This window comes from Trichosurus vulpecula, chromosome 1 (genome assembly GCF_011100635.1).
Source record: "Trichosurus vulpecula isolate mTriVul1 chromosome 1, mTriVul1.pri, whole genome shotgun sequence".
Taxonomy (NCBI): domain Eukaryota; kingdom Metazoa; phylum Chordata; class Mammalia; order Diprotodontia; family Phalangeridae; genus Trichosurus; species Trichosurus vulpecula.
The window spans coordinates 75,015,619-75,082,771 of NC_050573.1; the positions used below are offsets into that span (position 1 = coordinate 75,015,619).

Genomic DNA, 67,153 nt, shown 5'->3' on the forward strand with positions numbered 1-67,153 from the left:
GGCCTGAGCTCAGATTTTGATCCTGGGGCAACTAGGTGACGGGCCCTGGAGTCAGGAGGACCTGAGTTCAGATCCTGCCTCAGACACCTGACAAAATTACTAGCTGTGTGACCTTGGGCAAGTCACTTAACCCCAATTGCCCTGCCTCCCCCCCTCAAAAAAAAATTTTGGTCCTGAAAGAATTTATTAGCTGTTTAACCTTGGCCAAGTCATAGTAAACCTGCTTCAGTTTTCTGTCTAAAAATGGGGATCATAATACCTGGGCTGCTAATCACCGGGTTGTTCTGAGGCAAGAAACTCCCTCAACTCATGCCGGGAAGCATCTCCTCTGGAATTTGTAGTCTCACAGAGCTGCCTTGAGCATTGATATGTGACTCGTCCAGGGTCATACAGCCAGGATGTGTTGAGAGACTAAAAACATGAGTCTCCCTGGCTCTTTCTCCACTGTGCCATCTTGTCAGATGTATCGAATGTCAGCTGTTAGTGTTCAGTCATTTTCAGTTGTGTCTGACTCTTCCATGACTCTATTTGGGATTTTCTTCGCAAAGATACTTAGCAAAGATGCTCCAGCTCATTTTACAGATGAGGAAACTGAGGCAAACAAAATTAAGTGACTTGCCCAGGGTCATACAAATAGGATCTGAGGTCGGATTTGAATTCAGAAAGATATCCACTGTGCTGCCTAGCTGCTCAGGATGAGCCAAGTTCAAATTCAGCGTCAGACACTTACTATGACCTTTGGTGAGTCACTTAACCTCTGCCTCAGTTTTCTCATTTGTAAAAAGGGGAAAATAATAGCACCTGTCGCCCAACATTGTTGTGAAGATGAAATGAAACAATATTTGTGAAGCACTTGGCACAGGCACTGTCCAAATGTTATTCTTATTGGTTAACAGAGTTATCAGGAAATTCCTTTATCTCTTTACCTTGTGCTGACTATTTCTTATACTTGCATGGGTGCTCAATATTTTTTCTATTGCATGAAGTGGAAAGAGAACAGAATTCAGAGTAAAGGGGCCAGAGTTCGAATCTGTCACTATTTGTATGACCTTGGGAGGGTCACCACCCCCTCCCCTCTCTAAGCTTCAGGTTCCTTTTCTAAAAAATGAGGAGGCTGGCCTGGGTGACCTCTGCATCCCTTCCAGTCCTAAAGCCTGTGATCTCCCCAGCTGACTGACTCTTTTACTTCGCCCTCCAAGTTAATGAGACAAGAGAAGTTTCTGAAGGGAGCTACAAACTGAATGCTCAGTGTTCGAACGGCCGTGATACATGCCGCTGGGTGGCCCCAGAACCACAAGAGCTTGGGGAGGGAGGACGGTCCTCCTCTTACCTCTCCCGGACTGAACCTTCTGTGGCCCCTTCTTGTCCGGCCTCCTGGGTAGCCACCTCAGACATCTCCCGGGCAGCCTGAGCCATGTTGACCGCAGTCGGCCTGGCCGTCACCAGGTAGTTTAGTGAGTCCTGCACGAAGGTCACCAGGGCCTCAAGCCCAGGTCCCCCTGCACCCGCGTGCAGCTCCACAGCCAAGCTCAGGCAGCCCACCATGGCAATGGCTGGAGCGCCCCGTACCTGGGACCGGGAAGAGTGTGTAAATCAAGGGACCTGACTGCTGATTCTCCAGGGCTGAGCCTGGCCTGCTAAAGCTCAGGCTAGGGTATGTATAGCCTTCAGGTCTGGCCCACTCCGTGCTAGAACCTGAACTGTACTGTCTTTTGCTTCTTTTTGTATCCCCAGCGATTAGCACAGTGCCTGGCACAGAGTAGGTGCTTGATAAATGTTTACTGATTGGTTGGTTGATTGAGTGTATGGATCCTGAAGAGAAGGGCTCATAGACTCAGTTGCAGACTATCAGAACAGGAAAGATTGTTTAGTTCAAATGTCTCATTTTCCAGATGAGGAAACTTTGGATTGGGAAAAGGAAGACTTTCCCAAAGTTAAGTGGCAGAGGAGGATTTGAATCCAGATACTCTGGAACCAAATCCAAAGTGCTTCCCACTCTGTCATGTTGCTGGACCTTAGGCTAAGGGACAGGTGTTCTAACCTCTTTTGGGCACCCAAACTATGCTTCTGTTTCCCATTCTGATCTACTGTGGATATATAGTTCTGATAGATTAAATAGAATTATAGATGGGTCAGACCTTAGAGAATATCTGAGTTGGGAGAGAGCTTAAATCATAGGATTCAAAGCTAGAAGGGCCCTTAGAATCCAGGATTTCAGAGATGGGAGGGCCCTTAGAACCTGGGATGTCAGAGGTGGGAGGGTCCTTAGAAAACAGGATGTCAGAGCTGGGAGGGCCCTTAGAAAACAGGATGTCAGGGCTGGAGAGGTCCTTAGAACGCGGTGTCAGAGTTGGAAGTGGTCGAAGGACACAGAATGTCCGAGTCTGGTGTGTGGGGTGGTGGTCCTTTATGGATCCTCCAGGCACATTTCTTCTTCTCCCCTCACCCCTCCCCCACCCCGCCCAGGGCTCTCAATCCTCCACTCCAGACTCCCTGCTGACTTAACGCTCCCGTTCTCCAGACCCTCCAGTCCTGTCCTGGTCCCACGGCCCGGTCCCTCTGCCCACCTTCATGGCCCTGATGGCCTCCCAGGCGTGGCCCACGGAAGTCACGGCCTCATAATGGCTCTGTTGGGGCAGCAGGAGCTGGTCCAGGACATGCAGGGAACCCCGGTGATACCGGATCGCCTCGAGACTCATGGCAGGCAAGGAAAGGAACCAGGGTACTAGGCTCAGGAGCCAGCCAGCCCAGCGGGAGCCAAAGAACCAGAGTCCGTGCACACGTGTGCAAGGGCTTCCCGGCGGCCCTAAAGCTAGTCCACATGAGGGGGCGGGGCCTTACAGGAGGAAGGCGGGGCAGACCCTAAACTCGTTAGATACAAAGTACCGAGTTTTAGTACCGTAGTGCCGGGGTACGTAAATGCTAGTTGATTGATGGAGTAAAGGACTGTATGGGATTCCTCCCCGCCCCCCCCAGCCAAGGTTACTTGGCATCGACTTTGTATCACGAATTCTCTTCTCTAAGAACGTGGTAAGCTCTAGGAGCGAGGTGGTTCCGCTCGGGTCGTGGTGTTCCTAGCACAGACCCGTAGGGACTTGATACTCGATTAATTCATGGGAGAGTCGGAACAATCTCCTTCTCAGGGACCAGTCAGAGCCTGGGGTTGTTAGGAAACTGGTTCTAAGCCTGACTGACCTCACTAGCTGGCTACGTGACCTTCGGCCAGTCAGCGGCAATTATTTGGATTTGAAATCTGTGAGCCTGGGTTAGAATGAGATACTTACTACTTAAGAAGGTAATGGCTTGGGCTAGTCATTTCTCCAGGTCTTCCATTACCCACGCGTAAATTGAGAAGGCTGGAGATAGTGTGCCCAACAGCCATTCCGGCCCTAAATCTGTGATCCACAACTGGGTAAACTTTGAGCTCTTCTCTGGCTCTAAAACAATGATTCTATCGTCTGTTAGCTGGCTTGGCTAGCATGTGGTTAAAAGAACCGGATTCGGTGTTAGAAAGCCTGGGTTTGAATTGTTTCTCTCATGGACTTTCCCGTCCCGGACCACAATTTCCTAAAACTCAAAATGAGAGGGCGGTGCCTACAATAACACAAATGAAGTGAACACTGAAGTGAAACCTAATGGTGAAGTAACATCTTCCTCCTTTGGAAGGGGCAGTGACTATGGGTATGAAACTTGGTCACCGTTGGTTTCAGGGTTACAGGGGAGGGTGATCATACTAGGAAATGACATGTCAAAACAAAAGGCAACATAAAAGCATTTCTCAAGAAAAAAAAACCCACAGAAAAAAGATGTGCCTAGAAGATCTTTAAGGGGTCTTGGAGCTCTAATAAATCTAGGACTCGGATAATTTTACAGCTCACAGGTCCCGATTCCAGTACAACCTTCTCATCAAGATACCACACTGCCTCCCAAGCCTCTAACCCTAGGAGTAAAGGATCTAACAAGGAAGGGTCTGAGGAACCCCTCAGGCAATTGTGAGAGCCCTCCTCTTTTAAAAGGTTTAAATTCAGGAATCATTCAATCAATCTTTAAACTCCTCAGGGTGCCACAACGTGAGCCAATAGGCTCACCTTTCTGCTTCCCCAGCAGTAGGGCTGGGGGGCCATCAGGATTCAGGTAGAGCACACAGGCTTGCTTTTGTTTCCCAACCCACTTGATCCCTCCCCCCAACACGATGAGGGGGGAGGAGGAGGGAAAGGGGGTAGTAATGCCTTAGCCACTTCTGGAACAGCTCTGTGCGGACTTCACCATGTTTGACCAGTTTTCAAGGAAACCAACCATGAATGCATTTTTGTTCCTTCTGCGTCTGGAGAGCCAAGAGGTCAAGGATGAGTTGGCCTGTGTAGGCAATACAGTGTAATAAAAAGAACACCGGACCTGGAGTCAGAAGACCTGGGTTAACCTGCCTGAGTCCATTTCCTAATGTACGGGGGACAGTATTTAAACAACCTATTTTAGTAGTTGTCAGGAAAGCGCTTTGTAAGCCTTAAAATGCTATGTATGTGAAAGATAATTTCACATATATGTACACGTAAATCATATAAATCACTTACTGTGTGACCCTGAGCAAGGCACTTAACCCTGTTTGCCTCAGTTTCCTCATCTCTAAAATGAGCTGTAGAAGAGCAAACCACTACAATATCTTGGCCAAGAAAAATCCAAATGAGATCACAAAGTCAGAAATGACTGAACAACAAAAAAAATCATATGTACACACACACACATACATAAAATCACTGTATACATAGATGTGTATATGTGTGTTACCTATGTATTCTTGGTCAATTCCCTGCTCTTCTCTAAGGTCCCTTCTAGGTTTAAATCCCATGCCTTTTTAAGTCTCACTTAGGGGAGACAAGGTTGGGGTCTCTAGTTTCCATATTTTAACAATACCCACTCCATTCCAATCATACAAAAGAGACTGCTGTTACTGGCTGTCTACATCTAACAATCTGATGCACCAACTGGATTGAATAGGTGGGGGTTTAATAACTCATGTCAGAGATTCAAGCCAGACACCACACACTCCCTCCTCAGTTAAATAAATAAAAACCCAATTATTTACAGAGACATGGAGGTGGCAGGAAGGAAGGGGGGAAGAGACAGAATTTCTTGGTTCTTGGAAGGCCTGGTAAGAAGCAGCCCATATAAAGTTTCTTTGTTGAGTGGAAGCCTCCTGGGGAGTAAGCACACACTTTAGATGGCAGAGGTAACCCTGAATTTCTTGGAGAGGGAGGCAAAGGTGTGAGACCAGCCTAGGATGGAGTGAATGACAACATTAATCACTCTCAGAGTCTGAATAGTCTGCCACTAGTGAAGAACTGAGGATAGAGGCGCTGCTAGGGCCTGACTGTGTCTCCACATCTGGGGAATAATCTTTATCTGATGAAGATCCTCCTACGGGGTTTTCTTCCTCCTCCTTCATTCCACTTAGCTCTGGAGCGTCACCTGACTCTTGAGGACTCTCCAGGCCATCCCTAGACCTCCTACGAACAATTCCTAGGTGGCTGCTAGTGATGGAGGACCCACTGGGCATGGATTTTCGGTTAATCGCCAGCTTCTTGAGGACACTGTTCACCTTGCTGTTGCTGGCCCCAGGTACTGGGGTAGAAGGGAACCAGGAGCGGCCGAAGATTTCTGTCCGTTTCAATTTCTGTTTGTCTTCATATGCTGACAAATGGAGATGAGGTAGAGTAAAAGGTAGGGCAGGAGCCAGTATATCTTTAACCTGCTTGATAGGCTCTAAGGGCTTCCTCCCTCCCCTACTCTCACATCCTCCGCCTTAATTAGGTGTCTCCCCTATACCCATCCCCTGCTCCCACTCCAAGTCTACAACAGGTGAAAGACTAGGACGTACAGTCCAGGCTGTGGTATTTGAGCAGGGCAGCAAGCTTCCGGTCCTCCTCTGTTTCAGGCACCAGGGGGATACTGAGGTTTGCCTTGGTCTGTAGGGCCAGTGTTTTTTCCTCCTCTTCCTTTATGGCCTTTTTCTTTTCCTAAAGCAGAAGATTGGCAAAGGGAGGAGGAAAGAAAGACGAAGGGGAAAGCATGGGAAAACCATGAGGAGAGTTGAGTTGGGAAATGGAAAACCTCCTTCTGACCACTGCCCTCTAAGAACTTAAGGCTGTCCTATGCAAGGACAAGAGCCCCAGTCAGCATCTTTGTTTCAAGGCTGACAGAGCAATCCAGAGAAATGCCTTGCTTCCTCTAGCCAGTGTTGCCCATGTGATGGAAACAGTCTGGACTCATGCAACGATTACTACTTAAAAAGCAGTACTTACTACTTTTAAAAAGTTTCATTTTTTAAAATCTGTAAAATGAGGGGGTTGGACAAGATGGGACAAAGGCTCCGTCTGGCTCTAGCCCCTATACACTTATTCATTACCTGTGTGACCTTTGGCAAATCATTTCACCCTTCTAGGTTTCAGTTTCCTTCTCTGACAAATAGGATGGCTGGATTAGAAGATGTTTGAGGTCTACTCTGGTTCTAAATTCTATGATCCTGACATGGGAGGCTTGACAGCTCTGTGCAGAGACTGATGGCCCCTCCCTCTGAGCAGCTCAGACCGAAAGGTGTCAACCTACAGTGACTGCCCAACATCCACAGAAGTCTCCCCTGAGCCCCAGCCCTCCTCACCCTAAACTTCCTCCTTAGCATGCTGTTAAGGGCAAAGTCATCCTTCCAGGCGCTCTGGGCTTCCTGGATGTTGGACAGGGTGGGAATGGCCTTCTGCAACTTGCTCTGGTCTGTGGTGCCATGCTCCAGGCGGAACATGGCGTCCGTCTCCAGCTTCTGTTTCTTCTCCTGCTCTGGAAGGAAAATGGGGCTAGGTATCTGAAGGTCCTGCTCTTGGGCAGGGGAAGGCCTGTGGGCTGGAGGGCAGGGCTCACCTGTGGTCAAGATCTGTTCATTGTCTGCCATGTCCCAGCGCTCTTCCTTCCTCTGGGCACCACTCACAATCACATAGTCACAATTGGCAGGATCTGTCTGCATCTCAATGTAGTTGACACAGAGGTGACATTTCATTCTGAACCTGGAGAGGAAATTTACAGACAGAAACCATGAGATCAATGAACCATCATCCTCTAAGGATTTACTAGTGAGTCTCAAAGAGCCAAAGCTGCAAGGGGAGCTCAAGAGGAGCAATATCATAGAAAGGGAATACTAGGCTAGGACCTCTTTCTGTGGAGATGGAGACATAAAGAACGGGGTCACGGAGGTAATATCCATGGACTGACAACTGAAAGGGACCTTCAATCTCATCCAGTTTAACCCTCTCCTTTAGGAGATGAGGAAAGCAGGCTCAGAGAGCACAAGTGATTTGCTGGAGGACATAAATGAGTGTCAAATCCAGGTTTCCAGCCCAGTCCTCTTCCACCATGCCATGATGCCCCCAGAATAACTCTTTATTTCTATAGTTTTAGGGGTTATAAAGTTCTCTCTTCACCAACCTGGAAGGTAAATATTGCAAATATGACTATTTCACAAATGAGGAAAGTGAGACTCAGCAGGTCACACGTCTATCACGTCAGGGCTGGATTATATAACAAGGGTCAGAGTAGCCAGGATGGGAAGTGTAAAGCAGAGAGCAAGATAAAACTTGAAATGAACTGGTGAGACCCAAGGCAGATGCTAGAATGGCAGAGCTAGCAGGGAACTTATGCTGCTCTGATGAATCCTTCAGCTGGAGGATGGCTGGATGCAGGCACTTACTAGGGTACTAACATTTTTTTTTTTGAGGGGGGAAGGCAGAGCAATTGGGGTTAAGTGACTTGCCCAAGGTCACACAGCTAGTGTGTCAAGTGTCTGAGGCTAGATTTGAACTCAGGTCCTCCTGACTCCAGCGCTCTACTCACTGCACTACCTAGCTGCCCTGGGTATTAACATTTCTGTACTTATCACAAGCTTATTTGCTTAAACATAAGAACGGGTTCATACCTTGTCCTCTACATGTGGGTTCTCCCTCCCTGAGAGCAAGGCCTGAATAGATTCTGCACATGCCAGCACCACACTGCCATGGTCTGGGCACTTAGTGAGGTGTCAGTGCATGCCAGAATGGCTCAGGATGCCTGATCTGGGAGGAATTGCTTCAACCAGGGCTCCTCATCCCTCCCTCCCACTGTAACGTAGCTGAGCTGCTTACATGGACTCTAGCCCGAGTCTATATCATTCTCTTACCTATCCATAGACCCTTTCACCCATTTTCCCCCAAAGGCATCTGAGTTTTCTGCAGCCCGCCACCCAGAGACAAGACTCATGGTCTCAATACAAAGCTGCACCCACCTGTAGATTGGGGTTGTGTAATAATTGCCAACCTTCTTCTTTTCAGCATTGTAACGAACACCTGGAGAAGGCAAAGAGCAAAATCAAAGATTCGGAAAGCTTTCTAGGCATACTATATCACCCCCCAAAACTGTTCCTACCAATGCTTTGCCAAGTCAATCATTTAGTTAACATTTATTAACTGCCAACTGAGTACAAGGAAATGTGCTGGGCATTAGGGACACAAAGATGAAAATGGTATAGCCCTGGCCTCAAGGAGCTTACACGCTAAAGAGGGAATAACATACACAAATAACTATGAGACAAAGCACAATATACAAAGTACAAAGAAGAGGTTCAAAAAACTATTCTGAAAAATGAGAGGAAGGACAGATCAATTTCAGCTAAGGGGTTGGGGACTAAGAGGAGGTCTCTCAGAGGAAACTGGGCCCTCGAAGAAGTTGTATTTCCCTATGCCAGGTAAATACTCCCTGGAAATCTCCGCCTATATGTGGAAAAATAGCCTATCAACCATATGATAAAAAAAGCCTATACAACTCACAAAAAGGGGAGGGGAGGATGCCAAAATTGGTTAACAGCAATTGGGTAACAGGTGGCTGTCCACTTTGGCTGCAAGGCACTGTGAGTGATGAAGAGAAGGTAATTGTGAAATATGGCATGGCCACAAGGTCATAGCTCTAGAGCTGGAAGGGAACTCAGAGCTTATCTAGCCCAACCTCCTCATTTTACAGATGAAACTGAGGGTGAAAGGGTATCCTGTAGGCAACAGAGAAACAATGAACATTTTGCAACAGCGGAGTGACATGGTTAGACTTTTCCATTTGGAAGATTATTAATCTTCCAAATTACCAATGATGTGAAGGAGAATTACAGATGGGAGAAAGCAGAGACTGGGATTCAGTTACAATAGTCCAGAGAAGAGGTGATGAAAGAAGGTCTCCAACTAGGTCGGGATCAGAGGGCCGTGCAAAGGAGAGGGGACAAATGCAAGAGATATTTCAGAGACGGAATCAACAGGTTGAGCTGGCATTGAAAAATGACGACTCACCCATGCCAATGTGGTTCTTACAGCCATCACACCAGATGTTATAAGGCATCTCAAATCTACTCCAAAAAAATAAAGAAGTAAGAGCACTGTTTCAAAATGCCCACTTGGGATTAATACCCAAGGGGTAAATACACATTCAAAGTTTGCTTCTATCCTAATCTGCAAAGAACTAATGGCCAATTCTTGAAGAAGGCAGGGATCACATATGTGCCCAGCAGCTTGAGGGAAGAATATAGTCTTGAGGTTGCCCCAAGGCAATTTCACTTTTGAGGGTCATTCACTACCCTCCCGCCAAGCCACTATACGAAACCCTCCCCAGAAAGAATAGGAAGACTGTTACCAACAATCAGGTGTGGACTGATTTTTTTAAACTAAATCTCACAGACATATTCATTAATTTATACTCAACAAACATTTATGGAGCACCTTTATGTAAGGTACTGGGACACAAGTAGAGATAGTGTTGCATAATAAACATTAATACTACAACAACCCATAGCATCCCCCCCTCCCATCATTTATACTGATCTAAGGAAGCATTTCTATTAGCTGCTCCTCTGCTCATCCCTCACTGGTGCCAATCCAAATCAACAAAGGATTGTGGGATAAGCCCTTATAGAATTACCTCTCTCAGAAGCAATGGGAAGCAAGCTTTTAAGATGATAACTAGACTCTCATATAATAGGATGACAAAAACAAAAAAGTAGCACAGCTACTGGGAAAGAAAAAAAAGAACTCCTAAGGAAATTTGGGTATCATACATCTAGCCCAGGTAAGGGTGCTGGAGAGGCTGAGTGCTTAGTTGGTGAGGTGGGAATGCCCATCCAGACTCTCCTTTGTTCTAATAATACCCCAGGCTTATTATTTGGGGCCTCTTCTGCTTTAGTACTAGGGTCCTTTCCTCAGACAAGCTCTGGAGTCCAGAGAGGTAACATCAACATCCAGGTCTCTCCTAAACATCATTCTCTTCATTACGACACCAGTGGAAATTCCCATCATCTAGATTCCTAATCTTGCTTATTTTGTCAATAAGGGGCCCCAGATTCAAGGGCTCTAACCCAGGTATCTGTTAACCAGCTTTTACCTGATGACAAGAATGCCCTGAGAAAGTTTCCGTGCCCTCTCCCGAAGTGGGTGGCTGTGGTGGTATCGATTGAGAGAGCCATGCTGCGAGAAAGAAGAGAATAAAGCTGCTTATCACTACAGGTTGGTGCCCAGTCCAGTGCTCTCCAGTGACCACAGCTTTTGTAGGAAAACCCCTCAAGGGTCTGGAAAAACATCGTATCAATTCGATTAGAGAGATTACCAGTACTCTGGGAGGCTGAGGAAATGCAGTCCATACAAAGACAAGTACATACCAAGGTCAAAACCGGGGAAGAGCCCAGGAGTTTGGACTGTCTTTTACACATGAAGATTATCATCATCCTAAAATCCTTATGCTGGTGTCGTAAGATCACAGATTCAGAACTGAAAGTGACCTCACAGGTTACCCAGTCCAAACATTTCATTTTACAGAAGAGGAAACTGAAGCCCAGGAAGGCGAAGGCATGTGCCCAAGGTCCCACAGACAGTTAACAATCTACAGTTGTCTGCTATATGTGAGGCACAGTGCAAAAACGAAAAAATTCCTGCCTTTGAGTGGCTTACATTCTATTTGAAGAGACAATATGTACATCTATAAACTTGTACAGAACAAATACAAGATAATATCTGAGGGAGAAGGCATGAGCAAATGGGGGGAGGGAACAGAAAAGGCTTAATGTTGAAAATGGCATATCTGGCATGACTTCACATGTATAACTGATACATTATGTGCCTTCTCAAAGGGTGGGTGGTGGGTGGGAGGAAGGGAGAATTTGGAACTCAAAAAGAAAAAAAAAAGTTAAAAATAAATAAAAATTTAAAAAAGAAAAGAAAATGGTTCATGAACTAAACTTTGAGGGAAGCAAAGGATTCTAGGAAGTAGCAGTTAGGAGGAAGTGACAGCCAAGAAAAAGGTAGAGAGAGGAAATAGTTCTGTGAACTTCGAACAGCAAGAATGCCAGACTGGTTGGACCACTGAGTAGATGAAGTGAATTCCTGTATAAGATGGGGAGGGCAGGCTGGTGTCAGGCTGTAAAAGGCTTTAAAGGCCACACAGAGGAGTTTATATTTGATCTTAGAAGTAATAAGAAGCCATGGGAATTTATTGAGCAAAGGAGTGAGTGACATCATCACACTTTAGGAAAATCTGGATTAGTAATTGGCAGAGTTGGGAATCAAACCCAGGCCTTGGCATTGCCCGATGCTGCCTCTCTGGAGCTCTCAAATGCCATGCATGTGAACTTTAGGCTTCTGTCAGATCACAGGCCATGTTACCACATAGATTTCTTCTTGGCCACAGTTTGAGGGAGAAGTAAAAGGATCCCTTACCTTTGCTGGATCAAAGTCTGGAGGGTAGTACTTGTTTACACCTTTTCTTTCACCCTAAAAGTCCAAAATAAGGTGTTACTGTATGTTAAACAAAATAGATATTCCAGTGTTGACTGTATGATGAAATTCCCAAGAGGAAACAAGCAAATAGCATGACATACAGTGGAAATATGCCTTTTCAGTGAAAATTCACCATGATCAGGACAAAAAACCTTGGTAATTAAGGTTCTATATGGCATATAGATCTGTAAGCAGGTAATAAATGGATAGGCCAATGGGGGAGGGTGGGGGTGACAATCTGTGCATTCTGAGAGTTTCTTAAAGAGGCTGGATTTGTTTCTGCAGAACTCACTCAACTCACCATCTTGGAAAATGTTGACTTCTAAGCAAGCTGAATGTGTCCAACCTGTATAATACAATTAAATAACATGACTGTACATGGTTCACAAACACTTGCACTTTTTCTGTAGTTTGCAAGGAAGTTTGGGAGGTTCCACTGGGTTTCCTACTGGAGATTAGGGTGGCAAGGGATTATTTTCAGCTGTCCCAGTGGGCATGGGCCCATTAGATACTCTACCCAAAGTCCATCAATGACACACTGAAAATATGAGGTGTTATCATGCTGGAAAGACAAAATATAGTAAAGTCCATAATATCAGTAAAGAGGGATTTATTCACCAATCCCAGAATGCCAGATTTAGGAAGCATTCCCTATCTAATGAAGTTCTAGGATAAACAAAAGGAAGTACTTTACACAGATTACATGAGACAACTTGTACCACACAAAGAACAATGGAGAAGTAAGGCAATTTGGAGTTCTTGTCTCTGCTAGAAGTACCTATTGTGCAGGTTTCTGAAACCTCTGATTTGGCTTTCTCCTCTGTAATAACAGCTCACTTTCTACAGGGCTTCATGGCTTGCAAAATGCTTCTCTCACAATGATGTGAGGCAGCTGATGGGAGTATTACTATCATCCTTTAGTTTACAGACAAGGAAACTGGGTCACAACTTACCCACTGCCACAAAGCTAGTGTTAAAGCTGGGATTTAAACCAACGTCTCCTGGATCTTATGCTCAGTACTCTTTCAACGACACCATGTAGTGTCTTGGGGCTAGGCTAGATGATCTTTGAGGTCTCTTCCAGCTCTGTTATTCAGTAACTCCATGTTCTACACATCTACCTCAGGAAGTAGTCCAGGTGAGAAATACGAAGTGGCTGAGGATGAATTTAGACACATTAACAGATGATAGATCCCCTAATACTGTTTTAGGTGGAAGTTATGGCTATTCAAGGGTATGATCCTAACCTAGAGGAGAAGTTCTGCCACAAAATGTCCCTTTGAACTCCCACTAGCTGGAATCAAGAGTTCAATTAATCGTGGGATTGAAACAGTGGGAATCATGGTTTTAAGAATACTGACAAGAAGTCTGCGTCTAACCCTGGGTCACACAGGTGACTTCTGTTTACACCTTCTGCAAATTATGATTCTGTACCTTCATAGCAGTAGAATCCTAAGATTCAGAACTGTGAAGGTCCTTGGAGATCATTTAGTCCATTCTCTTCATTTTACACAAGAGGGCAGAAGGAAGGAAAATGACTTCTCCAGCGTCCGGCATGCAGTGTGTTGCAGATGGGATTTGAACTCAAGTCTTCCAATTTCAAAGTGAGCTCTTACTATTACATCATGCTGAATTCCAGGATTTCTGCCATTTTCAAACGTTAACCAGCAGAACCTTCGGACAACAGCATAGTATAAAGAGCAGTGGATCTGGAATCAGGAATCCTGGGTTCAATTTTGCCTTTGTTAATTGTGGTCCTTGTGACCTTAGATCAGTGCCTTATCTCTGGGTCTCAGTTTCCCCATGTGCAAAGTGTGCGGATTGGGCTACATGATCTCCAAGGTCCCTTCGCGGGCTGAGGCTCTGTATGATTCTTTGAACACACCTGGCTAGAAGGGGCTCGGAGAAGAATGGACCGAGGCTGCAGGTCTGGGGGCTGGGGTTGCAGGTGATAAGGTTGACAGTTCGCAGCTACACCCCCTTCCCCCTTCCCAACCCTTCGGGGGCAAGAACCGCCCTCTCTCCTCTGCTTTCCCCTCCCCCCAGCCCACTCCTTCCCTTCCGCCACCAGGGGCCTGGACGGTTTCTTGCCCCGGTGACGCCGCAGCGGCGGGGGTAGGCTCCAGGTCGGAGGAGATCGATCCCCGGAATCTCTGGGACTGCTAGGGGGTACGAAGCTCGAAGGCCTCGCGAAACCCGCGCCCTGCAGCCACGTCCGTTCGCCTCACCGCCAGCGCTTACCTGCCCTCTTGCCTACGTCATCAGACGGCGCCGCCCCGAAGGCGGTGTCCAGGCCCGCCCAACCCACGTGATGAGGGAGCCGGCAGTCGGCTCTACGAGACCCGGAATGCTCCGCGTAGGCCGGCCCTAAGGCTGGGGGCGGGGCTGCGAAGCAAGATCTGGCCCACGTGACGGGGACTGACTCCGGGTAGGTGGGGCCCAGGCTGATTCTAGCCCACGTGACCGGGACTGCTCCACGGACGCCGGGATCGGGGCTGAGGGCGGGGCTGTGAGGCAAGGGCTGGCCCTGGTGACAGGGGCTGCTCCGCGTAGGCCGACCCCGAGGCTTCGAGGCAGGTTCTGTTCCACGTGACCGGGACATCCGCGACGTCTGCCTCTGGAGCCTGTGGCTGCGAGGCTGGGGGTGGGGAAAGGCTGGGCAAGCTCCAGCTGTTGCTGTCGGGTCTCTCTTCCCATCAGCTCCCCCTCCCTCATCATCTGCGTTTTGAAACAGCTCGGCTTCTCGCCCCAGCAAATTCCTGGACTTCCAGGCACCAGAGAAAGGAACTTGAAATGCCGAGGGGGAAAGCGGGGGAGGGGGATGGAGTTGAGTGCCAGGCCTTTGTCTGGGGTGTTCTGCCGCCGAGACGGTAAAAGACTCACCTGTGCAGAGAGAAGCTGGGGAGGGGACTATGGTGAAGGACCTGGGAGATAGGGCGCATCCTTCGGCTTTGCATCTCTCCCTCCCGATCCGTCTTCTCTCTTCTCTTAAAGCTTTCTACTTTCTTCTTCTTTCTCCTGTGACTCTCTCCCCTCTGCTTCCCCTCCTCCTCTCCCCTCCTTCTCCATCCTCTCTATTCTCCCTTCCTTCGTCTCTTTGCTCTCCTTAATTCCCCTTCTTTCTCTTTTCTTTCCTCTTGATCTCCCTCCTAGTCCTTCTAATCTTTCCCCTTCTTCCTCCTCTCCCTTACTTCCCCTCTCTTCCCACCCCTCTTCACTTTCCTCATCTCTTTCTCTCTCTCTCCCCTCGCCCGTCTTCCTCCTCTTTCCTCCTTTTCCTTCTCTTATTCCCCCCTTATCTCTCTCCTTTGCTCCCTTCTCTCTTTCCCTCCCTTATTTCCACCTTTCCCTCCATCCCTTTCTCCTTCTCCCTCTCTCCCTCCCTCATGTTGTGGCCAGTAGCACCCGAGCCCAATGCCACAGTGGAAGTTTCCTAAGCAAAAACAGGGAGGGAAGGGCTGCCCCTCACCCCTTCCTGAAAGGATTCCTGACCTTCAAAACCCTCATGATCTGGTTACAGAACCTCCAAGAACAGAAGTGGGTGTTTGTGAAACCATTCCTTGAAATGGCATGCAGAAAAGTCTTCTCAAAGGTCACCTGAGTGACTTGGAAGGACCTTCTTTCTGGAAGACTGGGAGTAGGGGCAGTGCAAATGTGAGGAGGCTGCTGGGAGTTTTAATACTTTATTTCTGATTAAATTTAGTGTGTATACTTTATAATGTGAATACGTTACTTTAGGTTCAGAAGAAAGGAGAGGATGATAATTTTCCACTCTGGATCTCCAGAAAGTCATTCTGCCAGAAGAAATCTACCCTGAAACTCACACATCCTCAGCCACCCCTGCCCCTGGGTTTCCTCTGCTTGGAGAGGATGGGGGGGGGTGTGGGGTGGACATCTGGGAACTCCTCCCAAATCCTCTGTTTGAGGAGGGCATTTGGGGAATTCACCTCATCATTTCCTACCTGACTGACCTCCTAGATCTCATGAATTCCAGAAACATCATTCTGTAAGATCAAGTAACTGCAGGTCACGCCTCTTCAGATAATTTCCCACCTTGGCTGCAGACTTCATCAACCCCCCACACTCCATTTTTATTTGTGTGCAGTCTCTCCCCAACTAGATTGGTGAGTTCCTTGAGGGCAGAGATTCTCTCTCTCTCTTCGTTTCCTGAGTGCTTAGCACTGTACCTGTCATATAGTAGGGCCTTAATAAATGTTTATTGACTCTGACTCTGATCTTAAGAGAATAGGGGCAATGAAAACTAATTTTGATTAAGAAATTTACCTTAGAGCTGCCCAGAAAATGAGGCAGATACCAGGGGACTGGGAGTGTTTCAGATCCAGGGAGACATTCCACAGATGCACGTGTGCAGTAGGCTTGGACCCATTGCCATCTGGTGGTTTGTGCTGAGATTGTTGAGGAAGTAAGAAATTTACCCTCCAGATAAAATGTATTGAAAGGACCTATTGGAAGTCAGAGCACTGACTGAGTTAGATCCTGTCAGTGCATTATGGTCCAACGGCATATGTATAATATATATGTGTTTGATAATTGTATCATGATTGGTACCCCTGACCACTCCCACCCTCTTCTAGTCAGTATACGAAGTAAGATTGCAAAGGGAAACCTGGAAATCACAAACCATGCTGAAGATCAAAGGCTCATAATTTACAAATTGTATCATATATTAACCAGAAATCACATCCTTGTTGAATGTGCTGAATCAGGGAAAATGATCAAGGCTTTGCTGTCAGGGATTTTTAGTATTATGATATGTAAATCTCAGATAAGTTCAGATTTACAAAGACCAGCAGAACACCAAGTGGTGCTGATAACTTTTGAGATGTTGGGAATCTCTTGACTTTAAAGTTTTACTGACAATTTTGAGATGGTTTGGCTATATCAATGTGCTAACCCCAAGTTGCCCCCCCAAACCCTATAGAAAATGAGACCCAGACCCCTGCTCTTACATCTCCAGTGGGTCCATGCTGCCCAGTGCTCCCAACTCTGATCTGAGATTAAATGAGTGCCTCTCCTCCTTCCTACCGTCTTCTTCATACTGCCTGTCCACCTCCACTGTCCCATCCACCTCTGTACTCCTTTGTCCCCTTGTCTCTACTTTCTATGCCTTTTCACTTCTGCACTGTCTGTAACACATTAAAGTGTGATTACAGCTTCAATTCCTGCTGCCATTATGGTCTTTCCTGGTGAGTACCCAAAGAACTAGGAATGCCTGCCCCATCACAATTTCACAATTTTGTTAATTATCAGTTTGATATGTATTATGAATTTTCATAGTTTTGAAGGTTAAAATTCCAAAATTATAAGTTTGAAATGATTAAGTACCATTGGGACCATGAATTTCACAGCATAAATTAGAAAATCATGCTCAGCTAGCATTTGTTACGCACCTATTATGTGCCTGGCACTGTGCTAAGTGGTGGAAAGACGGAGACAAAAACAAAACCAATCACCTCATAGTTTAGTAGGGGAGACAACACGAAAACAACTGTGTATAAGTGTTATATAGAAGATGAATCAGGGGTCTATGGAAGGCACTAAGATTAAGTAGGACTTGGAAGCCTTGCAGAAGGTGGGGCTTTAGCTGAGAGCTGAAGGAAGGCAGAGATGCTAGAAGATGGAGAGGAGTTGGGAGAGGGTTACAGTCAAGGGAGACAGCCAGGAAAAATGCTTGGAGTTGGGAGGCAAGAGTGTTGTGTTCCAAGAACAGTAAGAAAAACAGTGTCACTGGATCAATAGATAAGTGAAGGGGAGTGAGGTGTAAGAAGACTGGAAATGTGTGTCTGGAGAGGCAAGTTCTGAAGGACTTTGAATGCCTAAGAGAGGATTTTGCATTTGATCTTGGAGGTGATGGAGAGGCACTGGAGTTTATTGAGTATGGAGATGACACGGTCAGATCTGTACTTTTAGGAAGATCACTTTGGCAGCTGACTAGAGGATGGGCTGGAGCAGGAGGAGACTTGTGGCAGGGAAACCAAACATCAGCTATCAGTAATCTGGGTGGGAGGTGATGAGGGCTTGTATTAGGGATGTGATAGCATCAGCATTGTACCAGAGATGTTACAAAGGGAGAAAGGAAATAACAGTTATTTATTAACAACTCTTTGGATATGAAGGGGTGAGCAACAGTGAGTTAAGAAGTCAAGGATGACATCTAGATTTCAGGCCTTGGTGACTGGGATGTTGGTGGTACCCTTGACAGTAACAGGGAAGTTAGGAGGAGGAGAGAGGTTTTGGGGGGAGGGCAGGGGTAGTGGGTGGGGTAATGACTCCATGTGATGAAATACTACTGTGCTGTAAGAAATGATGAGCAGGTTGACTTTAGAAAAACATGGAAAGACTTGCATGAAACAATGAAGAGTAAAATGGGCAGAACCAGAGAATAATAGGTGTGTGTGTATATCTGTATATCTGTGAGGGGTGGGGAGGGAGGAAGACAGTTTGGAACTTAAAATGTAACCAAAAAAAAAAAACCAAACAAACTTGGCTGCATCCTACCAAAAGAAAAGAAAAAAAATGAGTTCAGTTTTGGACATGTTGAGTTCAAAATTTCTGAGACATCCTGTTTAAGATGTCCAATAGGCAATTGGAGATAGGAGACTGGAGGTCAAGAAAGATTAGGCTAGACCCAGGGAGGGGAACCTTCGGCCTCGCCACATGTGGCCCTCTAGGTCCTCAAGTGAGGTGACATGTGGCTGCCTCAAGTCCACAGATTCCCCACCCCTGGGCTAGACAAATATATCTGAGAGTCATTTACATAGAGAGCTAATGGGATCACTAAGTGAAATAATATAGAGGAAGTAAAAAAGGCTGCTCAGGACAAAGCCTTTGGGGGCTCATAGGGTTAGCCAGTAATGGATGAAGCTCCAGCAAAGGAGACAGAGGAGGGGGCAGACAGGAAGAGAACAAGGGGAGGGCAGTGTCAGGAAAACCTAGAGTCCCTGCATGAGAGGATACCCTGATTGGACACATTATGGGCCACAGAGAGTGAAGGAGATGGCCAGATGAAGATTGAAGCAGGAGATCGGGAATCAGGGACAGATGACACAAGAGGGAATGAGAGATGCTGCTTAGAGAAGATAGTATTCAGGAACTCAGCCGACTGACAGGCTTTGCAGCTGCTTTACTGGGAAGTGTATTGATTGTTTTATGTTTGAGTCGTTGTCTTGTGACTGCCTTTATATAAATGGAAAGTGTGCTGATATGTGTGGGTGGGTGGGGGGAGTGTCAAGAGCTAGAGCAGTGAGTGGTAGGAATGTATTCCCCTCAAAACCAGGGTTATTCCTAGGCCCCTCAGAGAGTTGAGTAAGTAAACTTGTGTCTGATCCCCATTCTGCCCATTCTGGAAAAAGAGCTCAAAACTGGTAGGAGTGTCAACTTGGAGTGAGGGGACCAACCCGTATAGAAATGGGGGTAGGTACCATGTTGTGCCTCCCATGCTACTTAGAGAATTGGTGAGTTCAGAAATGAGGGAAAGAAGTATGAAACCTAAGAAGGCTTAGGATTTGTGTGGCAGTCCTCTTGCCCAAAATATCTTGCCCTATGTTACCTGAAATTCCATGAAGTAGAAATTAATTTGAAAATATCTTCTTTTTAATAACACCTAAAAAACCTTAAAGGGACTATCATTCACTTCTTATGAATTACTAAAGTAATATGAACTCTCTGATGTTGGTTAGTGTACTACTCCCTCTACTGACCGAGATCATAAACTCCTCCATGCCTTAAATAGATTTATGCTGCCCCCATCCCAGCCTCCAAATCAGAATCTTGTCCTGTCTTTTCTTGTGACAAACCTCTCTGAATTCAGTGTAACATTGTTGATCGGGGGAGACCCTAGTCAATTTGGTAAATTCCTCCCCCTCCCCAGTTCCAATCAATTTGATGAAATTACAGTGTGTAGACTTTGGTCCCAAGGGGCATCCCCCCAGGTGGTAGTTATGGACCCTATCCCCTTGTCAGGAGGACACAGGGACTCCCCTGATGGGCCCCCAGCGATGGGCTGCCTCCAAGCATATTGTTCATCACGAGTGAGGGGGCCAGACTTGTTGGAGGACCTGCCCTTTCCTTGTAGTCTATAAAAATAAGCTATGTTCTGGTTTACTGTACCCATGGTTTCTGGGCCAGAGTTTGGGGGCGGAGGGGTAAGGGCTGGACTTCTCCCTTTCTGCACACCAGGAGCATAAGATGATGGCTTGTAATTTGATGCACAAGTGGAGCAGCCTGTGCTTGCCATGGCCAGCCTAAGGGCAGAGTTCTTGGATCCCCGATTCCTGCTGCTGCCCAAGGGGTCACTTCCCACTCCTTCACCCTACTACTTGGCATCTTCATTAGCCGCTTCAGAGGAGGAGCAAGGGCAGCTTCATCTGCAGGCCCTAGGCTGAACCCGGACACAGGCTTGGTCCAGCGTTCTCTCTTAATAACAATACGAGCAGATAATATTTATATAGCACCTGCTACGGGCCGGGAATTGTGCTAAGTGCTCTAGAGGTATCTCTTTTCACCATCCTGGGAGGGAGGTGCTGTTTTTATTTCCATTTTATAGATGAGGAAACTGAGGCAAACAGGTTAAATGACTGTCCAGGGTCAGGCAACTAGGAAGTATCTGAGGCTGGATTTGAACTCAGGTCTTCCTGACTCCAGGCCTGGATCTCTATGTACTGCATCATCTAGCTGCCCCTTGCAGACTAAGCTTCACTATTTATCTGTCACCCACTACTAACTAGCCCTATGGTTTCTCTCTCTCTCTCTCTAAGTGACCAAGTGACCTTCTCCAGGGTCACACTACTATTAAGTGTCTGAGGCTTGCTTTGAAATCAGGTTCTTCTGACTTCAGGGAGGATGCTCTATCCACTGCTCCACCCAGCTGCCCCCCAGAATATTCCTTTCTCCTTACTGTCACTTCCAAACTCTCCATTTACCTCCATCAGTCACCAACCTCTCCTTCTTTGAAGTGCACTCAGTCAAAATTTTTTCAACCAATCCGAATTATGGTAGCTGCAGTATACTGAACCCCAGGTCCTTCTTCTTTCTTTCTCAAGGAGTTCAGCGCCCTCAAAACCCCTCAGCCTCCTTTAATTCCGTGATCTATTCTTTTACCCCACCTCAGCCACACATAGGGATAATTGAGTCTCACTGTACATCTCTGCGTTTCCCACAAGTGCGCCGCTTATCCGTGCTCTCACTTCACTCCAATGAAATTAAGCCATTTTACTTCAATCCAATAATTAGCTATTTCAATTCTACATAATCACCTGCGTTTGGGTCAACAAGCCTTTATTATGCACTTACTATGTGCCAGGCATTGTGCTAAGTCCTGAGAATACAAATACAAGCAGAAGGAAAGACAGTCCCTGCCCTCAAGGAGCTTACGTTCTAATGGTGAAAACAACACATAAGGAATGAGGGGGAGGGGTCTTGCCTGTTTGGGGGCAAGGTAGAGATAATCCAAAGAGGCAGGAGTGTGCTCTGAAGAGGAAAGAAGACATAGCTGGCCTGAGGGCTTTCCGTAAAAGGAAGGCTCCGTGAGGAACCAGTCAATGAGAAGAAAGGGGCTGGGGGAAGGGGGTGTACTTCTAGTGTGAGAAGTCCAGGGATATAGTGAACTTCCAGGGTGAGGAAGCTTCTACTGTACAATAGAAAAAGTTTAGAGAGTTAGGAGTAGAGCCTGGAGAAGTATGATGACATAGCTGGCCTGGGCATTTTCCTTAACATGGAAACAAATGCTAGAGACAGCTAGGTAGTGCAGTGCATAGAGTACTGGGCCCGGAGTCAGGAGAACCTGAGTCAAATCACTGCTTTGGAAACTTACTAGCTGTGTGGTCCTGGGCAAGACACTTTAAGCTGTCTGCCTCAGTTTCCTCATTTGTAAGATAGGGATAACATTAACTAGAATTTACATGGTGCCTATGATGTTCCAGGCACTGTGCTAAGCACTTTAGATATTTTATTTGATCTGCACGACAACTCTGGGAAGTGGTTGCTAGGGTCAAGTTACAGTGTGTCCGACTGTGGCCGATCAGATCAACATGAGCTCAGAATGCTCTACCACAGGTCAGGCACAAATAGTCCGTGTGAACATTTGGGGTGGATTCTCTAAATTTGCACATCTCGTATTTCTTTTGAGACCCTGGGAGGTAGATACTATGATTATGCCCATCTCCCAGTTGAAGAAGCTGAAGCAAACAGGTTAAATGTTCTGCCCAAGGTCATACAGCCATTGAGTTTCTGAGGCTAGATTTGAATTCAGGTCTTCCTGATTCCAGATCCAGTGCTCTCTTCACTGTACCACCTAGATGCCTAGCTGGGGTAATAGTAGCATCTTCTTCCTAGAGTAGTTTTGAAGACAATATGAGATAAGATTTGTAAAGTGCTTGGAAAACTCGAAAGTGTTATATAGCTATGATGAAGATCGTGATGGTGATAGTGGTGAAAGCAACAAGTATTTACTGAGTGCCTACTGTATGCCAGGCATACTGTGTTAAGCACTTTACAAACACTATCTCATATGATCTTTTAAAAACTTTGGGAGGTAGGTGCTATTATTTTCCCCAATTTGCGGTTGAGGAAACTGAGCCAGGCAGGGGTTAAGTGCATTGCCTGGGGTCACACAGCTAGTAGATATCTTAGGCTGGATTTGAACTAGGGACTTCCAGACCAGCACTCTATCTTGTTGCACCACGCAGTTGCTTCCATGTTTCCATGACTATGGAAACAAAAGAGTTTGGAATGCTTTGCTATACCAACTCCCCTTACCACCACTCATATTGTGGCCAATGAGGAAGGTAGGCTTATCATGGACTACAGAGAGCTTAACAAAGTCATGTGATAACAACTGCAGTCATTTCTGACTTTATCAATATGGTGGATCATGTAGCTCAGGCCACCCGTGAGTATGATATGGAACTGTCAACCTCACTAATGCCTTCTTCTCTATTCCCGTTTTCTGAAACTAGTTACGAGCAATTTACTTTCAGCTGGGCAGGAATCCAGTAAACCTTCATAGTCCTTCCTCTGGTCTACCCGAACTCTCTCCTACTGCCACAATCTAGTGGCAGAGACTTGAAAGAGGCTACGTTTCTTGAGAACACTGATGTCCACCATTACATTGATGACATATCCAGACCAGACAAGGCCACTATATCTGATCGTGGTTCATAGGAATGACAGAGTATGGGAGATCACCACTAAGATAATCCAGCCTGCTAAGTCAAACTATGGGGACTACTATGGATGGGGAGAACCCAGATGCTTCCACACAGTCAGGAACAAGCTCTTCTTGATTTCTCATGGTCTAAGAAGGAGGTTTCTGGGCAAAGACTTTTTTTGGGGGATTGGAGAACCCACATCCCCCTTTATTTTCTGTTACCTACAAAACCACTTTTTCTGAGTAGGGTCAAAAAAGCAGAGTGGGTGGGAGGGCCATGCCCTGGCTGGCAGGCAGCAGTGGATAACATGGGCAGTGAAAAATAGTAATATGGGCAGTAGCACAGGCTTTTTGTGGTTATTGAACTCTGGAACTGATAACACTCTTCTGCACTGCTGCTAGTCCAGTACCTAGTGGTCAACCCTATAATTGCCCTCTGCCCAAGGATAAGGGGTAAAAGAAGGAAACTGGGTTAATGCTTGAATGGACTCTTGAAACAGCAACTTTACTACCATGCCTCTCACTATCAGGATTGAGTTTCCCACTTCCCTGAAGCTGTCAGTGATGAACTGATGCCTAGAAAGGCAGAGGGTTCTCCAGCTCAGCCTAGCAGTTTCTTGGACCCAGCCTCCAAAAGTCTTACCCAATGGATTGCCTTAGTTCCAATTGACCCTCTCTGGCCCTTTCTTATTTGGATACTATACAGAGCTCCTTGACTTTGCTGCCTCCCCAGAGGGCTCTCTGAGAAAACGGTCCTCTTTTTCATCCTGAGAAAATAGTTCTCTTCTACTGGCAGCTCCACCTTCCCTCAGGAGGGTTCAGACAACTCCTTCCCAGGAAGGAGGGGTGGAATTATTGGGAGGTGGCTCTCTAATAACACAAGGGAGGTGAAACTATTTCTGCCTGATTATGGTGTGAATTTACCTGGAATTAAGGAATCTTTTTGAGTCCCTAGATAAAGGTGGGTGAGAGTCCTTATTCAGGCCACAAGAGAGAAAGGTGCAGTTTGGAGTACATTGGAACCAGCTCATGCCAGCACTTGAGAACTAAGTGTTAAATTTTCAGTATGAAAATTTGCACTTTGGAAATAGGTAATCAGCTACAAATTAGGGCTTGATTTATTGTTTTATTGATTATCTAGACTTAAAGTGATGGATAAAATGCTAATAATACACTTAATAAACTTAAGAGTGTATCTAGATACATTTTATTCCCTTAGAAAGCCCGTCTTTAAACATTTATTAGCATACCCCTGGTGCAGTTGGTTGCTTAGCAGAGCCCTTTAAGGGGCAAAGATTTGGTATAATCTCCCTAATGGGCCTCCCAGGGAAGGAGATGGGAACATCTAGGGCAAGTCCCAGTGATGACTCAGGCCTCAGAACCTAGTTTCATCCAACGAGGTAAGGCCCTCTTACAGATGACCCTGAGCCATGAAGAGGCTCAGCCTACAGTCAATCAACAAACATTTTCTTTTTGTCAAGTAATATTTTCTCCCCAATTATGTGTAAAAACCTTTTTAACATTCATTTTTTAAAATTTTGAATTCCAAATTCTCCTCCTCCCCGCTTCCCTCCCTCAGATGGTAAGCAATTTGATATGGGTTATACATGTGCAGTCATGCAAAAATATTTTCATATTAGTCATATTATGAAAGAAAACACAGACAAAAAACCACACACACACAAAATAAAGCATCAGTTCTCTCTCTGGAGGCAGATAGCATTTCTCATCATGAGTCATTTGGAATTATTGCTGAGAATAGCTAAGTCATTCACAATTGATCGTTGTACAATGTTACTGTTGCTATGTACAATGTTCTTCTGGTTCGTGTAAGTCTTTGCATCAGTTCATGTAAGTCTTTCCGGGTTTTTCTGAAACCACCCCCCTCATCATTTCTTATAGCACAATAGTATCCCCTCACAATAATATGCCACAACTTGTTTAGCCAGTTCCCCAACTGATGAACACCCTCTCAATTTCCACTTCTTTGCCACCACAAAAAGAGCCACTATAAATATTTTTGTACAAATAGGTCCTTGTAATGTTAATGGAATAGAAGATCTTCTCCACCCATTAATAGGCCTCCTATGGATCTCATTAAGGAAAGCTTGATTAGGGGAGGGTTGTTTGTAGGAAGGCTCACACCTTTTGCTAATTTCTAATTAGGTACTGGGTCACAGGGTTATGATGCCCTCTGGCTCTGAGAAGTGTATATATACTCTGAGGTTAGCATTTTGCTCTGGGGCTCACTGGTTGGAAGAGTGTTCCTGTGATTTGGCCAGAGGAGACTCTGGGTAGTCATTAAGGAGCCTCTGCCCACCCCACCCTTTGAAAAGCCAGGTGCTGGCGCTTCTCTCTCTGGTAACTATGTATGTATTGCTTTAGTCAGACTGTTGGATCTGTCTGTTGATCTGTGCTATTTTCTCTGCTTGTAATCTCTGCTTGTATCTCTTTGTATTTTCTCTGAAGTTCAGAGTGCTGACTTTTCCCCCCGAACTCAGTGAATGATATATATGTTTAATTAAAGTGAGATTGTTGACTGCTTTAAAGTTGCTTTCCTTTAGAAAAGCAGATCAAAGAACCAGTGCTAGCAGCCATCCTGGGTATGCCAGTGTTGTTGTGTATCAGTAAGGCAAGATTCACAACCTCGAGGATGACCATGAACATGCCTGTATGGTTTGGAATTTCAAAGTATGAAAAACTCTCTAGGTCGAAGGCAGAGGAAGTATAACATTTATTAAGAAAGCAGAGGATCCAATCCCAAGACCAGCTACTCCAATTCTATGTAGCAGTAATTATATTCTAAAACCAGTAAGCCCACCTCAATGTAGCAACAAGGAAATTATAACACAATATTATAGCGAGGAACCAAGTCATCCCTTCCTCCCTGCTAGGGCCTCTCTGTAAACAATCACTCTCTTCTGCAGCTCTGTTGATGCTAGCTCTCTCAATGTCTGCTCTTCAGTGCCCGCTTGATGTCTGCTGCCTCAATGTCTTTTTTTTTTGAGGGGGGAAGGCAGGACAATTGGGTTTAAGTGACTTGCCAAAGGTCACACAACTAGTAAGTGTGTCAAGTGTCTGAGGTTGGATTTGAATTCAGGTCCTTCTGACTCCAGGGCCGGTGCTTTACTCACTGTACCACCTAGTTGCTCCCTCAATGTCTTCTTGATGTCTGCTTCTCTTCATTTCTGTGCCTCTTCAGTTCTGGTTCTCTCACACTCTGGGAGTCCTAGCCAGTGTCTGATTGGCTGAATTCATGATTGACTAGAAGTCAGTGTACACACCATTGGCTCTGGTCTTAGCAACTACCCTTAGGGCCCTGAGAGCTTCACGCCCAAATAGTACCTGGTAAGTAGAGGCTTTAGACCTACTTACAAACAGAGACCTCATCAAGCTTTCCCAACTAGCCCCACCTGAGGCCTATTGAATGGGTGGGGAAGATCTTTGACCACATTAATATTACAGGTTGTTGTTACAGTCCTCCTCCTCACCCCGCCCCCCCCCCCCCCCACCTTTTCAAAAATCTTTTCAGGATAGAGACTTAGTACTGGTATTGCTGGATCAAAGAGTATACAGTTTTTATAGCCCTTTGGGCACATCAACAAGCATTTATTAAGCACTTCCTATATACCAGATATTGTCCAGATAGTCCTGATATCACTCATTATTATAGCTTTATAGCTTAATGGGGTTTACTGTGAACTGCTCCCGACCTCATCCTCTCCCACTCCCCACTTTACCAAGGTTGAGGATCAGGGTACAGTCCTTCCAAAGCCGAGAAGTCCTTATCTTTTTATGATGATCTCTACTCACTGTCAAAACAAAAAAGTCACTTACAATTCATTCACATGCTTTTTATATCCCCCTTCTAAAGATAATAAGAAAATACTAATAAATAATTAAAGACTGTTTTGACACCTTTAATTCCTAAACCCGCTTAAGTTTTAGCTATGTAATTGGAGATATATGATAAGGAGATCTCAGCGAGAGAAGGTTAAACGCAATAATTCCAACTAAGGTAATAGGTGAGCAATTTCTTTGGATTCGCTGTGTCTTCAAACTCAAGCCCTCAGACTTTGCAAAGCTAAAATTCCATTGTAATATTAAATATTATCATGATGACTGCTTTAATCATTTCCCTTTCAAATATTCTTATAAATATCTAAAATTTCATAAAGATCTAGATTTCAATAGTTTAGGAGGAAAAAAGGCATAATGTGACAATAATTGACTAGGATAATTTACTACATTTTCTGTCAATCTCTGATTATAATTCCATTTGGAACTATATATGTGTATATACATATAGATATATGTATGTATGTATATGTGCATATATGTATATGTGTATATATATATGTAGTATATTTTCAAAATCTGCATGGAAAACATCTAATAATAAGTGCAATAGTTAACATTTGTATAGCCCTTATTATGGGCCAGGCGCCATGCTAAGTACTTCACAATTATTTTCTCATTTGGCCCTCTCAACAATCCTAGGGGGTAGGTGCTGTGTAATGAGTTGGCAAAGCCACTATGAATTTGTCCTAAGGCTATCTTACTGTGTCTATAAAAAACTGTCCCCTGCAGACAGTTGGTCGACTGCGCTCGGTAAACAGGATTTTTGCTGAAATCCCGGTTACAATAATTTTCTCCTTTTCAAAATGAATTTTCAACAGCAGTTGCCAGTGGGTGCACCAGTGTCTCCACTACATAGAAAATGGCTTCATTGTTCTCCTGGAATGAATGCATGAAATAGAACCAGCAGTCATCCACATCTTTCTCTTCATAGTGGGTTAGAGATACACGCTAGCCAGGCTGTGGCAAGTCATGCCAAATTTTGGCCAGGATAATATTGAAGTCTATATACACCTGGGCACGTGTCTTTTTTTTCTCCCTTATCAAACACTCTGCACTGAATTCATTTCTTTGTGCTCAGTACAGACGCCAGAGTAGGTCTGTCATCTCACAAGTGGGCCATTGGTATTGGAGATCTGGGCATTTACAAGAGTCACGTTTGCAGATTCCTTGCTCATTACCAATTGTCCCCTTCCATGTGTCAACCATTACTAAGTTCATTCTTAGAAAGACAAACAGAATTAGGCTGAATATGAGTGTTTATTTCTCTGGAAGCTTGTGGAACATGCATATAGGGATACATGTGGGAGCTCTTCACAAGTCAATGAACTCAAAGCCGGTCAGACAAAGCAGACCTTACCTCTTCAGAGCAATTCCCTCTCACCCCTCCCTCCCTTCCTGGCTCAGGAATGCCTGTGTCAGCTAAAATTATGGTCAACTATGATATGAGAAAGGAATTTCTTAAGTGAATGGGTTGTGAATACAATAAGGTAGGAGAAGTGTTAAAGTGTCAATTGAAATTATAGATCCAGGATACCTGTGTTTCTTTTACCATCAACGTGACGTAACTTAGTATATGTCCATAAAATACTAAGATAAGAAAAGTCACGTTATTCAAGATAGTGTCTGGGTCAAGGTGCCTTGTGTCATAAACAGAAGAATGCTCCTGATAAGCTTCAGCTGGCCTTGTAGTGTCGACAGAGGAAGGGGCATTTTGAGTTTACTCAGAGAGAAAAGCATGTCTGTTGTGCCAGAGCATTGCAAAGCATTATGGTAGATTAAGCTCAGAGTGGGCCACAATGGCTCTCCTGATTGGCCAATCCAGGTTTTAGGCCTTTTTCGGGTCTTGGGGGTTCAAAATGGTATGGGGAGGGGTCTACACGTGGCATGCAGGAAGAAGTATAAACACCAATCATGAGCACTCCTGGTGAAACCAGGTTACAGCCACACACTCCACACTTGTAAACACCATTTCTTCCACAAAGAAATACATTGGATCAGTCACAGTAGAAATTGTCACATTGACAGAATTGGCAAGAATAAATTTCATTTTCATTCTCCCTCTTCTTACACATGCAGTGTCCACAGATACAGTATCCATTGTTGCTGCAGACTTTGCAACAATTTCCTTTTCTGCAGAAAGCATCTATGTCTTTGATGTTTACTTCATTTATACTAAATTCACAATATCTACCAGCATATCCCTCATTGTACTGGCAGGCTCCACACTCAAATGTCCTTCCTCCACCACTCTCCTGACTACAGACAGTTCTTGCCTTCTGTAAATTCAAATGAACACAAATTTAACTTTATGTGAAGAATTCTGAAAGAAATCTACATTCCAAAAAAAAAAAACCCCACCACCTGGGTTAATTTTATTGTACAGTACTGTGCTCTTTCTCTCTGTTCCTGCCTCTCATTTTGGTACTCCATGGCCTTCTACCCCCAACCCACCCCCCCAAAAGAAAACCTTAAAAAAACCCTCCAAATGAAAGTAGAAGAAATAATGGGGAGGAGTGATCTCCAGGAGGCTTGGCTTGATTTCCCCAGAGAAGAGATCTTTGCCCCATTCTGACTACTTCCCTTTGTGTCCAGCCCTAAGTCTCACATCTGTCCATGCTCAGGTACCACATGTCTGTCTTTTGCCTATGCCTGTTGCTCGGCCTCTCTCTTCTGTGTCAATGTCTGGCCCCCATGTGTTTGCTTCCCTCTCACCATGTTCCTTCTCTTGGCTCCAGCCAGGCCCCTTTGTGGCTGGTCCCAGCCCTTGAATGTTCCTGCTCCTGCTCTTACTTCTCTTTCCTTGGTTCCCACATATCTTTGGACCCTGGGCAGGCTCTCCCTCTATGGGCATGTGTGGCCTCCTTCCTCCCTTCTTCCCTCCCTTCCCCACATCTGCAGGCAAATTCCCATTATGTCAAAAAGAGGTCTTTGGGATGGTCCACTTACTTAAAGTGAGAACTGTCTGTATTTAGAAAGGATTCAATTTGGCACCCATGTTGACAGAAAAACTGAAGAGTAATTAACACTTCTTCAGTGAGACCCAGAGGCTAAATCTTGATGGTTTCTTTGTCCTTACTGGGACATTAGTTAGAAGTTATGTTAATCTCAAACAGAATTTCAGCCCCTGTGGAGACGTTAGAACACTTCCTTCCATTTTCTCCTGTTCCAGTCGCTCCATTCTTGCAGTAAGATTTATAATTTATTGTCACTCCCTCTGGCAACATGCTGTTTTCCAAAATGACTTCTGAAGATAGGGAATGGGACGCACCAATGATCAACTGAATTATGTTGCTGGAATTGGCAGTCAGTGTTCCTATTGCTGACTTTGGGATTGAATTTTTCAGTTCCTTGTAAACAGATCCAGACTCTTCTGTGACTGCAAAAATTGTCTGGATGCTATTTTCATTGAGTTTCTGGACAAGATGAGCAATAGAGGGATAGTTACATGGAGGGTTCATTGTGTACGTGTTGTTTTCTAGGTGACATTGTCCTTCATTTGGAAAAAGAATTCCAATTCTGGCAAAGTGAAACCCAGCATCAGTGGAAAAAAAATAGTCTTGTAATAGTCCGCTAGCCAATTAATGACCCACAAACTGCAATTTGTATGATTGCATCAAACCCACCTTCTGGAAGATCCAGAGGACCAGTAAGTCATGTGCTGCTTCCCTCTGAGCTCATCAAATACTTCCCCTTTATCTCTTATGATCAGCATGTTTCTGTAGCAAAAAGGCTGGTATAGGTTTGGTCACCAGTGCAAGGGCTACTGAATTTAACTGTTGATGTACTATTAGAAAGTATTAGCCTTTCCACCCTGCCAAAATGAACCAAATGCAATTTTGGAAATCCGAGGAGATTCTATTCATTTCTATCACTAGATCTGTTCTAAGACTTTCCCCATATTCCAGGCACCCTTCAGAGAGTATGAGAGACCCATAAGATGATAGAAGTCCATGGGGTGGTCTTTAGCTCCCCTGAATTTGCACATAAATGTCTGTGGTTACCCTGACCTGAGTTTCAGCATTAATTGCTGTGGCTGGATCTGGGTAACATCTTCTGGCTGCAGCTTCTCTGCTGTATCTTGTGGCCTCCAGGATCATGCTTTGGATTGCAGCCCCACCCTTCCAATGCCTCCACACCATTGCATAGGGCAGAAGTAGGCATTTCTTTGTTTAGAAATGAACTCATGCACCATCCACAGTGTGGCCCTGCTTGTATACATTCTCCACATGGGTTTATATTTGCTTTTAAATAATCATTTCCACCCATCTGGTCAAATATTTGATAGCTTGACTTACCGACCAGTTTAATCCAGAAAAGTACAGTTCTCACTTCAGGTAAGTGGACCATCCCATAGACCTCTACAAAAAGTGATTTTTTTGTGATGCAGATTTGCCCACAAAAGTGGGCAACAGAGGGAGGAAGGAGTTCCAAGACATGCAGGGATCAGGACAGAGAAAGGCGAGCAAGAGGAGTAACATGTGGGGCTGGGGCCAGGGCCAGCTACTTGGGACCTGATCAAACTGAGAGGAAGAAGGTGTGGGGAAGCCCGACAGACATAGAGCAAAGAGGGCTGGCCACATACAGGGCAGGGAGACAAACACTTGGTACCCAAGAGTGGACCCATGGAAGACAGACACACTGGGTGGACACACAAGCAGGTGAGCTGAGCTGGGCAAAGCTCTGGAGGTCTCAAGCCCAGACCCCATCTGGTAGTGGTGGCGATGATCTCTCTAGACACCCATTCTTCTGCTTTCACTTGGAGGGCTTTTTTTTTAAAGTTTTTTTGTTTTAGTTTTAGTTTTACAGTTATCTCTTCCACATTACAGCTTTCTGATATATTGGGGTGGCATGAGAAGTTAAATGTGAATTTTTGGGGAGTTTTGGGAAGTCACAGATGACACACAAAGGCCAGCAGACAACACAGAAAAAGTTTTGAAACTTAGAAATGTATAAAATATATGTATAGTATTATACAATGTGTGTTGGTAGGCAAAATGGGCTCCTTAGCACTTAGTTCAACAAGTGCCCTTGAATAGTTTGGTTTTTATTCCCTTTGAGTAATTCATTGAGCCTTACTAGGTGCTAAGCCCCAGGCCCAAACCCCTATCAGGTGTAAAATCTTAGTGGGTGTGGATTGGCAACTAAGGTGGGGCTCAAGGTGGGGCTAACTCCAGGGAGGGCCTAGTTTACCTGTCTGGGAGAGCAGAGGCTTTTAGACCACGTGGGTTTAAGTCTGCCTCTTTGTGGCGATTCTAGGTCATGTGGGTGAGTTGCATGTGTGACTCACCCCTGATGCTGAAAAAGATATGAAAACCAGGGGTCGGCTGTCTGTTCTTTGGAGCTCATTCCCGCAGCAGTGGTGGTGCGTGTGACTCTGGGCCAGCCCTTATTCTGAGCTCCTGGGCTGAACCTAGACGTTGGTAACTATGAATCTGTATTGGGTCTGTCTGTTGATGTTTGTACTTTGTTTGTAATTTGCTCTGAAGTTCAGGGTGCTGGTATTTTTCCCTGAATTAAGTGAATGATATTTGAATGCTAAATTAAAGTAAGCTTGTCAACCCCTTCACCTTGCTTTCCTTAGTTAAACAGATCAAAAGAACCTGTGCTGTTGGCAGCTTTCCGGGTGCTGGCTGTGAGTGGATCTTGCACCCCCACAGAAGCTGCTAGCCGGATTGTGGAAACACAATGTCAGCATATTTTATCGTTTAATATCATAATTCAGACTTCTTCTCTGGTATGAAGGGAAGGCCAAAAACTTTTACACAGACTTTCCACCACACTCCTAACCTCTGTGATATGGAAGAGATAACTATTTGGGGGGGGGCAGGGTTGGGAGGTCCTGGCATGCCAGGGAGAGGCAGGAGCAGAGAGAGAGATCACAGTACCGTACAGTAAAGTTAACATAGGTGTTTTTTTGGCATATGGATTTCTTTCATAATTCTTGTAAAGTCAAATTTGCATAATGTGAATTTATGTGAAGGGAGAACTGTGTGTAGTTGTGAATTCGGAGTGGGGCAGCTGTGAGGCTGATTGGGGCAAGCTCACTGGCTCACCAACTGTGGGCTTCTTCCTCCTGCTTTAGACTGGCTGGCTCAGCTGCTCGTGGTCCAGGTGGTAGCAGTTTGGGCTCCCCCTTGGATTAGCCCTCTAGTAGCTGTCTGCTCTCCTTCCCCCTCACATTCTCTTTCTTTCTTTTTTTTTTTAAATTTATTTAACATATTTAGTTTTCAGCATTGATTTTCACAAGAGTTTGGATTACAAATTTTCTCCCCATTTCTACCCTCCCCCCTACTCCAAGATGGCGTATATTCTGGTTGCCTTGTTCCCCAATCAGCGCTCCCCTCTGTCACCCCACTCCCCTCCCATCCCCTTTTCCCTTCCTTTCTTGTAGGGCAAGATAAATTTTTACGCCCCATTGCCTGTGTATCTTATTTTCTTGTTGCATGCAAAAACATTTTTTGGTGTTTTTGAACATCTGTTTTTAAAACTTTGAGTTCCAAATTCTCTCCCCTCTTCCCTTCCCAGCCACCCTCCCTAAGAAGTCAAGCAATTCAACATAGTCCACATGTGTATCATTATGTATAACCCTTCCACAATACTCATGTTGTGAAAGACTAACTATATTTTGCTCCTTCCCAACCCATCCCCCTTTATTGAATTTTCTCCCTTGACCCTGTCCCCTTTCGAAAGTGTTTGTTTTTGACTACCTCCAGCCCCATCTGCCCTCCCCTCCATCATCCCCCCATTTTTTTTAATCTTTTTCCCTCTTCTTTCCTGTGGGGTAAGATTCCCAATTGGGTATGTATGGTATTCCCTCTTTAGGCCAAATCTGATGAGAGCAATGTTCACTCATTCCCCCCTCATCTGCCCTCTCCCCTCCTCCCACAAAACTGCTTCCTCTTGCCACCTTTATGGGAGATAATCCATCCCATTCTATCTCTCCTTATCTCCCTCTCTCAGTATGTTCCTCTCTCATCCCTTAATTTGATTTTATTTCATTTAGATATCTTCCCTTCATCTTCAACTCACCCTGTGTCTGCTCTCTCCCTCTCTCCCTCCCTCCCTCTCTCTCTCTCTCTCTCTCTCTCTCTCTCTCTATATATATATATATATAAATATACATACACACATAGATATATACATACATACACATTCACCCATGTATATACATAAACATATATGTATGCATATTCCCTTCAGCTACCCTAATACTGAGGTCTCATGAATCATACACATCATCTTTCCATGTAGGAATGTCAACAAAACAGTTCACCTTTAGTAAGTCCCTTGCAATTTCTTTTTCTTGTTCTTTCTCTTGATTACTTTTTCATGCTTCTCTTGATTCTTGTGTTTGAAAGTCAAATTTTCTATTCAGTTCTGGTCTTTTCACTGAGAAAGCTTGAAAGTCCTCTATTTTATTGAAAATCCATATTTTGCCTTGGAGCATGATACTCAGTTTTGCTGGGTAGGTGATTCTAGGTTTTAATCCTAGCTCCATTGACCTCCGGAATATCGTATTCCAAGCCCTTCGATCTCTTAATGTAGAGGCTGCCAGATCTTGGGTTATTCTGATTGGGTTTCCACAATACTCAAATTGTTTCTTTCTGGCTGCTTGCAGTATTTTCTCCTTGATCTGGGAGCTCTGGAATTTGGCAACAATATTCCTGGGAGATTTCTTTTTGGGATCTATTTGAGGAGGCGATCGATGGATTCTTTCAATTTCTATTTTGCCCTGTGGCTCTAGAATATCAGGGCAGTTCTCCTTGATAATTTCTTGAAAGATGATATCTAGGCTCTTTTTTTGATCATGGCTTTCAGGTAGTCCAATAATTTAAAATTATCTCTCCTGGATCTATTTTCCAGGTCAGTGGTTTTTCCAATGAGATATTTCACATTATCTTCCATTTTTTCATTCCTTTGGTTCTGTTTTATAATATCTTGATTTCTCATAAAATCACTAGCTTCTACTTGCTCCAATCTAATTTTTAAAGTAGTATTTTCTTCAGTGGTCTTTTGGACCTCCTTTTCCATTTGGCTAATTCTGCCTTTCAGGGCATTCTTCTCCTCATTGGCTTTTTGGAGCTCTTTTGCCATTTGAGTTAGTCTAATTTTTAAGGTGTTGTTTTCTTCAGTGTATTTTTCAGTATTTTTTTGGGTCTCCTTTAGCAAGTCATTGACTTGTTTTTCATGGTTTTCTTGCATCCTTCTCATTTCTCTTCCCAATTTTTCCTCTACTTCTCTAACTTGCTTTTCCAGATGCTTTTTGAGCTCTTCCATGGCCTGGGACCAGTTCGTGTTTTTCTTGGAGGCTTTTGTCGTAGGCTCTTTGACTTTGTTGACTTCTTCTGGCTGTATGTTTTGGTCTTCTTTGTCACCAAAGAAAGAATCCAAAGTCTGAGACTGCATCTGGGTGCATTTTTGCTGCCTGGCCATATTCCCAACCAACTAACTTGACCTTTGAGTTTTTCAGTGGGGTATGACTGCTTGTAGACTAGAGAGTTCTATGTTCTACATTTGGGGGGGAGGTGCCAGCTCTGCAACACCAGCACTGCTCCTTCCCCAACCTCCAACCCGGACTGGGCTTAGATCTTCAGCAGGCTGTGCCCTCCTGCTCTGATCCGCCACTTAATTCCTCCCACAAGGTGGGCCTGGAGCCAGAAGTAACAACAGCTGTAGCTGCCCCACCTCCGCTGCCCCTCCCCCCCCCCGGGGCTGGAAGCCGAACCTCGAACTCCTTCTACTCCCGCAGCTTTTCCCACTAACCTTCTCTGCAGTCTTTGGTGTTTGTGGGTTACGGAGTCTGGTAACTGCCGCAGCTCACTGATTCAGGGCACTAGGGCCCCCTCAGCCCAGCTTCTGGTCTGGATGGTCCTCGCTGTTCAGGCTGGGTTCTGCTCCACTCCGTTCCCAGCTCCCAGCTCCGTGTGGGATAGACCTCACCCAGAGACCATCCAGGCTGTCCTGGGCTGGAGGCCTGCTTCCCTCTGCTGTTTTGTGGGTTTTGCCATTCTAGAATTGGTTCAGAGCCATTTTTTATAGGTTTTTAGAGGGACTCAGTACGGAGTTCACACTAGTTCCTGCTTACCAGCCGCCATCTTCCTCTAATCCCATTCTCCTTATTTCTTACAGCCCAGTGATAATTCTATGACATTCAAGTGCCACAATTTATTCAGCCATTCCCTAATTGCTGGGCATGTACCCACTTCTTTTCCTACAACAAAAAGTGCTGCTCTGGGGGGAATGGCTGAACCAAGTGTGGCACTTGAATGTCATGGAATATTACCAACCAAGCTGTGAGAAATGATGCTTATGATGACTACAGAGCAACATGGAAAGACTTAATGTGAAGTGACTACACTTGTTCTATTTGGCTCCAGGAGGCAGAGCTGGGAATAGCGGGGATAAGTTACGATGAGACAATTTTAGGTTGTACTCCTGGAGCTTAGCACAGTGCCTGGCACATAAGAAATGCTTGTTGACTGACTTAGTTCAGTTCTGACCTAAACCTAATGCACTACCCCCAGTGAATTCAAGTGGCACTTGGAGAAGCCAAATAGGTGTTACCTCCTCCTGTGCATAGGAATGCATATCTGTGTGTCCTTGTACATTTGTGTGACTTAGTGTTTGTATGTGTGTGGAACAGACTTGGTTCTCCCTTCAGATTGATGCAGTTGCATGATGCAATTGCAGATAAAGAGATGTTCCTGTGTTTATAAGGTGTTAACACTCATTCCTTTTCTATCTCTTTTTTCATAATGTAGCTAGGGGAGGCAATGAATAGAGCATTGGACTTGGAGTCAGAAAGATCTAAATTAAAATCTTGCCTCAGGCAATTATTAGCTGTGTGACCCTGAGCAAATCTCTTAGTGGCCTCAGTTTCCTCAGCTATAAAATGGGGATAATGAGAGCACCTACCTCCCACAACTATTGTGAGGATAAAATGATATGCATATATTCATGTTTGTATATATGATATATACACATATGTGTATATACACACATATATAAATATGTGTGTATATATATATACATACTTACACAATACATATACATACATACACACACACGCACACACACATATGAAATTGATTCAGAAAGGAGCAATGCCGTTGGATGAACAATGATGGGCAAATCTCCCAGTGTAACCCTTAAAAGACCCAGATCCTGTCAGTCTGAGGTGGTTCTGGTAGGAGTAGGCATGCATTTTTAAAATGCCTGCTAAATACCAGGCACTCTGTTAGATGGTGGTCAGTTGTTGTGAAGATTAAATTAGATAGTATTTCTAAAGCTCTTAGCATGGTGTATTTAGTAGACACTAAAATAAATGCTCATTCCCTTCCCTTCCCCCTCCAGTCTCTCCCTTCTTTATTCATCCTGCATACCACTGTCCAAATCACCTTTCTGCTCACACATCTTCAGCAATTACCCATTGCCTATAATACAATGTATAAACTCCTTGACCTAGTCTAGCATTCATGGGTCTTCATGGTCTGGATCAGTCCTATGTTTCCAGCTTTATTTCACTGCCCTTCACATACTCTACATTCTAGAGTACAAGCTAGACTGCCTGCTTCCATGTTCTTGTGCAACTAATCCTTAGGTTGAAAACAGATTCCTCCCAACTCTCTGCCTTTTGGAATTTTTCCCTGACTTTAAGCGCTATCCCCAGGACCTCCTCCTCCAAGAGGGCTCTAGCTAGGGGTGAACTCTTCCTTCTCTAGATGTTTCATGCCTCTTTGTAAATGTAAATTGATTTCATTGTAACTCATTATTTGTGTACATATCATCCTCTCACTATACTGTAACCTCCTTGAGGTCTTCCTGACTCCAGCTCCAAAGCTCTATCTACCGCATATCTAGTTCCCTCTGATATAAAGAATACTAACCAATGTGTTTCGGTATGGAGGCTAAAAAGAAATCTGGTAAGAGCTTTATGAAATTATTTGATGTGAAGAACTGGAATATACACGAGGAGAAATTTATAGGGATGCATGGAACATAACATCTTGTTGGAATGGGAAGGTAATATTCCCACTGTTGTTTGCTCATGTCAGACCTTGTCTGGAATACTGTGGCATTATGGTTTAAGATAGATTTTGAATAGCTGGAAAGTGTCCAGAAAAGGGCACCCAGGAAGATAAAGGGCCTTGAATACATGACATAAAAGGATCAAATGAAGGAATTGGGTACATAGAGCCTAGATTTGATAGCTTTCTTTGCTAGCATTTGATTTTTAATAGTATTTTATTATTTCCAATTATATATAAAGTCAGTTTTAACATTCATTTAAAAAATTGAAATAGTATTTTATTTTTTCCCCAATTACATATCAAGAAAATAAACTTTTACCTTTCATTTTTACAAGATTTTGAGTTTCAATTTTTTCTCCATCCCTCCCTCCTCTCCCCTCTTCTGAAAGAGGTAGGCAGTTTGATATAGTTTATACATATGCTATCATGGAAAACTTATTTTCTTATTTGTCACAGTTGTGGAAGAAGAAATAGATCAAAAGGAAATAAAACCATGAGAAAGGATAAAGTGAAAAAATATGCCTCAATCTGGATTCTTAGGCCATCAGTTCTTTATCTGGATATGGACAGCATTTTCCTTCTTGATTCTTTTGTACTTGTCTTGGATCATTGTGTTGTTGAGAAGAGCTGAGTCATTCATAGTTGATCATCACATGATGTTGCTGATACTGTGTAAGATGTTTTTCCTGGTTCTGCTAATTTCACTTTGCATCAATTTGTACAAGTCTTATCAGGTTTTTCTGAAATCTGCCTGTTCTTCATTTCTTATTGCACAATAGTATTCCATTACATTCATATACCACGACTTGTTCAGCCATTCCCTAACTGATGGGCATCCCCTCAATTTCCAATATTTTGCCACCATTAAAAGTGCTGCTATAAATATTTTTGCACCTGTAGGTCCTTTTCTCTTTTTTATGCTCTCTTTGGGATAGACCCAGTAGTGTTATTGCTGGATCAAAGAGTATGCACCTTTACCAGTATTTGAAACTCTGTCATAAGGAAAAGGGACTAGATTTGCTGTCTTTTGACTCCAGAAGGCAAAAAATGGGAGCAAGAGGAAGAAGTTACATGAGAGGCAAATTTACGTTAAATGTGGTGTCAGGAAAAGCTCCCCAAAGTTAGAGCTGTCCAAAAGTTGAATGAGTTCTTTCTCCTACGCTGGACAGCTACTTGTTGGGCATGTTATTGTGTGGGTTGGATGAGATGGCCATGGAGCTACCTTCTAATTTTCTAATTCTGTGATTCTGTAGTGAATGAACTACATACAAAAAAAATCGCTAATCATTTTGCTGATATGGAATGTTGTAACATACAGTACACAAGCAAAATCAATTTACAATTACTTATGTTAATTAGTATAACAAAAACATTAATTAGATTTATACTTCTCAATGCTAGCAATCAAACTTTATTAATCTAATTCATGCAAATGTTAGTTTATATCATCTATTAGGAAATACAAACATTAACCCCATTAGGAACCACCAACCTGATTTCCTAGGGCTTCCTAGTATGTCTCCTACTGGTACTCAGTGAGAAGTTTCCCTCTTTGCTCAGCTGGAGGTCATGTGTTTTTCTCTGTGGTGGCATTCTTGAAAGTTGGCAAACCGCAGTCAATCAGTACCATTCTCAAGCAAAAATGGGGTGCTTGAGGTGCTGGCGAAGGCAGGTGCTCACTTCTGTATGGACCCAAGGTCAATTTGAAAGCTGGGGTCCAGTGAGTTTCTTATAAATCTAACAAAGAGCATTAGCTGGTTACACCCTAAATCTGATTGGTGGGCAATGACCTAATTTGTTTGCTGATTAATTTGATGCTTGATTACATAAATTAATGATGAGATTATTTACCAAATTTTCTCATTGGTGGTCTGTCCTCTCTGGGGGTCCCATAGGTTTACCAGTTACTTATGAAGACAAACGTGTTGTTTACCAACCTATATCACACACATGCTTATATTATATTGAAAAACAAGTTACAAAAAACAAATATCAGAAAAGTTCACCACAAAATGTTGGTCTAATGCAAAATGGAGTCAGTTGCGTCAGGGCAATAAACTTATTCTCATTATAATTATAGATCTAAATCTCATAAGTTGTTCCCAGGTACAAGAAGCATGTACAAAATAGGAGTGACCCAAAATAAGTTTGGATTTCCCAGAAGGTGCTCTTGGGATCTTAGGATTTAGGGTGTTTCACATAGGCATTCTTAGACTTAGAGAGGCTGAGAGGGAGAGATGAGAGAATCCTGTCCCAGGTGGTTTTTTGTTTACTGTTTTAAACATTATTCAGAAAATGTTCAAAGGGAAAATAGACAAGAATTTCAAAGCACACAATGAAAAAGAGAAATTGATCTAGGCAGGTTTTCACTCCTGGATTTTAAAATAGATTACAAAGTAGTTTTAAAAACTATCTGGCACTGGGGCAAAATTTTAAAAATGGATCAATGGTACAGATCAAAGATCAAAGGCATGAAACCAAAATAAATACAGAAGGTTAATGTTTGATGAAATTGACAAAATTAAAAACTGGGGCAATGATTCATTATTTAGTAAATTTGGCTGGAAAAACTGGTTAACAATATGGCAGAAAATAAATTTAGATCCAAGTCTCAGATGATATATAATATATTCTAGTTGGATTGTAGGCAAAAATTTAAAGGAACTCTAAAAATATGGATGATAGAAGATATTCACCTCATACTGAAACGCAAATAAACATTTGGCCAATGTTTCCTTTTATCTAAAAGTGGGGGATGGAGGCGGGGGGGAAGGATAGCTATCTGTTTAATAGTGATTGCAAAAAACTGGAAAATGCCCAAAAGTCCAACAACTGGAGAATGGCTGAATAGGGTTTGATAATAATCACAAGCATTTATGTAGTGCTTTAAGATTTGCAAAGTGCTTTACAAATATCTGATTTTATTCTCATAACAACCTGGGGAGGTAGGTGCTCCTAGTATCTCCCTTTTACAGATGAGTAAACGCCAATGGAGGTTAAATGACTTGTCTACAGCTAGTAATATTATTTGAGGCAATGTTTGAACTCAGGTATTCCTGACGCCAGGTCAAGAGCTTTCTCCACTGCACTACCTAGCTGCCTCTGATAATATAGACTATTATGCAATATGATTAAATATGGAAGCTATCAAGAAATCTGGTAAGATCTTTATGAAATTATTTAAAGTGAAGAATTAGAATCATGAATATACTATCTATGAATACATAAAAGGAAAAATTTATAGGGATGCATGTTGAAAATATATAGATTATTATTCAGTTGTTTCAATAGTGTCTGACTCTTCATGACCCTATTTAGGGGGTCTTCTTGGCAAAGATACTGGAGTGGTTTGCCCTTTCCTTCTCCAGCTTATTTTATAGAAGAGGAAACTGAGGCAAAGAGGGTTAAGTGACCTGCCCAGGGTCACACAGCTAAGTAAGTATCTGAGGCCAGATTTGAACTTACAAAAATGAATCTTCCCAACTGTAGGCCTAGTGTTCTATCTACTGTTCCACCTAGCTCCTAAGCCTATAGGGGGCTACTAATGGGGGCTCAATCCAGTAGAACGAAGCTGCCTTACAAATAAAACCACCAGTATCTATGCACTTGGAATTGGAAGACTTTGAGTAGAGATTATATCGCCTACCAGTTAGTGAGAGCATTGTGCATATACCCCAAATAGAAAGCTAAAGGTATTTCAGAGGGCATGACTGACAAGTCGTTAAAGACGTTTAATGCAATTTATTCGTTCAATTAGAAATAATTTTAACAGTAAGTTTATTATACATCATTTACTTAAAGGGAAAAAGTATCTCAAATAAGAAGTCTCCCTTTTATACCTTAAACTTTTCATTCAGATTTTTGAAAACATCAAATGCCTGTGGTGCATAGAACAGATGGGCATTCTTAAGTATAAAAAATTTTAAAAATAGCTTATTTATTTCTCATCTCCAAGTTTGTAAGGTTCTCTACACATATGAGCACATTTGAGCCTCATAACAACCCTATGAGGGAGGCACTATTGCTTCACCAATAACTAGCATTTATACAGAACTTTAAAGTTTTCAAAGCACTTTACAAGCAAAATCTCATTCTATCCTCTCAACAATCCTGCTAGGTAGGTGCTATTATGATCCCCACTCTATAGATGAGAAAACCGAAGCTCAGAGAGATTAAATGAATTGCTCAGGGTCATATAGCTCCATCAGAGGCAGAAATCAAGCACAGATTTTCCTGATGCCATCTCCGGCATGCTACCCACTACCAAACCATTCTCCTTTTCCTCTATATACAGTGCGTTTCCAGGTACCAGCCTTGTGGAAGTGCTTAACTCTGGCCTTGCACATAGCAGCTGAATCTTTCACTTCTGATTTAAATTGAGACAGGTATTATTCATTTTGTACTAATGGCCTTAGAGAAATTAACACCATAGACCACAGGGAGAAACTGACTGTCTTGTAAACACACTAGGCTGTACGTTAAACTACTCTGACAACTTCTGAAAGCAGAAGAGAGGGCATGTTGCCAGATGCAGCCCCTGTAGCCCAAGGGTCAAAGGGAACTTCTTTTTCTACTCCAAGAGGAGGGCAGCTACTTCACTTTCAATTCTCAAAGACTTCAAATTCTTGAATGTTGGAAACCTTCCTGAGCTACAGTTTAGGAGGATATCGAAGAGAATTCAAGTCTAGCAAGAGAAAGCCAACTTACAAAGAAAACCAGCAGTATTGGTGGACATTGGACACTGGAAGGCTTTGGAAAGAGATGAGATCACCCACCAGTGAGTGGGAGTATTGTGCATATACCCTGGGCCCTCTTCCATTTTTCTCTGCATTCTCTCAGCTGATGATCTCATCAGGGGCAGGAGGGGAGGACACAAGCATTTATTAAATGCCTACTATGTGTAAGGCTCTTGTGCTAAGTGATTTTATAAATATCTCCTTTGATCCTGACAACAACCCTGTGGGGTAGGATAAGTGATTTGCCCAGGGTCACATAGCTTAGTAAGTGTCCGAGGTTGGATCTGAATTCAGGTTTCCTTGACTCTAGGCCCAGGGCTCTATCTACGGTGTCACCTAGCTGCTCCCCTGGTTTCAGTTATCTCTATGCAAATGCCTTCCTTCTGGATCTTTAAATCCAGCCCTAGCTTTGGGGTCCATTCCGGTATCACCAACTGTCTACAGGACATTTTGAATTGTAGATCCTATAGGCATCTCAAATGTAACGTGAACAAAATAGAACTCAATATTCTGCCCCCATCCCCAATCCACCCCCCTTTTGAAGTTCCTTATTACTGTTGAGGGCACTAATCATCTTTCCAATCAGCCAGGTTCTTAACCACAGTATTATCTTTCACTACTCACTCTCTCTTAACCTACATATTTAATCATGTCTGAACTAATCTTGGCCAAATCTTGTTTCCTCCAGCCTTGACTCCCTTGACCACCTGTTCTGTTACCATTCGCTTCACACTAATTCTCAGGCCTGAATCACTGTCACTGTCTTCCTTCTCTGTTCCTACTCATGTGCTTCTGACTGGATCAGATCCAGATTCCATGTTTAGAGATCATCTATCTCTCACCCTATTAACAGGGTGTCACCCAAGGTCATCTAATCTTCACTTGATCTTTGCTGTGGCATGGCAAAACTTTTATATCCTTCTCTCTGTAGCTGTTCCAAACTTTATCTCTGTCTCCCAATACCTCCCCTTTCGCTCTCAGTAAATATCCTCAATTTCTATTTTACTGAAAAAAATTGAAGTTATCTATCACGAGTGCCCTCTTCATCTTCATCAATTCTCTCCTCCTGTGGACCTTTACCTCACCAATGATAATCCCTCTGTCTGTGCCCTCTATCCCCTCCTATTTCCTCCAGCAATTATTCCCTCGCCTTCATCTTCAGTCTCTTCCATCTGCTGGCTATTTCCTACAGTCATGCCCAGGTCTATCTCATCTTTAAAAAACCCTTCATTTGACTCTGATATTCATTTAGTCTATCATCCTGTGTCTGTTTTCACTGCCAAACTCCTAAGAGCGATCTTCTATTCTGCCTGTCTCCATGATCACCCCACTCACTTCCCTTGCAATCTAGTTTCCACCTCCATCACTCTCCTGAATGGCTTTCTCTCTGTCTCTGTCTGTCTGTCTGTCTCTCTCTCTCTCTGTCTCTCTCTCGGCAATTGGGGTTAAGTGACTTGCCCAAGGTCACACAGCTGGTAAGTATGTCGAGTGTCTGAGGTCGGATTTGAACTCAGGTCCTCCTGACTCCAAGGCCAGTGCTCTACTCACTGCACCGCCTAGCTGCCCCACTGGACGGCTTTCTCCAAGGTTACCAACATTCCTGTTTAATCCAATGTTTAATCAACTCTTTAACTGTTTAATCCAATGGGATGGATTTCAACTGTTGAATCCAATGGCGTGTTCCAAGTCCTCATCCTCCTCGACCTTTCTGCAGCTTTTGGTACTATTTCCCACCCCTTCCCCTCCACTCATGGACACTCTCCTTCCTCAGCTTTTGCAACACTATTCCTTCTTCTTTTCCTTTAGTGAACCATCATCCATATCCTAGAATCTTCCTCAAGGTTTTGTCCTGGTCCTCTTCTCCTCTGTCTCTATGCCCTCTCCTTGTCCCGGGTCCTCTTCTCCTCTGTCTCTATGCCCTCTCCTTGTCCCGGGTCCTCTTCTCCTCTGTCTCTATGCCCTCGCCTTGTCCCGGGTCCTCTTCTCCTCTGTCTCTATGCCCTCTCCTTGTCCCGGGTCCTCTTCTCCTCTGTCTCTATACCCTCGCCTTGTCCCGGGTCCTCTTCTCCTCTGTCTCTATACCCTCGCCTTGTCCTGGGTCCTCTTCTCCTCTGTCTCTATACCCTCTCCATGTCCTGGTCCTCTTCTCCTCTGTCTCTATACCCTCTCCTTGATAATCTCATCTGTTCCCATATGTCTTCAAGAATCATCTCAATGCAGATTGACTCCCAGATATCCAGCTTTAATCTCTCTCCTGAAATTCAGCCACACAGTCAACTGTCTACTGGATATTATCTGGATTTTTTATGGTGCAGCAGATGGAGTGCTAGACCTAGAGTCAGGAAGACCTGAGTTCAAATCTGAACTCAGATCCTAGTTGTTTGACCTTGGGCAAGTCACTTAACCTCTGTCTGCCTCAGTTTCCTCAATATAAAATGAGGATCATAATAGCACCTACCTCCTAAGATTGTTGGGAGGATAAAATGATAAAACATTTGTAAAGTGCTTTTCAATCCTTAAAGTGCTACATAAAAGGAAGGGAAGGAAATAAGCATTTACTAAGCATCTACTGTGTGTCAGGCACTGTGTTAAGCATTATAAATGCTAGCTACTATTAAGTTCTCCATGTCTAAAACGGAAATCATCATTTCCCCTCCTAAAGCTGTCCTTGCTCTTAACTTCCCTATTTGTGATGAATGACTAGTCATTTTTAACCCTCTATATTTGCCTGTTAATCTTTCTCAGAGACAAGATCACCTAATGTATGAAATATTGAGCAAAAGTGAATGTTAACATGGTCACTGCATCTAGATAGCATGCTTAATACAGGTTTATGTTATTGAATGGTTAGATCTCACCGCCAATGAGCTGGAAACACACCTTTATTGACAGTAGGCTTATATGAAACAGGCTTATAAATGTACATACATATATACAATACGGGCTTTTTGTAGTCAACTAGGATTTATAAAGTACCCACTGTGTGCTAGGCACAAAGCACTACTATATGCTAAGCAACATAGAAAACTCTTGGCCTAGCTTCTTTAGCTGAATTTCCTTTCAACCTTTTTGTGCTGCTTTCAAAGGGAATCTGATCCTATAAAAAACACACTTTGAGACATGTGATACCTGAATCCATACAGAAAAGCCCTTAGGTCCACAGACCTCTGATACACCTTTGCTCAACCATGAGAAGCTGCTTTATTCCCATAGGTCCCTTGAAGTCCTTCTATTTGGGAAAGGCAGAAGTCAGAACAAAAGGCAGCTCACTGGAACTTTCATGGATAATGAGGCAGCTGTGGATCTGCTGTGGCTGAGGTACTCTGGTCTGTTCAGTGACTAATAACAGGTGACTTATGCAAATGAAAATGGGGTAACTATGAAGGAAAGCTTTATGGGGGATAGGGAGGGGGAGAGTCCCATGCTGATGCAGAGCCCTGTAAAATGAACTAATTAGTACCAAAGGACATAGGTTGTGCTGGCATAGTATTTTCAACAATGATCTCCAGAAAAGGACCACCATACTAGCTCTATGACTGACAGGGATTAGACTCCACCAAGTTAGCTAAAAAGGAGGCCCCCAGACATAGTGTCCCATGGAGAACGAGAACAATGGATATATACCCAACCCTGATAACACATAATTTGGGTGCCTATGGTACAATCAGTTCTTTTAGGTTCACAAAGTGCAATGAAGACTACCTCCCTGCGGCCCATGTGAGTATACAGAGCTCTCACAATACCATGAAATTTACAAAATTTCTTGAATAAAGTCCCAGTGCAAGATGATAATGGACCAGATTGCTCCTTTACCGAATCATCATTCATATCCTAGAATCTTCCCCAAGGGGAAGATTTTGTCCTGGGTCCTCTTCTCTTCTGTCTTTGTACCCTCTCTTTGATGATCCGATCTGTCAAGAATCATCTCAATGCAGATGACTCCCAGATTTCCACTTTATACATGTCTTTCACTTTACATATGTCTCTGTCTGGCCCAGGGAAAGAAACAAAAATTACTCTGCCGAGGCAGCAGTCATAAGAGATGTTTGAAAGACACGTGGGTAGATAGGGGGCCACACTCTCTTCTGCTCCCCAAGAAGGGAGTTAAAAGTCAAGAAGGCAATAAACCCATCTCTTTCATTCCTTTCGATATTTTGCTGTCATATTTACCACTTTTTCTTGTGTTCATCTATTGAAACTCCCCCGGGTCCAAGGGCTACCACCAAGAGAAGGCCTCCCATTACTGACATGGTGTGGAAAAAGTCATACTTCATAAAATCATGGAGGGGCCTATTGGCGGGGACAGTCCAAAATGGGTTGTCTAAGAGGTTGATAAGGAGCAGCCAGATGACAAGGGTGAGGGCAGCAAGTTTTGTTTTGAACCCAATGGCCACCAGGATGATGAGAGCCATGTTGAAGATGTCTTGGAAGATCCAAACAGCAAGATAGGAAGGGATATGAAAGAAACGTAATCAGTCCAACGACTCCTCGAGTATATCCCCACCCTCCCAAAGCTGAGCCTACTTAAAAGACGGCATTGCTTTTGGTTTTATTTCCCAAATGCACAGAGGACAATGAAGCCTATAATGAAATTGGAGGTTGAGACAGAGATAGAGAAATAGATTCACAGAATAGTGATCTGATCGACTGACTATTTTGTTGATTTTAGACTGTATTGTTAGTTCTGGGACAGATCAGCCCCATAGGGTAAAGAAAGAAGCCCTGTAACTGGAAAGACTCAATGGGCTATAGTGCTAAATGGCCCAAATCCACATGGCTCCCATGAATATCTATAGCCTGAAATAAACAAGACCAAAGAACATGGACTACAGGCCTTAATGGCCTGTAGTGTGACCTGTGGAGGATATGGGGGTTGTATATTTGTGAAGGTTGTAGCATAACTTGTATTAAACTGGCAGTTGGGTTAATTTAAGTATGGGTGAGATACTGGTCAGTCTCCCTTATCACGATGAGGGGCATTGACCACATTGAGAACAGGAGGCAAATCCTTCTGATCAGTCTTCTGAAGAGGACTTTCCAAAAATCTTACAACCCCAGTGGACTTTTCTATGTGGCTGCTTTCCTTATATATAGACAGACAAAAGAGATGAGCTGAACTAATGAGTGAAATAAATAATAGCAATGTGTCAGGAGAAGGGGAGTAATTAGAAAAATCAAGGATGAAGCAGAAGCCTGTTTGACTACTAGGGAAGGCTCTGAAATGTTGAAAAAAATGGATAAATGATCAGGGAAAGGGGAACAAAGGAGAAGTCTGTGGGTCACTTACAATGAACATGCTCACTTCAAAGTGTAGGAGTGATATGAACATGAGGAGGAGAAGAATTCTTCCTCCCAGCTGAATGTACTGATTCGGGGAGGTGCAATCCAAGGTGGGAACCCCAGCAAACACGGACTTCCCTTCTGCCCGGCTCTCTGCTAAGAGGAACAGCAGACCACCACCCAAAGCAACATTCCTAGAAAAATGAGGGAGCAGAGGGGGAAAAAAAAGGAGACCAAGATGTCATGCAGCTCAAATCCAGCAAAGCAGGAACACGTGACAAATGAAAATGTTTAACAAAATTAAGCAAATCCCTGGTAGAAAGATCCACACCAGCCTCATTCTTGATCTTAGACAGGAGGACTGTTGAGTAGATGCATTCTTCCTTGGCCACCCAAACATCTCCAATTTAAGAGTGGATATTGGAAAATTTAGATGTCTGTTTTAATTAAGATATTGCGAAAAGTATCTATTTATTTTCATCGTTAAGGAAAGAGGTGATTATTTGGTGCTACTTAACTTTTCTAAGCCTCATTTCCTCATCTGTAAAATAAGCAGATTGGGCTAGATGGGCTTTAAGATCCTTTTTAGCTGTTCTTGGGAGCTCAATAAGTACTTGTTAAACTGAATTTGAAAGCTGCTTTCTTGAGGTCCTCTTGAAATCGTGATGACAAGAAAGGCCTATATGATCCAAACCCTAATTTGTTCCCCCTCTAGAGCTAGAAGTGATCACCCCGAGGCTGGGTAATGCACAGTCTTGCAATGGTCCCTAGGGCAAGTCCATTGTGCATCCATACACATGGTCACCTTCTGGTGAAAGGAACATCACATGAAGTGTGCCCAGGCTCAGGGTATCCATGCAACGACTGCTTCCCCCCTCCCTTCTGGCTCTGCTGCCCAAAGGCCAGGCCTTCTGCTCTCCGGTGACAGGTTCACCCATGGCAGCACTGAGCACGCTAGACAGTCCCCAACAGTTAAACTCCCTCACCTCATCAGGAATCTGAGGTTCCACAAAAGGCCATAGGCCATGACCTACAAAAAGGGGGAAAAAATTAACTCAACAACAGATTCCTACTTGACATTGGCTATATGCGACCGTTCTTTACAAAAATCCTATGATAAAGCAGGAACTTTAAAGAAACAAAACAAAACAAAATAAAAAGAGCATCTGTTCACAATTATGTATGTTGCCTGTGAGGGACCATGGGAAGCTTCGAGGGTTTTTTTTTAATCTCACTAATTGTCAAATGGAAACGTGTCCAACAACATAATTCATTTTCCCTCCTTAATACAATTCATTTCAACAAATACTTGTTAAGCAACAAGGCAGAAAAGGGGCCTAAGAAAAATAAGACAAGGGGAACTCCTCCCCTTTCATTGGTAAGAGGGGATCCTTTGAGGCCAGCCAAAAACCTCCTAATGCCTTATGGCCCTGCAGCAGGAAGAGATGTCAAGATATCTTTAGCCTAGGGACCTCCAATCAATTCAAGTGCTTCTGCTCACTATCACAACATCACGATTTTACTTAAGGTGCTGCCTTTCTTCTGAAGATTCCAAGGGCTTTAAAGTAAAGCTGTCACTCAACCAAATGAATTCTCTGCCACTTAACTGATGAGATGCAATGTTGGTTGATGTACTGGGTGCTCTAGGAAGGGAAGTACGATCTTACTATTCCTGAAATGTAAAGATGAGGTTTGGAGGCAGATACCCACAGTTTTTGATTGATCACAAAGCATAGGTTTCCTTTTTCTGATTGGACACAGTGAAGTGTTATCTTTTTCTGTTTGGACACGAAGCTTAGCTTTCTTGTTCTGATTGGTCACAAAGCATAGGTTTTCTTTTTCTGATTGGACACAAAGTATCTGTTTTCTTTCTTTTTCTTTTTTTTTTAAATGTTTAATTGATGCTTAAAAAATAATAGCGTCACTTTCTAGTGTCTCTTGAGGATCATTTGATACCATTTTATATCATTTTGTAAATTTCAGTTAAGGGCCAGAGTCTTTTATTAATATTCAACTAGAAGAAGAAGAGCTGAACCCAAGCTTTTTTGTTCTCTGAAGTTTGCTCACAGAATACCTCTTCCTCTGTCAACAAGGCCAGATCAGTCTGACCTAAGAACATTCCTTCCCTTATTAACCATTCAAGGATGAGACCCTAATCCTGAGAAACTATCTTGCTTAATATTTTATGGGCATGTACTATGTTATGGAATGTTAATGGTAAATTAAACACAGAAATGCTGGGTTGTAGTTTCAACTGACCCTTGTCAACACTCTTATCTTATTGTATTTACAACCTATTCCATTAAGGAAAATCCTTGTCCTGTATCATGGTTAAACATACATGGGGAATCATAAAATTAAGTAACACAAACATGCTGAATTGTGACTGTTAAGAATGTATATAAGCTTTCTCATTCTTTTGTTGAGTAGTCAGACTTGGTCTGGCACCATACATGTATGTCTGTCCACCATGCTTAAGGGAATAAATGAATAAGTAATATAAATTTTTCTATCACCTAGATTGTTTGCCTCCTTTAACCAAACTTTCAGGTCAACACTCTGTACCCTCAACAGAATTTCTTCTGTAAAGAATAAGAAAAATAAGAAATTTGTTTTACTCCAAATGAATCGACTGGGCAGGCGCTATATCTGCTGCCCACCATCTCTTTGTTATGGGGACAAGGAAATGCATGTTTCATTATCAGGTGTCGGTGGTTTTCCTAAGTCTTGGCAATGAGTTATTAAACAGGGATATGGGTGAAAGGAGAAGTGGGGTCTGATGTTACCTGCTAAAAGCAAAGAAGATACAGGGAAAGGAGCTCAATTCTGCTTTCTTGGTTCAGTGGTAGTGTTTTATTCACCAAATCATTGATGCTTCTTTCTTTAAAAAATGAAATGTTTTATTGGCAACTTTTTTTTACATCATAGTGATTTCCAGATGTATCAACATCTTCCTCATTTCCAAGTCTGGCCTTGCAACAGAAAAATGGTTAAGTGAAATCAATTGACACAATGAGTACATCTGACTGTATATGCAATGTTTTGCACCCATAGCCCTCACCTCTCTAGAAAGGAAGGAGGTGCACTTCCTCATCTTGGCTCCCAAGCCAAGATTGGTTATTACAATTGTGTAGCATTTGACTTCATTTTTAGTGGGGTCTTTTGGTAGTCCTTATATATGTTGTTTTCCTGGTTTTACTTATTTTGTTCCGAATCAACCATGTAAATACTATGTAAAATCTTTCCAAGTCTTTGAATTCCTCAAAATGATGACCTTAAGGATTATGTTGACATACCTCAATTCGTTTAACTGTTTCCCAGTTGATGGGCACATACTTGGTTCTCAGTATTTTGCTACCATAAAAAGTGCTTCTGTGAATATAATGCAAATTCTTTTCCATCTTTAACTTCCTTAGAATACATGCCTAGCAATGGATTTGTGGGTCAAAAGGTGTGGACTGCTGATTTTTCCTAAAGGTTTTTCAAAATTGTTTCCTTGGCTAGTCAGACCAATTCCAGTTCCACCAACTGTATGTGATGATGATAATAATAACAGCTTGTGTTTATATAGCATTTTAAGGTTTGCAAAATGTTTTATAAATATCTTATTTTATCCTCACAACAACCATGGGAGGTAGGTACTGTTATTATTCCTATGTTATAGATGAGGAAACTGAGGCAGACAGGTAAGTGAATTGCCCAAAGTCATACAGCTAGTAAGTGTCTGAGGTCAGATCTTCCTGACTCTAATTCTAGCACTCTATCCACTGAGCCACCTGGCTTCCTCGAGAATAAAATACCCATGAATTTTCCATTCGTAGCGGATGGAGCTTAAGTGACTTTCCCAGGGCAAGTGTGTAAGCCCTTACAGCTAAGAAGCATTTAAGGTGGAATTTGAACTCAGGTCTTCTTGACTTTAGATCCATTGAAACTCTATCCATTGCATTACCTAGAAACCTTAGTGGATGTATTAGGGAACCTGTTATCCTGAAGCCCCTTTCACATCATTTCTACCTTTTATTATCTTCACCAGTTTTGTTGAGTATGAGGTTTTGATTCACATTTCTTTTAGTGATTTGGAACATTCTTTCTTGCAGTTGTTTTAATAGTTTGTGATTCTTCTTTTGAAGATTGTTTGTTCATTTCCTTTGACCACTTATCCAATGGGGAAGTGGTTCTGTATTTGTGCTAGTATCCTTATTGCTTGTGATGCCCTGAACCAGCTCTGAACAAGTCAGCACGGCCAGCAGTACCTTTGATGGTTGGAGTCAGGCGCAGGGAATAGAAGGCACAGGAAGAGCTGGAGGGGAATCCAGGACTCTTGTCTTACCAGCCCTTATTCCTCTAGAAACATCAGACACAAGGCCTTTGGGATGAAAGTCAGCTTTGGAACATGGCTCTTCTCTAATCTCAGTTCACTGATGTTTATAAACACCAAAAGGAAAAGAGGAATACTTTGTATATCCATGAAGTCTCAGGATCTCAATTTGAAAGAGCCCTTATAAGTCAACTAATCCAATGTCCTTATTTTACAGATGAGGAAACCAAGGTCTTGATGGGGGAAGGGACTTTGCTAAGTTACAGTAAATGGCAAAACAAGGACCCAAACTTTTCTGATTTGAAGTCCAGTGTTCTTTCCATTAAACTGTTACCAGGAAGAATAGAAGGTTCTGCTGGTGACCTTTGAGATATAGGAAGAGACTCCTGGATGCAGCTCAAGGGACCTGCCAGCTTCTATGCTAAGAATATATTGGTGTCAGGAAAGTCAATATTTGTAATGCAAATATTCTGGAAGCAGAAAGGTCAGGCAAGCAGAGTTTGACTGCAAAATATATGGCTAAGCAAAGGTCAGTTTCTTGGAGATTGCAAGGAAGGTCTGCTTAAGTGAGTGGCCAATTATTTTCAGCAGCATCATAGGTTTCATAGCATTTAAACTGGTGGGGTAGGGCCTCAGTCCAAAGCCCTCATTTCACAGAGGATGAAACCAAGGTCTGGAGAATGAAAGTGACTTGATCGAAGTCACAAAGAGTGTAATAAATTGGCAGAACTGGGACCTGAACCCAGGCTACTTTTACCCCAAGTACGTTGATATCCTTGGGGATCAGCATCTTTACTGAGACAATTGCCTCTTAACTTACCTGCATGAAAATGATTCCAAACAGCACAAAACAGGCCCAAGGAACATACTTCTGGACTAAAATCAACACACATCCCACTGTAATAGAAAGAATGAAGAGTCACTTTTAGGGGTGATAGCATTTACTCTTCTGCCTCCATTTCTCAGCCCCATCCCCTCCTCCCCAAGCTGTGTCCATTGAGACTTTTACTCACATACTGACCCACTTACCTTTCTGTCTCCAACCTCTAGCAGCCTTTCTCCATTGAGATGAGCCCTAGATTATCAAGAAGTCTTACCCAATTGCCCAAATGTATTGATCATCCCAAAAATTAATGCCAGGAAAGGGCTGCTAATCCAGGACATCTTGATGAACTCCTTCTGTTCATTCCACTGCCACCAGGTGTGAATGCCATCCTCTAGGAAGGTGCTGATCAGACAGAGGTGAGCCAGATGAGGCAGGAATCTCTTTGTGAGGTGAAGGAACTGGTAAAGTGCAAGGGTCAGAAGGAAAATGAGTAGGCAAGAAATGCAGAGTTGAGGGTCAGGGAACAAGGAGATGCCTCTAAGATACCAGTGTTAGATAAGTCAAGAGATCTGTCTTCAAAAGTAGCTTCATTCATAAATTCTTAGACCAATTTTGGGGGAGGGGGAGGCAGGGCATTATCTCTCTGGATTCTTAGAACACTTTGCATAATCCTCTTCTGGCATTCTGACTCTGGAATCCTGGTGTACTGGTAGAGAAACTGATACAAGATGGCTAATTCAAAGGTGCCATGGCCAGGTAGCTGCAGACCCAGGGACATTACCTTTGAGTTTGAGGTGGCTGGTGGCTCAGTGGATAGAGCACTAGGCTTGGAATCAGGAAGACCTGAGTGCAAATCCTGCCTCAGATTAGTTGTATGGCCTTGGGCAAGTCATGTAACCTCTAAGTCATGTCACCTCAGTTTTCCCGTCTATTTACTTTCCAGGGTTGTTGTGAGGCTCAAATGAGATGATAATTTTAAAGTGCTTAGTACAATGCCTGGCACATAGTAAGTGCTATCTAAATGTTAGATATCACCACCACCACCACCACCACCATCATCATCATCATCATTATCATTAGTTCCTTATTCTTAAGATTCCTTAGGGAATGGAACCCTGGAATTCCTACTTTGGATTCTGTTCTTCTGAAACTTCTACAGACTCAGTGGTTGATGCTAAAGAGTAACAATAAAATAAAACAATAATGAGCATTTATATAGCTGAAGTTCGGCAAAGCCCTTCTATGTATCTTATTTGAACCTCAAAACAAGCCCAAGGAAATCGTAATTACTATTATCTCCATTTTACAGATGAGGAAACTTAGGCAAATGCGGGTTAAGGGATTTGCCCAGGGTCACACAACTAGTAAGTCTCTGAGGCCAGATCTGAACGCAGGTCTTCCTGACTCCGGGTCCAGAACTCTATCTGCTGAGCCACCTGGCTGCCTCTAAGCTATTGTAAAACTTCTCAAAAGAACATCACTATGCTCATATAATAGCTTATGGTTTAGTTCTCCACTTAGAATGTGTCCCTTCTCTCCCCCATCACTGCCTGTAAAAATCCTACCAGTCCTTCTGGCCCAGCTCAAATCTTCCCTCATTTATGGAGCCTTCCCCATCCCAACTCATTGTGATGGCTCCCAGTGATGAACTCTCCCGGTATTTTCTTATTCTCTCTTGGTATTCATCATATTTTGCTTTGCATTGTAGCCATATATCTGCTTGAGGCAGCTAGGTAGTGCAGTGGTTAGAAGGCAAGATTTGGGGTCAAGAAGACCTGAATCTAAATCCAGCCTCAGAAACTGGTTATCTGTGTGACCCTAGGCCAGTCATTAGCCAACCTCTCTCATCTGTAAAAGGGGGGGGTAGCACCTACCAACTCCCAGAACTGTTGTTAGGATCAAATGAGATAACGTGTGTAAAGAGTTCTTTTTGAACCTTAAAACAATACATAAGTGCTAGCTAACCCCAAATGGGGTTGTGAAGAGTCAGCCACAACTGAATAACAACTAAATTTTCAAGCTGGAGAAGGAAATGGCAAACCCTTCCAGTACCTTTGCCAAGAAAACCCCAAATGGGGTCATGAAGAGACAATCACGACTGAAACAACTGAATGAAAAAAATGGAAAACCAAAGATAATTAGTTGTCTTGGCTTTCCTAAGAAGGTATAAGCTCCTTAAAGGCAAGAACTACATAGAATTCATCTTTGCATCACTGGTGCTGATTAACACAGGATACTGCACACAGTATAATATTCAATAAATATCTGAATTAGTGACTTTAAATGCACCTTCTTTTTTTTTTCATTCCTGAAGTGCCTAGTACATTCAAAGGACTGTTGGCACTGGGGGAGACACAAAGGTAATTCAATCAAGGTTCCTTCTCTCATAGTCCTTATGACTGAGCAAGGGAAATAGGGCATATATAGTGATATGAATGTGCAATAATTGTATGATGACTACAAGACAGAAAAGGACATGATAAAGACATAAGAAGCATTATGTAAGGTCCAAGGAAGAAATAATCATTCTCAATGGTGGTTGGGAAAGAGGGGAAGAAAATAGAGGGAAGTTTTCTGGAATAAGTGACTTCTAAGCCACCTCGGACAGGTGGTACAGAAATCTCATGTGGTGTACACTGTGAAAGTTTCCAAATGATTTAACATGGCAATGCCAGCCAAGCTATAAGTCCTGTTCCCCTCCCCCCCTTCCATATACATGGCTATGAAATCTATCACCAGGGTGTCTTGTGCTTAAACACCGTAATTCCCTCCAAACAAGCTCCTGCTGCTGCTGTGTACACCACCACCCTAATTTACTTGTTAGAGTTAGGATTAATGAGCGCAGCTGAGTGGTAACAATAGTTTGAGAAGACCCGCCAGTGGAGGAAGTGTTTGTGGGGCCAGCATCTGAGGCTGGAGGTAGAGCAAAAGCCCAGAAATGACATCCAGAAGTGAAGCCATACGAGACTAGACAAACAATGCAGCTAACCCCTTGCCAAAGACTTATAGACTGTCACAGCTGTTTGGGATGGCCCTAGATTACCTAGTCCAGTTCATTTTACAAATGGAGGATTTCATTTTACATGTTATCTCATTTGACTCTCAGAACAAGCCTAAGACATGGCAGATGCTATGGCCTCCTTTAGGGAAGCTAGGTGGCTAAGTGGATAGAGCTCAGGGCCTGGAGTCAGGAAGACCTGCGTTCAAACCTAGCCCCAGACACTTGTTAGCTATGTGACCATGGGCAAGTCCCTTAACCCTGTTTGCCTCAGTTTCCTCATCTGTAAAATGAACTGGAGAAGGAAATGGTAAATCATTTCAGTATCGTTGCCAAGAAAATCCTAAATGGGTCACAAAGAGTCAGATGGAACTGAACAACAAAATCCCTCTTTTACAGAAGAGAGAGGTTAAATGGCTGAAGCCTCAGGATAATGAAGGGAGTGCTTCAGGATTCCACAGTGGCCCAACAGGATCAGGATCCAGGTCTTTGACTCCCATTTCAATGCCCTTGTCATTAACACCTATCATGCCCCCAAAACCAAAACAGATCAACTAGTTTTGACAATTGAATGCAAAAACCACTGATCTCAGCATTGGAGAGACTTTAGTTCTCTAGCTAAAGATAATACTCTTTGAGAGCAGAGATTGTCTTTTGTCTTTCTTTGTGATCCCAATGCTTAGCACAGTGCCGGGAACATAGTAGTCATGTAGCAAATACTAGTTAACTGACAAAAAACCCCAACAAACCTACATCAATGTATTACAGTTCCTGATCCTCAATTTCTGGTAATAATTATTATATATTTGCATCCACTTGTAAAATGGTCATAAAAAAGGTTTATGATCAGCAGGATCACAGAATTTAGAACTGGAACAGACTTTCAGAGATCACTTAATCCAATCTCCTCATGTTACAGATGGGTAAACTGAGACCCAGAGAAGGGAGGTGACTTACCCAAGGTTAAGTAGTACAACTGGGATCTATCTTGGTAATGAGTGGTCATCTAGGTGGCTTCTACAGCTATTACTCAGTCTATTGCCCTGGGCTCTCTGCAGCCAAATCTGTAATTCATGAGGGAATGGATTTCAAATATAAGCAGTCAGTTTTTATTTAAAGAAAGGATTAATTTTGGACCATAATGCCAAGTGGACTGTGATACTTGGAAAGAACACTGAGGTTGGAATTGGAAGACCTGGATTTGAGTCTCTGTTACTTACTAGCTGTGTGATTCTGGCCTCTGGACAACTCTGGAGAGTTGAAGATCAACTCTCTGATCTTCAGTTTCATGTTTAATGGGAATAATTATGTTTGTACCACCTACCTTACAGGGTTATTTATGGGGAATGTACTTTGTAATCTTTAAAGCATTGTAGAAATAAGAGCTAAGTGATAAAGTATATCGGATCCTTTGGATTTGGCACATTGGATCATAAGATTTTGACCCAGAAAGAACTAAGTCTCATTTTACAGATGAAGAAACACAGTTTTAGTAAATAGTAATGAAAGGATATATTTCAAGGTGGAGACATATTTCCATTTTTAGGTCTCACCAGCTCTATCTTTGTTGTAATAATTAAGAATTTATACATGAGACTCAATGTTGTTAAAGAGATGCTTGTTCGCACTACTCAAAATAGCCTATATTGCAGTTGGCAGATTTAAAAAACTAAGTTACTTTTCTAAACTTTTCTTTTAAGTCAGTCAGCAAGCATTTCTTAAACTTTGTGCTAGAAGCTGGGCTTACAAAGAAAGGCAAAAACAGTTGCTAAGAGTGGCAGAAATGGAATAGCTCCTGAAGTGGGAAAGCTAGATGGGGAGGGATATTATTGCAGAGATTTAAGAAGATATTGGAAAATTTCTTAGCATCGTTTGAAAATACTTGGAATTAAGACTAAATGGGATGCTTGTTATGGCTCTTACACCTTAAGATAATGGATTTCAGAACTGTGAAGGAACCTTAGCCATCTAGTTTCCTTCGATCCCCCATCCTTGCCCCTTCCCCATCACCCAGACCAAAAAAAAAATAAAAGGGAAACTGAGGCCTAGGAAGGGAACATTAATTGCCCAAGCTCAAATTTCTAGTAAGAACCAGGGTCGTATTTAAACTCAGGTCTTCTGCTTCAAAATTCAGAGCTAGAGTAAAGTTCAAATTGTACAGATCAAAGAATACAACAATTCTATGTGTGCATAGTTAAATGGGGAGGAGGCTACTTACACCTTTCAAGGGGCATGTCCTGTTTTACCACCTGTGTATACTTAGGCACATCTCTTAACTCATTTGATACTCGATTTCACCATTTATTTATCCTGTTTAAAGCTTGCTTTGTATATATATGTTTGTATTAGATTGTAAGCTCCTTGAGGACAGGGATTGTCTTTTGCCTCCTTTGGTATTCCCAAGCTTAGCACACTGCCTGGCATAGAGAAGGCGCTCAATAAATGTTTATTGAATCATAGAAGTACAAGGAAGGGATTGGACTGGATAGTTCCTTCCAACTTCAAATCCAAGAAGTTTGTTTGCAATTTTTTTTTAAGTATCCGGGGGCGCACATGGAACCAGCAAGCTGTTAGTTTAGTCTTTCCCGCCCCACACTCCATCCCTCCGCAAGCCTCTAGAAGAGGCTATCTGTCTGCACTCAAACACAACCCATCCGACAAGAGGAAAAAAAAATACACATAGCGCCCACCCTTCTAGAGCAGAAAAGTCTCCCCATCCCCCATATCCATCCAAATCTAGTCCCGCCCTCTACAGCTCCTGCCCTCCCCGCGCTCCCAAGAGTGAGTGGTATAATCCAGTCCCCTTCTTGGGGCAGGCAGCTGAAGGAGCTGGGAGGTACCACTGCGACCCAGGAATAGGGGCGGCTGAGCTGGGGATGGGAACCTCGCTTACCTGGTCCGAGAGCTCTTCCGCGGCTTCCATCAAGTTGAAGCCTTTGGGTGCCATGATCGGAAGCCGGATTACTTGCTGACTGCTTTCTTCTCCCACCGCGTGAGTCCTAGGGCCCCCGGGGCAAGCTTCCCCATCACCCTATAAAGACCGAGAGGGAGGCACGCGGGAACAGGATGCTTGCTCACACCGGGAGGACAGCGTGGGGTGCCAGAGCCTGGGAGGGACCAGGGTGCGGGGACTAGTTCCTAGTCAACAAGCAACGAGACTACATTGAAAGCCTATGTGACAGGCACGGTGCTAAGCGCTCCGGATACAAAGGACGGCAAAAGACAATCCGTGCCTGCAAGAAACTCACCGTCTAATGGAGAAACAGCATGCAAACCACCATGTAAAAATAAGCTATAGAAAGGAGAAATTGGGCATAATCACTGTGTGCAGAGCAGTATTCTAGGTGCTAGGGAGGGAGCAAAGTTTAGACAAAATGCCACACCTGCATGCATCAGAGTTCATAATCTCTTCGTTAAGACATAAATACAAATCAAATTCCTCAAGTACATCAAGTTACTACTATATGGAAATCCTTCACGTTTGTTAATGCTTCGATTACATCATGTGTAACCTCCGTATCCCACGACAGGATATACTAGGACAATCATCACCAGCCTTGGTGTTGGACCAGAATTCTTTTTTTTTTTTTGGACCAGAATTCTTGAGATCCCAGTTTTTAAGCATCTCCTTCCCTCCTCCCTTCCCCACCTCCAGGCTTCCTGGGCATATTTGGTGGTTGCCGAGGCAGTGGGGAAAATCCCTGTTTGGAATGAGAGGCACCCCTCAGGTCCATTTGACTCTCCTCTGCTCAAAAATCAGGCCAATCATCAATTGGGGAATGGCTGAACAAGCTGTGGTATATGAAGGTAATGGAATACTATTGTGCCATAAGAAATGGGGATGATACGGACTTCATAACAACCTGGAAAAACCTACACGACATAATGCTGAGTGAGCGGAGCAGAGCCAGGAGAACATTGTACACAACCACAGATATATGGATTCCATGAGGACCAACCCTGACATACTTCGCTCTTCTCAGCAATGAAAGGTGCAAGGACAACTCCAGGGGACTCATGATGAAGAATGCTATCTTCATCCAGAGAAAGAACTGTGAAGTTTGAATACAGATTGAGGCGCACTACATGCTCGCCTTGTTTCTTCTCTTTTGTTTTTGTTTTTGGGTTTTTTTTTTTTTGGTTCTGTCTCTTCTTTCTCATGATTCATTCCATTGGTCATAATTCTTCTCCACAACTTGACTAGTGTATAAATTAATTCAATGTGAAGTTATACATGGTAGTTATATGAGATTCCACGCCATCTTGGGGAGGGAGGGGGGAGGGAGGGGAGAAAATCTGGAACTCAAAATTATGTAGAACCGTGTGTGGTAAACTAAAAATAAATTTAAATAATAAAAAAAGAAATACACAAATGGAAAGATTTAAAGGGAAAAAAAAATCAGGCCAAGGTCCCAGACTAAATCAGTCCTCCTTGCTAAAGTGAGCCTGGTTCACCTTGATGGACCTTTCCAGTTCCAGCCCATTAGCAGTGGTGGCCTGGGCAGGGGGAGAGGCCTTGAGGAACCCCCTCCCTCTCCACTCAGGATGCCAAGGACAGGAAAAGGAAGATTCAGGAAGAGGGAGGAATAAGTTATGGGGAACCCCAAAGCTACATGTACTGGTACCTCTGAAATATTGAAAGTACCAGAGGGAGGCCTATAGCATTTGGGTAGCTCCTCTGGAAGGATTTAAGGGAAAAATATGGACTTTTTTTTAAAGACTGAGAAAACTAAATGGATTATGATAGGCCCCTCTGGGGAGGGCACCCACATTTGTGGTGACAAAATACTTAAATCCAGGACTAGCTGGAGGAACCTTGGAGATGATTTGGTAATAACTCGTCATTATACAAATGAGAAAGTGGAGTCCAGGAAAGGAAAATGACTTTAAATCACTTGGCAGAACTGCTCTGCTGACTTCTAGGCTAGGGCCTTTCCTACTTAATTTCATTGCCTCCTTAGGAAGAATGGAAAATTCCTTGCCCAGTTAAGGTTTCATCAAGAGCCTTCACCCCTGGCAAGCAGAAAACTGACCCAGCACAGACAGGTCTAGCCTGGGAACTACTCACCACAATAACTACTAAAGTATGTCATCTCTAGTGTATAAAACTTGAGACACTAAAAAAGGAGTGAGTTCATTTTTTCTCTGCCTCTGCAAAGTTGAGTATCCTTTCCCAGCAATTCCCCAAACTTATTGAAAGAGGGAAGAGAAGATAAGGAAAGGAGGAAGAGGAGGAGGTAAGCTGGAAGGGGCAGGGCACTATTGAGGCCATCTGGGAGTTTTTGTTAGCTCAGAAAGAATAAAATAAAGCCTTCTAAGAAAGACTATGTAGCCCTTTTTACCAGGGTTAAAATGAGGCTATAAGGAAAACCTTCCTAACTCTTAAAGCTATCTCAGAGTGGAATGGGCCACCACAAGAGGTTGTGGGGTCCCTTCCACTGAAGTGCTTCACTGGAAGACAGCTTGTCTGCTGAGTGAGGGTTCTTCTTAGCATGTGGTTGGACTAGATAGCTGCTGAGATTCTTTCTAACTCTGATAGTTTGTGATTCTGTAAGACCACTTTTGGGGATTGCTTTTCTGCTTATACTGGCTCAGGCCGACACCTAGAACCTTGTGAGAAAAACAAAACAGACTGAAAGACTGCAATCCACTGCACCTTTGAAAGCTGATTTTGACAGGAGAGATAGCTGAGAGGGACCTTGAACGTTATTACTTAGTCTAACCCTTGCATTTTACAGGTGAAGAAACTGAAGCCCAGAGAGGTTAAATTATTTCCCGAGGGCCACACGGGTTGTGAGCAGCAAAGCCAGGATTGGAATCCAGGTCTTCTGACTCCAAAAAATTCCCCATCAGCTACCTCTCTACATACAAAGATGGATAGAATAAAAACGAAAAACCCACTTGCTGCCTACACGGTTCTCACATGTAGACAGCTCCTCTGGTAGCTGCTTTTTCTGTTCCCTTGTCTTTTTATTGGATGCCACTCCTTGTGCTCCCTGTGGGTGGGTCATAAGTTTAATCTGTGTTATTAGTCTTTCCCCCATCACTTTCTTAAGTCTAGATGATCATCCAAACTGATTTTAATTTGCCCGATATCTGGGGTGTAAAACTCACACTGAAACCTTAACAATTGACTTTCACAAGCCTGTTAGAGCTGGCTACAACACACCCCTGCTTGTTCTTCTGTTGTTTCTCTGTTAGGACTCTTAACACCTCGTTATGATTAATTCAGGAACAAAGTTTTGATGCATGTCTTTTGGGACATGTTATGTAAATTGAACTTATGACAACATTTTTGGTTGTTCGGTTGTTTTCAGTTCTGCCTGACTCTTCCCACCCCATTTGGGATTTTCTTGGCAAGGATACTGGAGTGACTTGCCATTTTCTTTTCCAGCTCATTTTACAGATGAGGAAACTGAGGCAAATAGGGTTAAATGACTTGCCCAGGGTCACAAAGTCCGCAAATGTTTGAGGCTGGATTTGAACTCAAGTCTTCCTGACTCCAGGGCCTTCACTCTATCCACTGCGCCACCTATCTGCTCCCTATAACAACACAGAGGTATCTTATAATTTGCATGGGTTATAACATGGAAAGAACCTACCTTTTGCTACTTCATATTGTGAGAAACTGTCAGGACTGTACATGAATATTGCTGACTCTGCGGTAGGACTGTGGCCTTTAGCTTCTTTAGTTCCTCGGTCACCATAAAATACTGCTTATTTTAGTAAACCTTTAGCCTTAATAGTGGGTCTAGCCATTGACTTTTTCCAGATATTTCATACCTTCTTCATAGCCCTGCAGGTTACTGCTCATATCATATAGCCACTGAATGAATGAACTAAATCATTATTCACTAATTTAGTAAACATTTACTGAATACCTGGGACAGTCAATTCTCTATGATAGATGCTGTGAGGGAAACAGTAATTGCCCAAAGGATAATTGTAGTGCAGGATATATTTGGGGTCACTGTCCCAGGCCCTTAGTCATACTGGCAGGTTGGGTCCCCAGAGAAGAGCAGCTACTTTTACCCAGGATAAATGGGGTGGTGGTGGTGGTGGGGTTTTCTAGTACTATAGTTCACAAGCCTCTACCTGCCTGACGATTGTCAGTTGACATCAATTAGTCAGCCAGACTTAATTAGCTTTTAGAAATGGATACTTACTAAGGTGGATAGGGTAGGTACAGTTGATACAAAACATTTCTCTAAAAGTCTGTGATTGACTCTCAAATTCTCAAAGTCTTTTTTCTTGATTCATATGGTCCTTATGAAGTTTCCCATAATATGGGGTGGTTTTCTGATGGGTTCCTTGTAAAGATCTGAGGCTACCTTATCTTTGACACCCTTTGCTGACATTTCTGCAAATCTCCCAGTCAATGAGAAGTCCAAATCCTCTAATGGAGGACAGGGTGGGGAGGGAGATAGAGACTTTTCTCTTTTATACTTCAAACAATTCTTTCTCAGGAGCATGAAGCTGCTGGCCAGACCCTGGAATTCTAGGTTCCACACTGGTTTGTTATTTTATATACGATGCACAGGATGTGAATAAGTCTCTTCAGCCAATCTATCTCAATAAACCTCTTGTGCAGAATCATTCTATTTCATACCGTATTCTCTCTCACCTGCAAAGGTATCAGGGCTTATCTTGTTAATTAAATCAATTGAGATAGGAGTAATTAATTTAATACACTCCTGCTCTTACATTAGAGCATCTAGGTGGCATAGTGGATAGAATTTGCTTTGTACGTGATGCCGACCAGCAGCTTCACGTGCTCCGTGGAGAAATGAAATGACACGAGTTGGGACGGAGTCTGAATCAGAACTGAACTTTATTCAGGCAAGCAACAGACTTCTATACTGTTTCTGAGCCATTACCTCATACATTGCTTTGTTACTTTACAGGGACTGCTTTGATACTTTACTGGGACATCCTGCCATGTGTTTCACGTAGCCCAGTAGCTTAGATACACAACGCTCACTATATTGCAACATTCCTGATCATTCCCGTGCAGATACCCACACTGAAACGTTTCTGCTCTTTCCCATGTGGATAACAGCTGCGAGCGTGGTTCCGGACCCACGACCTCTTATCTTGTACGGTCTTGCCTTGCACAGGCCTAGGAGGCTTACCAAGATACAGCTGGATCTGCACATGCTGTTCCGCACGGCCTCAAGGGTAGCTAGAACAGGCTCAGGCTTAAAGGAAAACCTGTCATTTACCTCTCTCACCACGGACCATCTCAGAGCTAGCCCTCTACATGTGTGTATTTGTTTGCATGTTTTCTCCATTAGATTGTAAGCTCCTTGAGGGCAGGGACTGTCTTTTGCCTCTTTTGTATCCTCAGCGCTTAGCACAGTGCTTGGCACAAGTAGGTGCTTAATAAATGTATATTCATTGATTGACTTAAGAAAAATTGTTGAGTAATAGTGGTAAATCGATCTGGAATACTCTGGGAGGGCACCCTAAAAATGAGACAGCTAGTGTAGGGGAAGCACTCTGCCTGCTCTCCTCATAACAACCCTGGGATATAGGTGCTATTCTTATCCCTATTGTACAAATGAGGAAACTGAGGCAAAGAGAGGTTAAGTGACTTGCCCAGGATCACACAGTGATCCTGCTTTGGGAGACATGAGCAAAATACCTAGTACTGGAGAGGGTGTCTAAGGATGCAGTATGTTTTGGGAAAATTCGTTTTCTGTTGGCCCCTGAAGGTGGAAAGAGTGTAAAGGGAAGAGCTCTGAGTTAAAGAGGTGTTTGGTAACAATGGGGGTTGTTAGGGTTCTGGAGGGCATGGTAGAAGAGGAGAAAGGAGGATATGGACCATGGAAGGGGAAGGCTGAGGTGAACAGATAAGAGGAGAAAGAACTTTTGTCTCGGCAGAGGCTGATTTTTGATCCCAAGGATAAGGGGAACAGGAGCTGAGACTTTGGCAGTAACAGCACAGAGGATGATCGGAGATCAGGGCTCCTAACTTCAGCCTAGGACATGTGGAGAGTCTTGCAATGTAGTACGCATGGAGTCATTTGGGTCAGACCTAGAGGCCCAGGATATCTTATAGGTCTGAAACCCTAGTGATGGAGGAAGAATTGCATAGAGGATAGATCTCTGGGGGCTGGATGGATTCATAACCCTTACCATCTTGGCATGAGGCATAACCCAAAAAGTACTTGTAGAGGGAGCACATATGGATTCAGCTTCCAGTTTATGAGTCTCTAGAATGGGGGTGGGGAACCTTTGGCCTCAAGGCCACACATGTGGCCTTCTAGGTCCTTGGGTGGGGCCTTTTGATTGAGTCCAAGTTTTACAGAACAAATCCTTTTGTTAAGTGGATTTGTTCTGTGAAGTTTGGATTCAGTCAAGGGCTGCACTTGAGGACCTAGAGGGCCACATGTGGCCTCAAGGCAGCACGTTCCCTACCCCTGCTCTAGAAGCAATGCCCCACCTCCCTCCCCAGTTCCCTTTGAACAGAGAGTTAGGATCTGTGGTGGCTTAGATTGTCTTTTGGAACCAGTTTGATAAATGTGCTATCTTTATTTTTATCCAAAACACTGATAAAAATCTTAAGCATCGTAGGCCCAAGTGTAGACCCCTGGGGAATTTATCAGACTGTATTTTTTTCATCTTTCCCAAAAGAAAAGTACAAGAAACTTTGCGCTCACTTCTGGAGATTAGATGGAAGCTTCCAATCCAATCCAATAAATAGCTGTAAAGGGGCAGTTAGGCGGCTTAATGGATAGAGCCCTGGGCCTGCAGTCAGGAAAATCTGAGTTCAAATCCAGCCTCAGACACCTAATAGCTGTGAGACCCTGGACAAGTTATTTGCCTTCTCTTAGCCTGTTTCTCCAAGATAATAATAGTACCTGCTTCCCAGAGTTGTTAGGAGGACCAAATGAGATACTATTTACAAAGCACTTTGCAAACCTTAGAGCAGCAATATAAATGCTAGATATTTTTACTTTCTAATAGTCTTTTATCTTTTCTAGTTACATGTAAAGAGAATTTAAGCATTCTTTTCTCAAATTTGGATTCCCAAATTCTCTCCCTTCTTCCCCCCCCCCCCCATTAAGAAGGCAAGCAATTTGACATGGGTTATACATGTGTAGTCATGAAAAACACATTCCGTTAGCATTCATTTTTTATAAAATTTTGAGTCTCAAATTTTCTCCCTCCCTCATCCCTAAGACGGTAAGCAATTCGATACAGATTATACATATGCATAGATATTGTTATTATAAAGGGCCTATTACGTGCAAAATAATGTCTTAAGCATTGAGGATATAAAACATTCTGTATCCCTAAGGAGTTTACATGCCAACCAGATTCGAGTTGAACAAATAAGTCTAACCACTAGGGGGAGTACCAGTCGGTGAATTTAGAAGCTGTTAGTCATTGGGTTTCTATGGCAGCATCGCTATGGTGACCACACATGCCCAATTGATGCTTTGCAGCTAGGCTGCTGTGTCTGCTCCACTCATACTCTCCAGTCTTCTCTAGAGGCTGTTCTTTTGGAAAGAAGAGGGAAAAATTAGCTGCTTCAAACCTTCAGGCTGAGGCAGTAGTAGCCTCTCTTTTCCTGATAGCTTGCTGCTTCTGGCTCCGTTTCCTTCCTCTTAAAAGAAGGTAAATAGATTCAGGATTCTATCTTTTGGGTACTTTTGAGAGGTTGGTGAAAGATAACACTGTCTCTGTCTCATTTCCTCTGTAGATCCAGCTCCCCGCCTAACCTTACTGGGCAGAAATGTAATTTTTATCTCTGAAAGGGGGAACATGTGTCTTTTGTTGGTCAACAAACTTTATTTCAGGGTTAACAACTTAAGAAAGTGAGTAATCATTTGGGATAAAAACAGAACTTCCAAAATGCAGCTGCCTCTCAAACAGCCTAGTAGGGTTAAATGGAAAGAGGAAGTATGGTTGTTGTCCTTCATGCTCAAAGAAGACCAACATGACATCACTATGTTGGAGTAGAGGTACAGTGTGTCTGACTGTGGCTGATCAGACCAATAAGAGCTCAGGAGGCTCTACCACAGGTTGGGCACAAATAGTCCATATGAACATATGGAGTGGAGATATCTTTAGATTTGCAAAAAATGGAATAGGTGATGTCTTTCAACT

The 67,153-nt window shown here is 43.3% G+C and overlaps 3 protein-coding genes and 1 pseudogene across 8 annotated transcripts in view; all 4 read right to left on the bottom strand.

Annotated features, from left to right (window-relative positions):
* The window catches only part of MRI1 (methylthioribose-1-phosphate isomerase 1), a 6,436-nt gene extending 3,641 nt beyond the window's left edge, over positions 1-2,795 (bottom strand). The window contains exons 1-2 of the mRNA XM_036750116.1: positions 2,568-2,795; positions 1,331-1,569 (exon numbers count right to left, since the gene is read on the bottom strand). Coding sequence (XP_036606011.1) covers positions 1,331-1,569; positions 2,568-2,699 — 371 coding nt within the window. The 5' untranslated portion in view covers positions 2,700-2,795. The remainder of the gene's footprint in view (positions 1-1,330; positions 1,570-2,567) is intronic.
* Positions 2,796-4,983: 2,188 nt separating this feature from the next.
* CCDC130 (coiled-coil domain containing 130) lies at positions 4,984-14,099 on the bottom strand. Of its 6 annotated transcripts, none has more exons than XM_036739851.1 (11): positions 13,257-14,073; positions 12,776-12,978; positions 12,124-12,168; positions 11,763-11,816; positions 10,435-10,517; positions 9,351-9,406; positions 8,303-8,363; positions 6,910-7,052; positions 6,656-6,828; positions 5,876-6,014; positions 4,984-5,688 (listed from the first exon to the last, which is right to left on the bottom strand). In XM_036739851.1, the coding sequence occupies exons 3-11, from the start codon at positions 12,124-12,126 to the stop codon at positions 5,297-5,299; spliced, it is 1,104 nt and encodes a 367-aa protein (XP_036595746.1). In that variant the 5' UTR covers positions 12,127-12,168; positions 12,776-12,978; positions 13,257-14,073; the 3' UTR covers positions 4,984-5,296. The 6 variants fall into 6 exon arrangements, with proteins under 6 accessions (XP_036595746.1, XP_036595755.1, XP_036595767.1 ...); XM_036739860.1 differs by having other exon boundaries at positions 13,708-14,069; XM_036739872.1 differs by lacking the exon at positions 12,776-12,978 and having other exon boundaries at positions 14,064-14,099.
* A 13,549-nt stretch (positions 14,100-27,648) lies between these two features.
* LOC118833011 lies at positions 27,649-31,197 on the bottom strand (annotated as a pseudogene).
* A 15,585-nt stretch (positions 31,198-46,782) lies between these two features.
* On the bottom strand, positions 46,783-59,021 carry LOC118834747 (surfeit locus protein 4-like). Its single transcript, XM_036742181.1, has 6 exons — positions 58,932-59,021; positions 53,312-53,498; positions 53,035-53,111; positions 48,883-48,926; positions 47,906-48,090; positions 46,783-47,051 (listed from the first exon to the last, which is right to left on the bottom strand). Exons 1-6 carry the CDS (start codon positions 58,983-58,985, stop codon positions 46,783-46,785), a joined length of 816 nt encoding a protein of 271 aa, XP_036598076.1. The 5' UTR covers positions 58,986-59,021.
* Positions 59,022-67,153: the final 8,132 nt, after the last annotated feature.

Excerpts from the sequence above, each read along its gene's own strand:
- CCDC130 (XM_036739872.1), bottom strand. Across the intron at positions 6,829-6,909 it reads TGAACAGATCTTGACCACAG|AGCAGGAGAAGAAACAGAAG; the intron begins GTGAGCCCTGCC and ends TTTTCCTTCCAG. Across the intron at positions 6,015-6,655 it reads TGCTAAGGAGGAAGTTTAGG|GAAAAGAAAAAGGCCATAAA; the intron begins GTGAGGAGGGCT and ends CTTCTGCTTTAG.
- LOC118834747 (XM_036742181.1), bottom strand. The coding sequence starts at position 58,985 with ATGGCACCCAAAGGCTTCAACTTGATGGAAGCCGCGGAAGAGCTCTCG. Across the intron at positions 53,112-53,311 it reads CAATACATTTGGGCAATTGG|TGGGATGTGTGTTGATTTTA; the intron begins GTAAGACTTCTT and ends TTTCTATTACAG. Across the intron at positions 48,091-48,882 it reads AACCTCAGATTCCTGATGAG|GAATGTTGCTTTGGGTGGTG; the intron begins GTGAGGGAGTTT and ends TCATTTTTCTAG.